Source organism: Psittacula echo (assembly GCF_963264785.1).
Source record: "Psittacula echo genome assembly, chromosome: 2".
NCBI lineage: Eukaryota > Metazoa > Chordata > Aves > Psittaciformes > Psittacidae > Psittacula > Psittacula echo.
Window position 1 is genome coordinate 20,524,160 of NC_137737.1, and position 71,779 is coordinate 20,595,938.

The 71,779-nt window shown below is 40.1% G+C and overlaps 2 protein-coding genes across 6 annotated transcripts; one reads left to right on the plus strand and one right to left on the minus strand.

The window, feature by feature from the left end:
- Positions 1-2,659: 2,659 nt before the first annotated feature.
- On the plus strand, positions 2,660-47,240 carry KAT2B (lysine acetyltransferase 2B). Of its 5 annotated transcripts, XM_080639595.1 has the most exons (18): positions 2,660-2,986; positions 11,377-11,503; positions 16,163-16,308; positions 16,826-16,915; positions 18,673-18,854; positions 21,198-21,389; positions 23,936-24,042; positions 25,763-25,888; positions 28,156-28,292; positions 29,681-29,889; positions 33,631-33,757; positions 36,897-37,007; positions 38,604-38,747; positions 40,843-40,957; positions 41,716-41,752; positions 42,000-42,063; positions 42,161-42,245; positions 45,266-47,240. In XM_080639595.1, the coding sequence occupies exons 1-18, from the start codon at positions 2,762-2,764 to the stop codon at positions 45,457-45,459; spliced, it is 2,418 nt and encodes an 805-aa protein (XP_080495721.1). In that variant the 5' UTR covers positions 2,660-2,761; the 3' UTR covers positions 45,460-47,240. The 5 variants fall into 5 exon arrangements, 3 of the variants coding, with proteins under 3 accessions (XP_080495721.1, XP_080495722.1, XP_080495723.1); XR_013958947.1 differs by lacking the exon at positions 41,716-41,752 and having other exon boundaries at positions 45,266-45,312; XM_080639596.1 differs by lacking the exon at positions 42,161-42,245 and having other exon boundaries at positions 45,266-45,412.
- A 723-nt stretch (positions 47,241-47,963) lies between these two features.
- On the minus strand, positions 47,964-52,951 carry SGO1 (shugoshin 1). The gene is made up of 8 exons (XM_080610336.1): positions 52,693-52,951; positions 52,412-52,608; positions 52,156-52,260; positions 51,607-51,671; positions 51,323-51,474; positions 49,892-50,746; positions 49,202-49,373; positions 47,964-49,010 (listed from the first exon to the last, which is right to left on the minus strand). The coding sequence occupies exons 1-8, from the start codon at positions 52,931-52,933 to the stop codon at positions 48,869-48,871; spliced, it is 1,929 nt and encodes a 642-aa protein (XP_080466462.1). The 5' UTR covers positions 52,934-52,951; the 3' UTR covers positions 47,964-48,868.
- Positions 52,952-71,779: the final 18,828 nt, after the last annotated feature.

A 71,779-nucleotide genomic window follows, 5' to 3' on the forward strand; every position in this document is an offset into this window, starting at 1 on the left:
CAAATTCTTCATTTTTTTCCTAACTTAGTGTAACCTGTTACAGCCAAATTACAGTTACTGAAGCTACCACCAGTCAACACAGTCCAGGTTATAGTCCCATCCAGCTGGCAACTGTCTTTTCCTTCCTTATTCATTTATCTTATTACTGAATGTAATATCTTAGCTGCCACTGGAACAGTTTAAGACAAAGTCAAGCTTTTTTTTTTTTCTTTATTATTTTTTTAACAATGCATTTGCACAGAGTTAGAATGAGAGTGATGATTTAAATCAGACTTAAAAAAAGCAAAAGACTTACCTATTTGCAGCTTAAGAGTGATTTCTTTCTAAGCCACTCCCAGTAAGCAGCAGTTCTGCATGTGTAGTGAATTCCGTGTTTATAAATGTTACTATAGTAACTGTATCCCTAGCCACAGGCTGGTACTTACTGTTCTGGTTATCTAGTGAACAGCAAGGTAAAAAGGGGACGGAAAAGAGATACAGTATTGCATGACAGCTTTGCTCTTGACGATTCAAGAAGGGACTGCAGTAAAAGTATTTTTAATATGTATACTAGCTGGTGCCTTACAGTATGGAATAGGGCAGTGTTTTTCCCACTAGACCCTCACAAACACACCATGAAATGTAAAGAAATATTCGGGCATTTAACCAAAGTATCTACTTTATGACAACTTCTCTCTGGTTTTACTTAGATGGAAGCAAAAGCTTCTCAGACTTTTAAGGACCCTGAAAAATAAGGTGAAAGAATAAGGTTGTTTGCCTAGGCTGTAATGCTATGAACACCCCATGTGCTGCTTCAGGCATAAATGCACACTGAGTGGTCTTAGCAAAACATCAGAGGAGTTACACACCTGTGTGAAAACAGCAATTGTATTTTCACAGTTGAAGCTGGTAATTCATTTATGGGCAACCATAATGGTGGGTTAATTATCATTAGTTTGCTGTTTAAAGGAGAAGCTGGTGTTGTCTTTCAATAAAAAGAAAATAAAAAATAAATCCCATATTTGGGGATGTAAAGGCTACAGCTCCCAGAAAAACTGCATGTCTGTGTTTGGGCACGGGTATTGAGTGGTCCATAGGAGGCAATACGTTGTTCCAGATGCACTCTTTACTTGTAACATTTGCTACCGAGGAAGCTCAGTGGGAAAGCTGAAAGTGAAGCTAAGCAAGAGCAGTTTCATTTTCAAGGCGGAGAAGAAAGCCTAACCCTAACCGGCAAGAAAAAAGCAAGCGAAGAGGTTCTTAAGTGGCTGTTACATACATCGCTAATCTGTTAATTGAAAACATGATTCAGGCACTCTAAAAAAATAGTTTAAACCCCCTATAATTCTCACTCAAATTTACGACAAACTGGAGGGTTTGTTTCCCTTTATTTTTCGCGACGCTCGGGGCCGCCGCCGAGGGCAGCCTTCCCTCCACCTTAACAGTCCGTCTTAAAGCCCCGGGGATGGCAGCAGCCATCTTATGGGTCGCTGTCACGGCTGCTGGCGAAGCCCGAACCCAGCCCCTACCTCCGCCGCGGGGCAGGTCCCAACCTCCCCCGTCTCCCCCCCCCCCCCCCATCAACCCCCTGTTGATTTTGAAACCTCAGCCAAAAAAGCCCAAACTACCAAGCCCAGATCCCCTTTTCATTAAAATACTACAGCGTTTATTCCACACACACACACCCCACACACCAGTTATGCCAGCTCGATGAATAATCTGATGCTTGAAAACATCCCCAGGAGCTGAGAAGGTGATGGAAAAGGGAGAGCATAGGGAAAATGTTTTGTCCCTCTCTCCCCCACTCCAAATACTACTTCTAACTTCACACAAGCCTGGAGTCTTCTTTGCACGCCCCATGCAAGGTGTCAAGGCCCTGGGTGGCCACGCACAGTGATTCCTTCCGCAATAATATTGCTACTCCAGGTTTATACATCAAAGAGCCACAGATCCCAGACAAACGAAACGCTCAGCCTCAATCCCGACCTCCTAAACCGTGATACCGCACTATACAATTGTCATTTGCGGTTTCTCGCAGCTCGACCACAGGTTTTACATATGTGCAATGGAGCGTAACCGCCTCAAAACCAAAGCACTTTGCTTCTGTGCATAGAGTGCAGTTTCTGTGGCGGGATCACTTAATTTTATCTTTCAGTTAAAAGGTAATCCCTTTGTGACAAGTTGACTGCTGTTAACACCTGTCCTTGGACAAATAAAACCCTCAAAGCAAAACAAACAAACAAGAAACAAACAAGCCCCAAAACCATGATGAGAGGAGCTGAGCGAAAGGATTTGAAACAAACTGATGTTTATATATTGAATTAGAAGCCAGCCATCAAAGCGCGTAGTGCGGAGATGCAATGGTTAACTCAAAGTAGTGTCACTACAACGGGGGACCGAGGCTGGGCAGCCCCGCGGGCTCACCGGGCCTCAGGCGCGCAGCCGGTGCCACCTCTTTCTAGGGCGACTTTCCCCGCAGCCCCCCGGGGCGGCTCCGTACCGGCCGCCGCTCGCGAGTGCCGCCGATATCCGCTCCTCCGCGGGGAGCAGGGCACCGCCCGCCACCGCGCAGCTCCCGCGTAGGGACGCGCGCAGCGCCGGGTGCCGCCCCCCCCGCCCGGCGGGGCAGGAGCCGCCCGCGGAGCGGCGTGTCCCTCCTACCGCCCCCCTCCCTCCCCCCCGGGGAGCAGCCGGCGGCGGCGCGGCGAAGGGGAGGGTCTAGGGCCGGGCGCACCGCACCGCGCCGGCCGGCCGGACCGGCGGCTGCCGGCGCGCCGCGGGCATGGCGGAGCCTGGCGGCGCCGGGACCGGGGTAGCGGGCTCCGGCGGCGGGCCGCAGCAGGGCTCCCCGGCCGCCGGAGGGGTGGCCGCCGGGGGGCCTGCCCGCAGCGCCGCAGAGAGCCCCGGGGGGCCCGGCTCGGCGCGCACCTCCGGGAAGAAGGCGCAGCTGCGCGCCGCGCCGCGGGCTAAGAAGCTGGAGAAGCTGGGCGTCTACTCCGCTTGCAAGGTACCCGGCCGCGGGCGCCCACCCGCCCAATGGAGGGTGGGGATTGACGGGAGGGAGGGGAAGGAGGGAGGCAAGCGGTGAGGGAAGGGCTGTGCCGGGCGGGGGAGGTGGCCCCGCTGCAGTCCGCCGCTCCCCGCGGAAGTGGCGATGCCGGTGGATCCGACGGCCGCAAAAATAAACCCCGAGCGCAGGGCTCGCGGGCAGCTTCGCCCTCCCCCTGCCGGAACCGGGCGGAGCGGAGGTGCCCGTCCCCGGCGTCCGTCTGTCCGCCCGTCCTTCCGCGGAGGCAGCGGCGGGCGGGGCGGCGCGCGGTGCCGGCAGTGAGCGCTGGGTTAGCAGCGCTGCAGCCGCAGATGCCCGCCGCGTAAACATCCCGGCGGGGAGCGGGGACACCCGCTGGGGTTTGTCCCGGCCTCGGAGGAGGGAGGCGCCGCCGGTTGGCCGGGGCGCGGCGGCGGCCTCGCTGTTGACGCCGCCAGAGCCTTCGCTCCGGGCTGGCACCGTCGCCAGCTGCTTTGGCAGAGGAGCGAAGGGGCGCGGCCTCCGGTTTTGGGAAAGTTGTGTCCCCGCCGGTCACGTAGCGCTGTCCCGGTGACCGGGGCCCTTACAGCCAGCGGGCACCGCCGTCCACCTGCGCCCTGCCCTGGCGGGATCGCTCCTCCAGTGCCTGCCCTCGTACTCGGAAGCTGCCTTGGGCTTCCCTCCACGAGCACTTTCCCCGCGGTTCTATTCTCGGTGGGAGAAGTGGGACTTGCCTGTTTGTTGGAGATAAGGGGGGGCTCGGTCAGAGCTGCTGCCCTCGGAGGTCTGTGACAACATGGCTGTGCGTGCACATGCGGTGTGCAGAGCAGGCCCAGTGTGCTCTCTCTGAGCTTTGGCCGTGCTGCTGCTGTCAGGGCAATTCCTGGATGCACAGTGGGTCTGACATGTTCAAGTTGGCAGTGCTGATGTCAGATCCCTTACTAATGCTTGCAGCGTTGAAAATAGCTGATTGTGAGAAATGTGCATTTCATTTTCTCTGTTCTCTTACTGATGGCAAATCATAGAATCACAGGATGGTTTGGATTGGAAGGAACCTTAAAGATCATTTATTTCCAACCCCCTGTCATGGGCAGACACCTTGCACTAGACCAAGTTGCTCCAAGCTCTGTCCAGCCTGGCCTTGAACACTTCCAGGGATGGGACAGCCACAGCTTCTCTGGGCAACCTGTGCCAGTGTCTGAGTACCTTCACAATAAATAACTTCTTCCTAGGATCTAATATAAATCTACCCTCTTGCAGCTTAAATCCGTTCTCCCTTGTCTTATCACTACATGACCTCGTAAAAAGTCCCTCTTCAGATTCCTTGTAGGTCCCCTTTAGGTGCTAGAAGTCTGCTGTAAGGTCTCGCTGGAGCCTTCTATTCTGTAGGGTGAACAACAAATTTGTTGTTAAGCAACAAATGTTAAGTGAAAGGCCAAACTAACTGCTAATGTACATGAGGAAGCATCACAGTACAGCTCTATAGTCCTGCCTGGTGGTGAGAGGAGCTTTAGCTGTGTGCTGAAGGCATCGCGCAATATTGTCATGTGAGGACAAATTGAGGAAGCCACATACATTTCAATTTCTTGGCTGTTGCCAAATGTGGTGGCAACTCTGCTTCAGCTTTGGTGCATACATGGACATTGCAATATTACACTAGTGTCAGCAAGTTAAAAGAGCAGCTGGTGTACTTGAAATGGTGGCTGTGTGGCGTAGGTGGAAGCTTTTCCAGTGCCTAGTCCCCTTTGCACCCTCATTTTTTATTGTTGCCAAGGCTTGCTGTTAAATGAAGCTGTCTGTCAGGAGTATGTGTGTGTGAACTGCTTTTTTTCTTCCCTGGTCAGTTTTCTTCCTGATGTATCTCCAGATGATCTTTGTGAGGGTAAAAGGCTGAGGAGTGTTGCCCCAAAGGGTGTTGTCTGCTTGGTGATAGCTTGCGCTGCTGGTGCTCTGCTGGGGTACCCTTGCTGGCCCTCTTCTGTAGGAAGTCCAGGGTGCATGCCCCATTGGTGCTCTAGTGATGGCGCTCTAGAACAGGACCTGTGGCTGGGGATATCCCAGAGCCTTTTCCTCCAGCCAGGATCTAGGCACAGCCACAGCTCTGAACGCTGCTCTGTGCGCAGATTAAAGTGGAAAACCAATCTTTGCTATTTCAGTTCTCTTTGGTAATTATCTGGCACGCAACTTGCGTTCAGATCTCAAACCAGGAGCAAGTAGACAGAGGCAAAGCTCCTTGTAAACTAATCAAGTGGCTTCTCCTGTGGGATAAAGGAGGAAGGATGGCTCGGGATGGGAGCATGTGTTGCTTTTCTTCCTGAACACCTGGCAGGTGCTCCGAAAAGACACTGTTTGGCTGGTAGCATCAGTGGTTTGCAAGAAACTGTAGCGGTGCAGAGTGTGACTTCGAACTTTTTGTTACTATGGGTTGCAACTTTTCTTCCATTTATTTTGGGTTTCTGTGTGTGAGTTCAAAAGAGTGTGAGAAGGCAAACACCATCTCTGAAGGGGATGTTTGTGTCCATTCAGGTAGTGGCTGTATGTGAATCTTGTGTAAATATACACAGAGCTGTACAAGTTGGAGTGCACAAAATATGTAATGGCACAAAGCATCTCATAGTGTTGATCATCTTCTTCCACATGAATTTGTCACGGAATTCAGCACACAGAGTTTACTAGGAACTTAACCTCAGAGATGCTGGCAGTAGCAGAGGCAGGGAGCCTGTGTTTGCTAGGGATGAAGAGCAGCAACACTAGAAGATGGAGAGGCTGGTGGTGGTGTAGAAGTGAGTCTCACAGGTGACAGCAGAAATGCTGAGCAGAAGGGGGTGGAAGGCGCTGCTCTGGGGTAGGGTACTCAGTCCCCAAGAGGGACCTCCTGGACCTTCCTCAGTGATCCCTTTTCTTCATGGGAAATTCAGTCAAAGACTGCTGGCAAAGACATATTCGGTGTGTGCATATTCTGAGTAGAACGAAAGTGAAGTTAAGGGAGCTGCTCTCCAGGCTAGAGAAATGTGGGGTGTGTTTCTTTTTCCTGCTAAAGAATGGGAGGCTTGTAGCTGTTGAGCTGCTCCACTTGTGTAAGAAAAGGTTGGGGTGAAAAGAAGGTAACAGGCTCTTCTGTGTAAGACAAATCTTCCTAAGTGTCCAAGTTTGGGGAGAGTAAGATATATATTAGGAGTTGGCACAGTTCTCACAACGTCACAGTAGTGCTGTATGTTGTGCAGGGTTTTGTATTTGGCATTTGCTCTGTCTGTGCATGTGAATGGCTATATACATCATTTTGGTTTTATCCAGTGTGAAACTGAGCATTAGGCATGCAAGCTTGCAGCACTTTTATATAAAAGCAACACTGTGTGACTTGCACACATAAATATTTTTAATGAAGATGTAGGAGGAAGTCTCCTCAGATTTTCTTTCCCCTATTGGTTTACAGTATGAACTCCCTCCAGTCTCACTGGGAGTTTTTCTTATAAACAAGTTGATATATGTACTATTAGTATACTAAGTTTTCTGTAAAATTGGTTATTTCTCAGTATATATCTTACAGTAATGCCTGAATGCTTATAAGTACAGTTAGAGCCCAGTAGCCGAAGGCATTTGCACAAGTAGCAGGGAATAATACCTCCTTGAAGAAAGACTTTGTGCTTTAGATAAACAAAATTGACAGAGAGTGGGAAGGGTTATGGTGAGATGACTTGGCCAAGGCCCTATGGCAGGTTAGTGAGTGGCAGAGGCTGCAGTAAAATCTAGAGTCACTTCTCCCCACTTCTTATCCTAGAGTGACCTCTGTGGAGTTTTCTGATTCTACACAAATACGATTCTACACAAATACGAGTTCACAGGGTAAATATGTACCACCGTTTCTGTAATGAAATATTTGTATTTACCCTGACTTTCATAAGACAGATTAAGAGGAGGCAGACTTGGCTGTGTTACTGCTGGGCACTGTATAGTGTGACTACAGATCCTTGAAGCACAACTTGAAACGTATTAAAGTTGTTTTCTGCAGAAGTGCAGAAGGAGACATACACGACATCTAAAGCATCATCATTTTCATATTGGGATGAATCTCTTTTATAATGTCACAGGCTTAATTAAAGCATCTTCCTTTAAATTAAATAGGAAATCTTCCATTACCTTTACAAGGTGGGAATTGGGCTGCTATTATTAATAAAAGCTTTATATGGTAGCCTAAGTCTCTTCTGTAAGTGAAACTGGAAAATACAGGGAATAAAATATTTGGTTTGATCAATAAAGAACATGTCCTTAAAGCTGAACATTGAACTGATTATGGGTCACCTGATACATACGAGTGGCTCGCCAAGCAGTGTCTAACTGTCTGGTTGCTGGGTACTGGACATTTGAGTAGGAAAAAAATATGCATTTTAAATTCATCTGTGTATTTGTGATAGTTTGTGTGATGTGCTTTGTTAAAAGCAACAATTTGAGATTCTTGCTTGCAGGAAAAAACTCACAGGGTATTTTACATGGCTATTGTGTTGGGAAGAAAAATATTTTTTCTAGAATAATTATACTTGCTGGAAATAGAAAGGTTTCTAATGTTGTGTATATATAATCTGTTGGGTCTGCTTTGCATTTCAGGTATGAAACAGGGCAACCTGTATGATTTTGAGTTGGAAAGAGAGCCCAGCATAACAGCCGTTTTGAAATTCAGTTTTAAAACTGCTGGTGTCTTCGACTTTGTAATTAAGTTAGCTTGAAGTTTGCATATTCACTACCTGAAAAGGGAGGAATGTTTTAGTCCAGAAGTTACTGTAACATTTCTCATTTATTTATTATCATTGAGACACCTGAAACCCACTTAAAACCAGTGCAATGTTGTAACTTTCAGGTGCTTCCTTTTTAAATAAAAATGCTAACAATGTATGCTAAATATGCTGGCTTGTTTGTTTATTTTTTTTTTTCCCCACTGTTCATTTTTGACCTGCTATCAGTATATTCAGTATTTGAAAGGAAACAGTAACTTTAGTTTGTCCAGAGTTTCAGTTTTCACTGCCCAGAGGTATCAGATAGTTTGATTTCCCACATCGTAACCTAACATGGAAGGGGTCAAAAAAATGATTGAAACTTTATTGTACAATGCAAAATGTATGTAATTTTGGCACTTTTTTTTTTTTTTTTTTTTTTTTTTTGGGGGGGAGGGGTTAGGGCAACAATGTTTAATTGTGTTTTATAACATTGCACTCATCCAATTTTATTAAAAACTGCCAATGAAGATGCTGTGTTGGTGATCCCTGGGCCTGCAAAGATGACAGTCATTACTTTGCAGGCTTCAATAAGGCAGAAGTCCCCAGCTTTCTCCAGTGGCTTTATCAAAACTGTGCAGATGTCCCAGAAAACAAGGCTCCAAGGACTGGATGTGATAGTTCAAATGCTTCTTTTCCTTCCTCCCCTCAAAACTGTTTTGATCTTAAATTAAGTTTTTGAGGAGGTGAAGTCATACTTTATTTTGTAATGAAGAGCAGATGAGTGGTACTTAAAAAAAGGAAGAAAGGGAAAAGCTGAAGATAGTCAATGAAAGGATTGAATGAACAAAACATCGTGGAAGCCTTAAAACAACTCAGCAATTTAAGCCACTGAGGAATGCACATTGCATATTCACTGCAAAATACTTGCACTGTCAACATCTACAATGAAAGCTCAGTTCTAAAGAGGACCTTTTCGGGTTAACATTTATGCTGCTTCTGGTGTTTTATGGAGACATTAATGAAAAAAAGTCACCCTAGTAGTTGTTTGAGAAAGGTCTCTGGAATAATTTGAACAATACGAATTAACAGCTGCTTCAGAAAGATCTGGCGAGGAAGTACTACTGACAGCAGAAAAAATCTGCTGTTGAACACGCTGTTTTTATTCTTCTGTGGGTGGGTTGATATTTATTTTTGGCAGTTTTACTGAGCTGTTATCATGATTCATACATCTGTTTGTTTGCATCTTTGCTGTTAATTATTGTGTGACACTAAAGTTTGTGTAGTTACTCACTGTTTATGGCTTTTAGGCTTGATAGTAAACACCGTGTGGTGAGCTTCTGTGAAATACTGCTTCCACTTGGAGAAATACTTCTCAAAAAGCATAAGCCTAGTCTGAGGGGTTTGGATGTTTTTGGACATGTTTCATTTGGTATGATTTAAGGCAATTAATAAAAAGCATAGTATTTATCAGTAATTTACAGCATTGAACATTTATCTGGACAGTTACGTGGGAAGGATCAAATCTTACTTCCCTAACATAATATTCAATCAATTTTTATTTGAGAACTTCTTTACAATTGTCTTTGGAATTTTCATTGGTAATAATCTCATATTCTGTCATTTTCTAGTGTGGCAGTTACTTTGTCCTTGTTTTAACTGCAAAAACTTTCATGGCGAGGAAACAGTTGCCTGTCCCACAAAGCAGATGTGGATAGCTTGTTTGGCATAGGTTTTGTCTAGCTCGAGTTGCTCATTGAAAGTGAGGTTTCACATCATCTCACAGATGCCCAAAGTCCGTGTATCAGGGCAGTCCTTGGTTCACAGGTATCACTCAATCACTGGTCTCCCTGTCTAGTCATTAAACTTTAAAAGGTGATGTAGGTCTGGATAACAAACAAAAGTAAAACTAACACTCCATGCCTGTGAACTTGTAATAGGTGGTTTCTACTGTAAAATAACATTGGGCCTTTTTCTCTTCCCTGCCAATCATATTACTCATAGAAAACATTATTACATTTTATGAGACTTAAAAAAATCCCAAGCCTGTTTTATTCTTGCCCCTATTTAATACTGAAGCCTCCCTCATGCCACATTATAAATACATGTGGTGGCAGACAGTCTGCACCCATGCAGTGAGTTTGGAGAGCTGGGGGGGCAATGTAGGTTGTCCCATTTCCAAGGCAAGTATGTGGAACTGCTTTTGCTGGGCACTTGGAGGTGGATTTCTGAGTCATTTCTGGCTGCTGAAAATGCCACTCACATCCCCTAGTACCTGCTAGACTGCCCCGGGTGTGGGCAGAGGCTGTATCACCTGGGGCCAGGAGCCCAGCTGGATAAATACTTAAACATTAGAGATGGTAAAAACCTCATGTGGTGCTTAGCAAAGTGCAGACAGCAGTTTTCTTGGTGCTCAGGTTGCTGAATATTAAAATTAGTTTGGAAGAACAATTTGCCATTAATCAACAAAGCTGTCAGTCTTAGTAGCTGTCAAGCAGTGTTCCTTTCTGTTTCTTCTGGGTGCTTCTTCCTTAGGTAAGGTGGGATTTGGAAACGTAAAAGGAAAATGAGATAGGTTCCTGAAATAGATTGCGTTAAGTATATTCAAAATTGGTTTTGAAAAATTACACATTAGTGCTGGATATATTAACATCACATTTTTTCCTGCTAAGGTTGTTTCAGTCACAAATATTATGCAGCAGTTGGCATACTTTCCTCACTGAGGTCTTGGCAGTACAAATTCATGAGTATCTTGTGACAGCCCAGTGCACAGATACCCGAACAGTAGAAAAGCATGCTTTCCTTCCAATTAGATGTTCAAATAGGAGCATGAATGATGTTAGAAGTACTTTACCAACAAAACAACTAAGGTTTTATGGATATACAGAAAATCCCCTCCTATAAAGCTCCTCTTTGGGTAACTAGAATTGGTACTTCCAACTTCTGAATAATTTCAGACACGATCACAACCTCTCCCTTCATGACCACCCCTTTTAACTGCAGTCTTTATGTGGTGTTTCATACTTTGTGAGTGTAAATAAACTTCTCAGTAAGCATCAGGTTGCATTGGTAGCGTCAGTCTTTTGGGCATCTGTTGCTTTTGTATCCAAGCCTTGCCTCAGAGAGCATCCTCTGATAGTGCAGTTATTATTTGCTTTTTTTCTGTATTTAGTTAGCCCTGCTTGGCTTGTCATAGGCTTGGTTTCAGTTGAGTGATTCCTTGTTGCCAGTATAGTTGATGAGGTAGTGATAAACGTGTTGCCTGTTTGTGTTTAAATCATTAGAACTGTCTTGGTGGCAGGAGCTGTACATGTTGGTATACCAGTAAATGTTTGGATACTTCTTTCACTAGTGAGGGCTTCTGTAAAGGAATTAGCCAGAGTTTGTGTATGTATTTTTCTGAGTTTACTAAAATGGTGTTAATCTCTCTGTTTGGAGTACTATTTCTAATTATTTCTAGAAGATAAAGCCTAGCTGTGTGGTAGGTAAAAAAGCAAGAACAAACCCACGACAATAATAAAACACCCCAATCCCCCTACCAAAACCAAGCAAAAACTCCCAACTTGTAGTTAATGTTAGTTTTTATTGCCCTTGGAATAATGCTGTTTCAGGAAGTGTCTGTGTTTTGCAGTGTTGATCGATACCCCTTTGCTTTGATTTCAGGCTGAGGAATCCTGTAAATGCAATGGGTGGAAGAACCCCAACCCACCTCCCACACCGCCCCGGGCAGAGCTGCAGCAGGCAGTGGTGAGCCTCGCGGAGCCCTGCCGCAGCTGCAGCCATGCGCTCGGTAAGCTTTGGCCTTGCTCCTGCAGTCCATGTGCCTGTACCCAGGAATCTCTGCTCTGCTCTTGTGAGACAAAATCAAGTTGTCATGGCAACACCTAGAGATGAGGGTCATGGTTGGGTGTAAATGTCCATAACTTAGATTAAAATACCCTAAAAGGAGTTTTGAAGAAAATGAGCTAAGGTACAACTTCTAACAACATATACGTTCTGAAATGCAAAAGCACTGTTAAGCTACCCATAACAATTTTAATACTTCTTGTAACATATGTGTTAATCTCACATGGTTTTATCTGTCAGCAGCCTTAGTCACAACATGAATGACTCTCTCCTGTAGGCTGTATTATGTTTTGCTAGTACAGAATAAACTGTAAAATACTCTTGAACACTGCTAAAGCAGGTACTCTCACCTACAAAATTAACTGTGTCTAGTCTGTGCCACGGAAAAGAATACTGGGGTTGTACATCTTAGCATTGTCTGAGTGGCTGTGCAGACAGCTTGCATATCTTGGAAGCAACTGCTCAAAATCCACTGTCAAATCCACTACAATCAAACCCACTGTTGTGGGTTTGTTTGGTTCTTTTCAGAATAATAATAAATAATGATTTACCCACAAAGCCTGAAAAAGAGTGGTGAATTACTGTATTGTTTTTTTAAGAATTTGTGCATCCAAAATAAAAGCTGATCACCTTTTCTGTATATATTAGCAAATATTGAATAAAATCTGAGCTAAAATAATATTCAGAGTTAATTGAAAAGCAGCAGTTGCTATTTAATTTTTGTTGATGTCCAAAACTTAGGACAGTAAAATAAGAAAAAAGAAATCTAAACCCTTCATAATGGATCATTTATTTGTCTGTCTTTGCAAATACATGGTCTAGGGTGAGCTGTCCCTGCCCATGGCAGGGGGTTGGAACTAGATGATCTTAAGGTCCTTTCCAACCCTAACTATTCAATGATTCTATTTTGTGTAGGTTTTTTTTAAATTGGGATTTATTTCTATTTCCCCCCCTCTTTTCTTTTTATGCTCTAACTACATCTGATCTATTTCTGGGCTTTTCAGCAGATTCGTTTTGTTTCTTGATATCGCCAGTCCTCTGGGTTTACTTGCAGGAGAAGATTAACAAGCGCATAGTGTGAGAGAAAGTTTGGTGGCTTTAGCCGATTTAGTTTTAAACTTTCATCATATAGGTTCTCTGTCCTGCATTTGATTATGTAGTTAGGGTAGCTTGTGTTACCCATCCCTTTCATTTGTGGCCTTTGAAGAATGCAGTCTTTCTTTTTTTCACCCAAATCTTATGAGATGTTGTGTCTGTTAGTTCCCAGTTCTTCAGCAGAATTTGCGGATGCTATGTATTTTGTAGAAAAACTCAGTGCTTCCAAAGTCTTAGGCTGTTTTTGGTCTATTAAGAAATCTTAAGTCACTCTTTAGCTAGGCAAACAGGGAAAATCAGTACTATAAAACCAGTACCATCAAATGTACCTTATGGAACAAACTGTATTTTTATTTCTTGCTGGTTTTAGAAAAGGTAGTATTTTTTATTCTTCTGACTACAGCTAATAAGGATGATGCTTCCTTTGAAATAACTGAAATGAATTGCTGTGTGCTTCTTCACGTTACTGGCAGAAATATGTCTTTCAGTAGTGTTTTCCGAGATAATTTCAAAAATAATTTCCAAGATAATTCATCTCCTCTAAATTAGCATGTTCCTGCTGAATGCCTTTAAAACCAGACTGACCACAAGGTGTGTAGGCTTCAGATTATCATCTTAGCTGCATTTTCTTTTTCTTGGAGAGCCATTAAAATAGTGATGTAGAAATTCCTGTCTGGTTAAAGCCATACCTGATGTAAAATATAGGATGTTTGGGAATTTTGCTTTTTTTTTTTTTTTTCTTTTCTTAATTTAATATTTTCTTCCGAAGGCAATCCTTGACATCAGTCTTGTTTAAGACATCTCTTTTTAGGGGTATGGTTCAATCTTCAAGCAGTGCAGTTTTTGGTGCATAAAGTTGTTTGGTGGCATGTATTAGCTTATAGAGCTTATTTCTGTCTACATGCCTATGATTTGTATTCATTTTTTATTCTTTTCTTGTATTTTGCCTACTTACTTATGACTTGTATTCTTCTATTTGTGGCTCAGCCCCAAGGCTTGGCTCTGTACTGGGTTTTTAATGAATATTTCTTTTATTTGGGCAGTGTATTGCATCACTACCATAAAGTGGTGACTGACATGGGTTTCAGGAGAATTCAGTCTACACTCGCGTCAAGAACATGTTACATAGTCAGAGGCTCTTTTGTCTTTCATATTTGATTGGTTTGGTGCAGTTTCCTGCTGGTAAACATTTTCAGTCTTGATTCACTTTTAAAACTAGTTAATTAATGTGTTAGTACATTATATACACAGTCTCCCTTTTTTTTTCCCCAGCACTGTCTTCCGTTCTTGCTATGCACCTTTATGTAGCATATTTAAGTATTTCTTGGTTCGCCTGTCCTATATAGATCACTAGTGTTTTTATGTACACACTGATTTTGAGGCAGACTGTGGACACTTTTCTCATTAATCCATTTTCTCACTGCTCCTCAATTGTACACTAAAGTACTCGCTTATTGAAGTTGCACAGCTAAAATAATTAACTTGCTATTTTTCAGGTCTTCTTATCATTGCATTGGTCATGCTCTTTCTGCTTGCTTTCTTCTTCTGCATGCTGTATCAACCTATACTTGTGATTTTTATGTTTTGGTTTTTTTTGCAAGCACAGTAGCAGCTGAAGAAGGTTGTTCTGGTTGGGCAATGCAGATGGATGGGACTGTGTAATGCTAGTCAAAAGTAATGCAGTGTTTAATGTAACAAAAGCTTTGATTTAATAAAAGGTTTGCTAATGACCACAAGAATTTGGGAATGGTCGTGAACATCTGAAGAAAGATAGTTTGTTGGGCTGATGTAGCAACATTGGTGACTCTACAGTAAATGGTAACAGGTAGTAAATGCATGCTGGTAATAGCTTTTAGATTCACCTTGTGGGTAATAATTCTCTAATAAAATGTTTAAATACAGCCAGTAAGTAGTCAAGGTAACTTTCAGTATTGTTATGGAAACTGCATGGAAATGGCTTCTTATGCCGATGTTTTATTCATTTGTCAGTTGAGTGCAAGGTTTCTTTGGTATGTTATCAATTTCTAACGCAGTGCTCATCTAGAAGGGAATTTATTATTTTTGTAAGATCAGAACAGACAGCAGGAAATATTCAACCTTCATATCTGGCTCAAGGACAGAAACAAAATGGTTTTATTCTGCCCAGAATGCTGAATATTTGTCCTTAAAGAAAGATCATGATGCCCCCCCCCCCCTTTCAGTTCTGAGCATATGCTCAGAATTTAAGACACTATAAATGTTCATTTAAGTGGAAACAGTTGCTGGCATCTTTTTAATGTTCTGAGCTACGATGTCGTTTTTACTTGAAGCTGAACAAATTTATTGAATTTTAAATGTTTTGGCAGGTGTCATGCCAACCTTCCCCAAACAAACCATATTTGTCAGGTGGCCAATAAATAGGATTGTTTTCAAGTCATGTTATTTCTCCCTGCTTCCTACCTCACTAAGGAATCAGATTTGCTTTGAAAATTGCTTACCAGTCCTAATCACACTGGCATATTTAAGTTAATATACTAGTTATCTAAGAAGCAAATGTTGATTAAATTTATGAAAAACTTATATGGCCAACCTTTTAAATAATTTTCCTTTTCTTTTAAAGGATATTTTCTTGTCCTTTCAGATGAAAGGATGTGCATAACCACGTACATTGGCCTGGGGTCAGAGAAGGTCACTGCTTTTTGTTATGCAAATATCCTCTTTCTGGGAATTGACTTCTTGGGGCTTTTTGCCTTCTCTTTTCCTGGGGCCAGTTGTTCAAACCGGCTTGAAATGAATGTCCTGCTTCACTTGTAGAAATCTCAAGCTTTTGAAAATGACAGATGTGGATCTGTATTTACCTTTGGAGATGATAAAAGGGAGTTTGTCACTTGGAAATTATGATACATTAAAATATGCCTTTTTTTTTAAACTTCTGAACAAATGAGCATGTGCAATCTGCAAAAGCTTTGTTACTATAGTGTGCACAAAGCATAGTTTGACCTTACATGATATGAAAGTAAGAGACTTACCCAATAATGTCCAGTTTAAAACAAAATTGTAATTATGGAGCTGATTTTTGTTTGGTCTAGCTTTTTACTCTTCACAGGATAAGGTGCTACTCAACACCCAGGTTACCTAGTTTATGGGAATTATGGATTTGTTATCCTTAGTCAAGAAACTTTGTCTCAAAAGCATAGTACCTCTACAAAAATGTGTGTAGTTATTTATGTATTGCAACATAGTTATATCAGCAGGGTTTTTGTGGTCAGTTTTAAGTGTTAACAGACACTGTGATTCCTACCAGCCATCCTTCTGCTGCTGTGGGAATTGCCACCACTGGACTACCTTTACAAATTGCTCCAATGTGATACATATTTCAGTTACCTCTAAGAAGATGTTCAGCTTAAGTAGGTTATTACAGGATCAGTGCCTTTAGCATTATAGCTTAATTTGAAATATCCTAGGGAATACTTGTGCTATTGGTTCTGTCAGCAGGCTTTTTACAGGTTTGGACTTCTATTTCGTTTAGCTGCTCATGTTTCACACCTGGAGAATGTGTCTGAAGAAGAAATGAATAGGCTCCTGGGGATTGTATTGGATGTAGAGTATCTGTTCACCTGTGTCCACAAAGAAGAAGATGCAGACACCAAGCAAGTTTATTTCTACCTGTTCAAGGTAAGCTGAACTTGTGTAGTATGATCTCAGGTTTTTCACTCTCTCATACATAAGCCATTGTCGCTGCCCCTCATGCATATATTGTGACTTTATCTGGTGAGGCTTTTTCTCCAGTGTGATACCGTAGTGGCTAACTGTGAGTGGGACGTTCTGGTACTTGCTATGTACCATATACCGCTGCAAAAGTCATCCGTATGGTTGAGGATCTGACGCTGAGTCCCATCTATAAACTGCGCAACCTGCAAGCGTTACCCTCTTGACTTGCACATTGGGAAAAGTCAGTTGTCATAAATGCTTACCTAGCTGCCTGCATTCACTTGGAGAAGCCCCTTACACACATTTCTAAGAAGCTGACTTCACAATGAAGTTTATTAGCTATAAATTTAGATGAGTAGACAAGCTGATATATAGCCAGAAGGTCTTCAGCACTGCGTGCAGTGTATTGTGCACCTCTGGCTTCCATTGACCCCATATATGCAAATATCCTAATTTTTAAAAATTTGTTTATTTTCAACAGCTTTTGAGGAAGTGCATTTTACAGATGGGAAAACCTGTAGTAGAAGGATCTTTGGAGAGTCCCCCATTTGAGAAACCCAGCATTGAACAGGTAAACAGTCAAAACATGGGTTTGGTTGTGTGTTGCTTTATTTTATTCTTATTATTTAATGTTTTTTAGGGGGCGTTGTTTTGGTTTTGTTTTTTTAAACATAGACACTGGTTTTGAAAATATGGTATTGTAGGTAGTGTGCACATGCTTCTGTATATTACTTTGTATATGACAAAGAGGGGGACTGTAGGAGAGTGCTGCTGCTGCTTCTCCTTTAGTGTTGGTACAATAGTTACATTATTTGACTTTTCTCATCATTCATCTTATACTTTAATAAACTGAATTTTTTGTGGTTTTAGAGAATGAATTTAAAATACTGCTTTCATGTGTGCTAGTTCTAATCTTTCTTTGTTTCAAGTGATGAAATACGCTGTTGAAGTTTTGAAATCCAATATTAAAATGACACTTGTTTTCTGTAAATCAATGAAAATGTTACAATCCAATTCAGTGAGATCATAGCCTTCTCTTTCAAAGAGTAGACAATAAAAAACAAAGCAGAAAACAAAGAATAACTGAGGCCTTTGTAACTCTCAGTGGATGAAGAACATATGACAAATTCAGATTTGGTTAAACAAGCTCCTGAGAATGCACTTTTAGCACAGAAGTGGGCCATTAGTTCCAGACAGACTATGCAGAGGCTCACATACCTCACTGAAACAGGAGCTCAATGTTTTCCCATAAGCGGATGAATGGATGCTCTATTGTTAAACAGGGTATTTTAAATGTGAAGTCTGTTATGTGCAGTAATTATTTCCTTGCAACTCTCACTTCTTATAATTTAGGAAAATCAAAACACTTCATTGCTGAATTTCTGGGGCATCTTCACCTTAAGTTCTTCTTTAGTTTGAGTATGAACAAAGAATAAGTGTGTGTAATCATACACTCCTAGGCATTAAAATATACTATTAAAAAAGTTGCACTACATGATTTTTCATCACATTCTACATAGTTCAATTTGCATAAGAAAGTAAAGCATAGAGATAAAATGGTAGTTCTTTTTACATGTATTTTGCAATAACTTTCCCTTGAAATAGACTGATATTTTCAATTCTGTTTCTAGCAGTTCAGCAACTCAGTCACACAGAGTCTTCTGCTAAGCAGCAGTATTGTAATTCATTTATAACATAATGTGTGTGTATATATATATTGTAGCACTTCACATATTTTTACTATCTTCCATAGTCTTTTTTTTTTTTTTTTTTTTTTTTTTTAAAAGTAGACAGCATACAAAGTGTGATGAGGGGACAAACTTGTGAAATACTGGCACTTTTTGCAGAAATAATATGATGCGTAGTCACAAGTTTAACTAGAAATCCACAAACCCTTGTTGGCTACTGAAAAGTAGCTGGGGAAGTTAGTAGTTTGTACTTGATTTACAGAGGAAATAAATCATGCAGCGTGGTTATCAGCAAAAATGGCAGGTAGAAGAAAGCCTGCTAGATCTTTCTCTGTTCACTGACAAAGTTTTTTCGTTTGGGAAGCAAGGAAGAATAAAGAATTTTTCTTCTCGCCCTTTAAGTCAGCTGCTGGAAGCGGATATAATAAAACATCTGGATGTACCTTCTGTTGTTTTACAGGGAAACCTGCTTGTGACGGTTACAAAAATAGCTGTGCAAGAGGTTCATAGTCTCTTTTATTTGTTTTCTTTCCCATGTAATACAAGTTCAGGGTTAATAAACAGAAAGTAAGGAACGTTTGAGGACACTTCTGCAAAAATTACGGCTAAGTAATGAAACATAATTTTCTTCTGTTTTAAGGGTGTGAATAATTTTGTGCAGTACAAATTTAGCCACTTACCCTCAAAGGAAAGGCAAACAATAGTGGAACTGGCTAAAATGTTTCTGAACCGCATTAACTACTGGCACCTGGAGACACCTTCTCAGCGAAGACTAAGATCACCCAATGATGATATTGCGGGGTATAAAGTGAATTATACCAGGTAATGGTGCTATTGCTTGTTACAAGTTTTGCTTGCAAATATGTCACATATACATTTCAGGAATACACCTGTACCCATATGCCATAGGTGCACCTTCTGAATGTTTGCAGTTATGGGGTTTGTATGAAAACCTGAGGATTTTAGTGAAGATATATCAGAGTTTCACATGCATCATTGTGTTCCAAGAGGTATGCTTTATCAGCCAAAAACAGGGAGTGGAGGTCATAAACATCTCTATCTGGCAGTACTTTTGCATGCCCTGTGTTTGCAGGGTTGCTCTCAGACTTCTTAAGATATGAGCCTCGTGTAAGATAAAATTCAGGCAATTTGTTATTCAACTTAATTAAAAAAAAAAAAGGTAACATTAAGCATTGTAAAGCATCACGCTTTGAAGCCAAATCATGGAAGATTTAAAAAATTAAAATGATTTTGTAAGTGCTCGAATGCTAAATGAGGAGTAAGTTCCTTAAAATTACAGGTTTTGTTATGACCTTATAATATGTTGTCGGAATTCAAGGGAATAACTTAGTCCTTGGGGGAAGAAGAGCTAGGATAAAAAGCTGAGTCTCAATTTTGCTTTTCTCATAACAGTAGTGCAATGCCTTTTTCAGTTAGCACAGCAACAATAAAGTTAAGGTTGCCAATACAGGCAACAGTTAACACGCTGCCCGTGAGCACGGGTAGCAGTTAGCAAAGGTCTCTGTCAGCATGCCTGTTCCCAGGAATGGCCAGGGAGACCTTTCCTAGCTGAGGATGAGCACTGCCTTCTTCCTGCTTCCCTGGTTGCCATTCCTCTGACAAACCTCAGCTCCTTGAAGGAGAATTGCAGATCCTGTTATGAGTTGAGACTGTGGCTGGTGGTACAGCAGACTGCATTGTGTCTGTGTCCAACTGAAATGCTCTCAGAAGACCTGTCACCTCAAATAACTATCTGGTATAAAGTAGTGTTTTCTGATAATCATGGGGCTCCTAAGACCATTTTTGGTGGGTCTTTGACCTCCATTTGTTTATAGTTGGAGTCAACTTTTATTGGCAATCAATGGCTAGCATTGGTTCTGGCTGGTGACTTTTGATGTTAATCATTTTGTCAGTTGTGGTTTCTCAAACCTTCCTGCCTGCAGTCTCTAAGGTTCCCCACGTCCCAAAGTGCCACCTCTTTCCAGCTGATCTAACCTGCCATTGTGAGCTTTTCCCATCTGCGGTGCTCAAGACACTGCTCAGGGTGCTGGGTGCACCTTGTGACTTCTTGTTTCATTTGAATGATCGTCTTAATTTGAAAACCAAACGATTTGCATGAATCTATATCAGAGTTTCACACTCATCCTTGTGTTTTGAGAGGTGTGCTTTTATCAGTAAAAAACAGGGAGTAAAGGTCTGCAAACAACAGTATCTCACAACTCTTTTGCAACTTTTGTGTTTGCAAAGATTAAGACACAAGAGTTTGGAAGAGCATTTTGAGACAGGCTGTACTTCGGGTCCAGATGAGAAAACTCATGCGGGATCCAGCAGAGTCTGTTTGCATCCATTTCATAGCATTTTCTTTTCATTGTTGGAGCTTTCATAATGGTTGCGGTCTGATTCTGCTACCATTGACTGTTCTCTTACATGCAGGTATCAAAATCTGTGTAAAATTAACAGATATCATGACCCACATAGTCAGTACTATGATCCCTTTTCCAGGAAGAGTAACATGACGTGCTCTATTTCATATATTGTCCCTGCCCATGGCAGGAGGGTTGGAACTAGATGATCTTAAGGTCCTTTCCAACCGTAACTATTCTATGATTCTAAATATACTTAATGTAAAACTCATTAGGGAGGGAGTTACTGTAACTTAAAGAGTATCAAGTCAGGGTGTAATGGGAAGAAGCCAGCTGGTGCAAGACCTCGGTGAGAGTCCAGTCAGGCTGGGATGGAGCTAGTTAAAAGTGTCGCCCTTTTGCATCTATGTGGGGAAATGTAGAAGTTTAAAGAGGAGAAAACAGGCCAGCGTAAGGGTCTTTGGAGTTGCAGGTAGGAGACATGGCAGGCTGAATGTGGAGAGAATACCTGCCATCAACATGAATTTTATGTGATCTATGATTAATGTCTGGAGCAAGAGTGCTTTGTGGAAACTAGACTGCAGAGAAAAAGAATATGTGGAGAGTTAAAAGTACTTGGCTGTCATTTCTTTAAAAAACTGGGCAATATAAGTGCTGCTTAACTCTGTCCAGACTTGATGTGGAACAGATTTATATGGTCATATAGCTCTCGGCTGCATTATAAATGATGTGGGTAGTGGTTTTATTGCATTAATTCGTATGTTAGATGGTGATTATTACCTGGCTTTTTTCCTCTTTACAGGTGGCTTTGTTATTGCAATGTCCCTCAGTTCTGTGACAGTCTACCTCGGTATGAAACCACCCAGGTTTTTGGTAGGACATTGCTTCGCTCTGTTTTTACTGTAATGAGACGGCAGCTGCTGGAGCAGGCCAGGCAGGAAAAGGACAAGCTTCCTCAAGAGAAACGAACACTAATCCTCACCCATTTTCCAAAGTAAGAGGTCGCAATGTGCCTGCACTCAAGGTTAACTAATAGTATGCAACTTTGGCATGGAAATGGAAAAACTACTTGCAGCTTAAAATAGTTTCTCCTTTTATTCAGTAACAAGTAGATACTGCAGCTTTCTTTTCTGTCATAACTTGAACTAGTGTATTTTATGTACACAGCTGCTTATTTTGCTTTGTCTTAGAGCTTTACTTTATAAGAAGGATTATTCATCTTGCTAGGGGATTGTGCTTATTGCCTATTAGCAGGTGCTGTTGGTCACTTACTTGTTTTTCCTGTAGTTCTTGGAAGCAACATAGGTCCGGATCTCCAGAATGCTTCTGCTTTTGTGATGGAGCAGTAAAAATGGAGTGTTGTACTGGAGTTTATATACAGCTAAGAATTTAAGTTTAATTCAACAATGTAACAGGGAACAAGTAGTAACCCCGCCCATAGAAGAGGTGTGCTCATTTGACAGAGTAGTCAGTATTACTACATTAGTGAATCCTACATTACTACATTAGTGAATCCTAAAGAATTTCATACTGACTACCTGTTCCAGTACTGAAAGATGGATAATGATCTCTCACAATTACATAGCAATTATTACATTTTGGGCTATATGGGAGAAGGAATTATCTCAAAACATGCTCAACATTGACAGTCCTTAATTTCAAACATTTTACAGCTGGTTAAGAGTGGTGGTGATGGTGACAGATGCATTCAATGTATGCTTCCTGGAAATAGTGCTTCACTTAAAAAATATCTCCATTTTGTGAGGGTGGCTTGGCTCTCTATCCCATATTTTAAAAGTCTGTGCCTCCTAATGACAAAGGAACTGAACTGGCAGGAGAGTTGGTCACAGTGATGCTATGCAAGCTACTGTCTGGGTCTAGAGTTGGGTTAGCGCTCAGGGAAATGAAAGCTGTGAGCTTTCCAAAGCTGAGTAGAGGCAGGATTTTTTTGCTCCTACTATTATTAATAGTGCCTTTTACCACTTTGAAGAATATAAACTGTCTCTGGGGTAGACTGCTATTGATACAGGAATGTTTGTGTATATCTGGGAATAGGATCATGATCTGGTCCTGAAACAGGTATAAAAAAGGATTTAACAATGCATTGATACAATAAGCAGATTTGTAGAGGAAGGAGGTGTGCATATGCCCCTATGTTTCCACTGCCATTTACACCCTAGATAAGTAATTTGAAAAGCAGTATTATTCACTGCTGTTCGTTTTAGTATTCTGCTGGGGGGAAAAAAGAAAGACAAGCACTGTTTGCTGATGATCTGTGGGAAATGGGAAAAATGTTTTAAATCTTTTATGGGCTGTACTTGTCTGAAGCATTTGTGTCTCTGCTGATGTTAGGCGGTGAACCCTGTGGAGTAGCTGCAGCTCAGAGCACAGAGCCGATGCCTGGTATCAGTGCTGGGCTCCTGGCTGTTCTGGCAGCTCCTTTCTGGGCAAAGGGAGCACCCACAGCTTATGTGTGTGTGTACGTAGGAAATAGTCACCAAGCAGTCTGAATACAGAGCCTCTGCGGTGCCTGTAAATGTAGCCTTGGCTGAAGTTTAATGAGTGCTTCTGCTCCGTCACAGCTGCTCAAGTTGCTGTTACAAACTTTTTAGCTGTTATCAGCTGTATAGATAGCAGCAAACACTGCACATTGCTGTGCTTAGATATAAATGTCCTATATATCAAATACAAGAGTAGGACTTGATCCTGAAAATCATTATCCTGTTCAGGAAGTCTTACTCAACAGTCTGTTGGTTTCACCTAGATAGTTTCTATACATATAGATGACTCTAGAGAGTAAAAATGTGCCGTATCAACTTCTGCTTTGGGCAACATAGTGATAAGCAGCTATCTTGCTTCTCAGAGGGAACTGATGTATTAGCCCTGGAAAGGCGAGCGTGCTGGATAGTCTTATCTGTGGAATTTGTCTCACATATTAATAATACTGGAAGAGGTTTAAATAACACTGTTTCTCCAAGTGTACCAAAGTAAGATTAAAAATACTGTTATGCAAGAGCAAACATGCAATTAAATGTTACAATAGGACATTTAAAGAAATGAAAATGTCTTCTTAAGAGCATTGTTAATAACTAACTCTGGGATTTTATGAATCTGTAAGAGGCAGAAAGCAAGTGCATCTGCAAAACACTGGTTTATCAAAATAGACATATTTTCTCACCATTGTATAACATGAGTACCTTGACATCTGTCAATTCGTAGCTTGCTTATTAGTATGCAGTTTTGTTCTGTAAAAGTAGTTTGTAACTGTTTCTTTCTGCATTTGTGAATTAAATAAGTATAGCTTATAATCAAAGATAAATTTTCATAGGTGAAAGCACTCTGCTGAAGTAGGGTTCTTAAAGTCTAGTCTGCCTTGCGATTTTTTTGTGTGTTTGTTGTTTTAAAAAAATTTATTGGCCAACAGCATTTTCTTACTGAATCTGTAAATACTTTTAAATGTAAAAAAGTTGTAAATGCTTATTCTGAAAATGAACCTGGTTTGAATCCTCCTGTTATTGTTTCACCTGGTTTTGTGCCTAGGTTTCTGTCAATGCTGGAAGAAGAAGTGTACAGCCAGAATTCTCCCATTTGGGATCAGGATTTCATGGTGTCTAGTTCCCAAACTGGCCAGCTGGGAATCCAAACAGGTAATTTGCATTTAGTGCTGTGTTAGGGAGAATCTGAATGTAAAGGTAAACCTGTACAAGTGATGCATTCTAAGGAATGAGACTTAGATACACAGATTTATAAATAGCAGCCTGTACTGAAGTTAGTCTGTCTCAAGTAAGAACAGGTGCCTGATTCTCTGGTACTTTCTTATATAAAGATTCCATTTTGATGATGAAATCCAGCTAACTAAAGGTGCCAGTGGAGCAGGCTGAGTGCAGAGGTAAATCATTTGAGTATTCAAGTGGCACAAGTGCACTCAGTGAGGGAGAGTGAGAATGGCCAGTGCCAGTGGGTAAATGGCTGCAGTGGAGTGTGTCACATGCTGGACAGTGGTCCCTTCACATGAGGACCATGCCAGTCCACTGACTCTGTAGCAGAAGAGATATAGGGACCTAGCAGTAGGGAAGTAGGGACCTTCCACATCAGGTGTCCCATTGCCTGTGCAGACACACCTTTGATTTTCTTCAGGGTTTTTTAATAGCTTTTCCTTGCTTTATTTCTTAGCCATGTGTCTCATCGGCTATTCTGCAGCACTCTTCCTCAGTTGTGGTACTGAGGTGTAAGTCATCCCTAAAATTGCAGGGAGGCATTGATGATCATCTTATCTTTCCCCTTCTCTTCTTACTTCCTTCTCAGAAGTTATTAAAATCCATTTATACAGCTCAGGGATTGACTTTGTTTTCAAGTATTTAATTCAATATTTTATAACAATTTACTGTTTTGAAACAATTGTTGACTATCAGTTGACAAAATCATCATGTCAGCACTTCATCTGAATTCATCTGATAGTGAATTTGTTAAAGTAGTAGGGAAATTCCACTGTGACAGATACAGGCTTTTTTTGTGAGAAATTCCTGGTCTGCACCAGGGACTGGTGAATTATGCTTTAGGCACAAGTTCACTGCAACTGTAAAAATCATGTTGCCCTCAGAGTTCGTTCTATCATATACATTTCTGCAATGGTTCATTTTAATGTGCATCTTTCAAGCATTGGATTCATGGCATGAACATGGCACAAAAGAGCTGTTGCTGATGATGACACCAGGATAAAGGCAAGGAGAAAGACTGCAGGTGTCCTGCCTGTCTGCCAAAAATCCTAACACAAATTGAAACCAGGATGATTTGGGATGAGAATTGGGTTTTATTTTTTTAATATCTGAGAGACAGATGTTAGTCTGCGGCATTTTAAAACAATAGTTTCATGCTCTTAACTGGTGCAACGGCTTCTCTCTTTATTGAGTTTGATTTGTCCAGCCTCTCCTTGAACACTGTTAAAGTGGACAGCTGAAGCTGAGTGATGAGATTTTGCTTCTCAATAGGCCCTTACAAAAAGCCTTTTCATGAAGCTAAATGCCAGCAGGCTTGGCAGGTACCTGAAGGAAGTTTGTTTTCTTAGCTTGTGCTCAGCACTGCAGAATAATAAAGCCTGATATTTGAAATCTCTCTCTTCCAACAATAACACAATCTCATTATGTAGAAGTTTAGAAAAATATATTGAGATAAATCTTTAATGTCTCTGTTTGCAAACTGGTGGCATTGCTGTGCTGCACAGTGTTAGCTACTTCTGAGGTGGTGGGTGTGAAGTTGGGTCCATCATTATGAAAGTCCTTCAGAATCATAATGGGCTCCGTGGAGATGTCAGCACCTAATGGATTCCATGTCCTGATCTTTTTATGCTTGTCTTTTATGCTATTGCAGTTATCAGTCCTCCTCCTGTTGCAAGATCTGTTTCGTACAGTGCAAGTCCTTCATCTCTGGAGCAACCCAACAGTGGAAATATGAGTCCTGCATGCAAAGTTTCTTCTGCCCTTGACCCAAACCTAGGTAATGAAGAGGGAGACTTGCTTTTTGGCTTCTGTCGATAATATCAGTAGTTGCAGTACATTGGATCATTAACTTCACTCTGCAATAGAGATCATGAGGTGCTTTTGCTAGAAGATGTGTACACACAGACTTTTTCTCAACTATGGTAATGTTTAAGTAGCAGAAATGGCAACTGTATTTGCAAAATAATAATAAAAAAGTTTAAGATGAGGAAAGGTCTGCTGGTGTCAGAGGGTGTTGAAAAATACTTTGCTTGGAGTACACGTATTATGAGCCATGAAAAAAGATTTCATTTAAATAAAGGCAGAGTAGAAGGAGCCATTGCATTATTTCTATTTTAATCTTTCAAAGTACTGAAATTGCATACATTTGAACAATGAAGAAAAGCAAAAACACGCCAACCAGGTTAAATCTAAAACCTGAATGAGGTCAGGGTAAAAAAAAGAAAAAAAACCCAGAAGTTTTGGGGAAAACAAGTTGTTCAATGCATAAATTCTCCTAATAAGTCATTTTTCAAACACCTCAGGATTAATGAGCCTGACAAGAGAGTTTGTAGGTCAGAGAGATGATCATGAGCTTATGTAAAGTAAGTCCTCAAGGAAGTAGAAAAAGCTAAATGAATTCTTAGCCGTCTAGCTACAGAAGAACTTAAAGTGGCTCCTGAAAAGCAGTTTTCTTTGAAGGACAAATTGGGAAATGGTCCTTAAAGTGGGAATGAGTGCAAGATTTCTTTTTTAGTAACAGATCAGCAAAATGAATAGTAAGTAGTCACTAGAAATACTTACTTTTTTTTGAGAGTTTAAAAGAAATATGAAACTAGAAAGCTAATAATTAAGTTGTACAGCTGAGTTGTCACTGGAATTGCCCTTGGCACTAGAGAATTGAAACACCACAGATGCAAAAGTTTCAGAAGGGGTTCCAAGAGACTTCAGGAAACTGACAATGTTAAGTCTCCTATTTCAGAGAATTAGAAGAAACAACAATATACTGATTAAGAATAGAATGAATAAATGTGTGAGCAGTGTGATGCATGGAAATTCAGCGTGCCTTTTGTAGAACTTGTGAATTGTACTTATCTGTGAAGGAATTGGTGAGCATTTGGAAAGGGTTTTGTGTACCTGGATTTACAGAGAACTTTTGACAGATTGCTTCAAAAAATTCTGTTTTAAAACAAGAAATTGATCTCTTGGGAAATAAGAAGGAAGGTCTGTTCACATGTGAATAACTGTTTAAGAAGTAAGAAATAAAGAAAAGGAATCAAAGTTTCCACAGCAAATGGAGGTTAACAGTAAAATTCTACTGTTAAGAAAGCAGTTATACTGCTTGAAAGCCTGAAAAGGGGAATTAATGAACATTTGATCCCCATATATTTAGAGTACTATAACTGTGGTAAAAAAATCTATACCATATGTGTAAAATAATGGGCATAGTGGGCTCTAAACTACCTAGTTGTTTCAGAAAGAGAATCTTAAAAAACCAAAACAACACAGAAATAAACAAAACCAAACTAACTTATCTCAAGTGCTGGTCACAAACAGAAATTCTGCATTCTGGCTCTTTAGGGAAAAAACGCAGGAACAGGTTAACTATGGACTGATATTCCTCTTTGTATGCTTTCCTAGTATTTGGCAGTTTGCTGCTTGGGTAAATCCTGAGCTGGCAGCTGGCTCTGTCAGTACTCTTTGGAAGACTTCTCTTTCGTGCATTTAACTAGTTGCTTTTGCTGTATTACAGGTCAGTCAACAGTTAGTAGGGCAGTTAATAATTAACATGGTATGTTTTGATTTGGAAACTTTACATGGATTTTCTAAGTTAAATATGTATGATGTGTCAGACTGTACGTGCTGCTCAGTTTACAAAAAGGGTGAAAGAAATCTATAATGGACACTTAATTCCAGTAAATCCCAATCTAGAAGTATGCACTATAATTTGTGTATTGTGCACTGACCTTCCAAGACAGCAACACAGAGGTTCACTGCAGAGTATGTTGAAGTAAAATAGGAAAAATAATTTCACTGTGAACTACAGAGGCATAGGAGGAGAGGTGTATTAATCTTGCTTCATTCTAATATCCTAGTGCAAGGACAAAATTGCAGCAGTGATAGGCATTGTTCAGATTTCATTTATTTCTCTTTTTCCCTTTCTTTAGTGATTAAAAAACCCCAAACTTGGCATACAAACTAAAGAATATAATGAAAGTGCTAGACTTTATAGTACTAGTCTGTGACAGTTTGGTTGTTTCTAATTTGTCCTGGTTTGTTTTATAGGAGAAAAGAGAAAAAATAATGAACCCTATTCTCTGGAGGATTCCAAAAGACCAAGGGTTGTGGGAGATATTCCTATTGAGTTAATCAATGAAGTAATGTCAACAATTACAGATCCTGCAGCAATGCTCGGGCCAGAGGTGAGAGAAGCATGTAGACTTGGTGTTGCAAATGGTCTGTTTGTGAATGGTCAGGTTTTAATAAGTATTCCACATGGATAGAGTATGACAAACTAAGTCCACAAAACTGACCATGCTCCCAATAAGAAAAATAGAAACTTTGAAAGAGTGTGATTAGGCAAGCCAAAAATATTGATGAAATGCATCATTAACATGAGAATAGTTCTGCTTTGCTTTTTTTAATGCATTGTACACTATTTGCAAAGAGAGTTGGAAGCTAGTGATAGTAAAAAAGTAGAGCCCAGCTTATTTTGCAAGGTACTTTTGTTACAGAACTGTTCCAGAGAATGCTTTTTATTGTTAATTGTGGATGTAGCTCATAAGGCAAGGTGCACAGGCTTCAAATATTGCAGCAGAATGACAGATCCAAAGTCAAAACCTCTGTCTACTGCAGAGAGGCTGATTCTAAACAGTTATTTGCTCTGCCTTCCACAGTTGCTCTTTTTTTTTTCCTGCTGCAGGAGAAAAACAAACAGAATTGCAGAATTGTGCCATGCACAGAATTGCACTTTTTTTTTTTGGCTGGCTTTTCCTCTTTCTGTTCCCTTTGCCAGGCTATGTTTTGCCAGCAGCTCTTGTTTGCCAAGGATTAGCTAGTGACTGCTGAAGATTTGGAACCACCTACATTTCTTACTCAAACTATATACTGTGACTGATGGCTCTGCATATTACAAATACTGTGCCAGTCTGGCTGTTTGGGCTGGCAGTGACTAGAAATGCAGCAGCCAAACTTTGCTCTAAAAAGCAAACAGTATGTGCATGCAGAAGTGTTTTGGCATTGTAAAATGATCTTGGAAAAAAAAGTTAAATAAATTGTCTGTATTACTTTGATCTTCATTCAAATACATGGATGCAATTACTAGGTATGTAACAGCAAAATGAGTAGGAATTAAAATGTTCTTTTTAGGCTGTTATGATAGTGGCACAGATAGTGGAAAACACTACTAAAATGATTTTGCCTGTTAAAATCTGGGATTTGCAGCATTTGTAGGCAAATCCACTATTGTCCAAGCTGGCTAGACTAGAGTGGACTTAGTGGCATAGGCTTCAACTGGATGGACGCTGATCCTTGGGAGATTTTGGAACTTGAGTCATAATCATGGTTGTTGTTAATCTTTACCAAAAGAAGTTTGAATAGCCTTTATACGCTGTAGTGTAGATGTAGATCCAGCTTATTTGATCGTGTCACTTCCGCTAAAAAAAAAAAGGTAATCATTGGCAATTCTATTTTTATAAAAAGGTGGCTTGGAAAAAAAGAGGGGATTTCACTTGTTTGTTCATCAAGGCTGTTCTATCAGAGGATGTGAATTCTCCAAAATGTCATTTTATTTCTCTGTTGTGTGGTACAGACGAACTTCCTCTCAGCACACTCAGCCCGGGATGAGGCAGCGAGGCTGGAGGAGCGCAGGGGGGTGATTGAATTTCACGTGGTTGGCAACTCCTTGAACCAGAAGCCCAACAAGAAGATCATGATGTGGCTGGTTGGTTTGCAGAACGTATTCTCCCATCAGCTGCCTCGAATGCCGAAGGAGTACATCACACGCTTGGTCTTTGATCCGTGAGTACTGCTGGAGGGCGGTTTGGTGGGTGAAGCAGAAAGCCTGATGCTCGTTGGAGGTAGCAGTGTAAGAAAGGACCAGCCAAGGTGGCATGGAGGGCAGCTGTGCCTGTACTATCCTTTCCCAGTTTCAAGCCCCTATAAATCCTAGCAAATCTAACTGGATTGTGCCCAACTACTACCTTGGTGGTTGTATTAATGACAGGTGGTTTCTTGTTGTGGGACTGTGGTGGGTTAACCCTGGCTGGATGCCAGCCACCAAAGCTGCTCTATCACTCCCCACCTCAGTTGGAGAGGGGAGAGAAAATACAACAAACAGCTAATGGGTCAGCTGAAGGACAGGGAGATCAATTCCCAGTTACTGTCACGGACGAATCAGATTAGGGTAATGAGAAAATAAAACCAAAATCTTAAAACACCTTCCCCCACCACCACCCTGCCCTTTTTCTTGGGCTAACTTTACCTCTCTCCCATCAGTGCAGGGGTATGGGGGTTGTAGTGAGTTCATCACATGATGTCTCTGCTGCTTCTTGCTCCTCCTCAGAGGACTCCTCACACTCCTTCCCTGCTCCAGTGTGGGGTCCTTCCCACAGGAGATAGGAAGGACCGTGGGACCTTCCCACGGCTGCGGTCCCTCAGGAACAGACTGCTCCAGTGTGGGTTCCCTGCGGGATCACAAGTCCTGCCAGCAAACCTGCTCCAGAGCAGGCTTCTCTTTCCATGGGGCCCCAGGTCCTGCCAGGAGCCTGCTCCAGCGTGGGCTGCCCACAGGGTCACAGCCTCCCTCGGGAATCCCCTTCCTCCTGCATGGGGTTCTTCAGGGGCTGCGGGTGGAGATCTGCTCCTCATAGACCTCCAATGGCTGCAAGGGCACAGCTGCCTCACCATGGTCTGCACCACGGTCTGCTCCATGGGCTGAAGGGGAATCTCTGCTCCAGTGCTTGGAGCACCTCCTCTCCCTCCTTCCTCACTGACTTTGGTGTCTGCAGAGCTGTTCCTTTTACGTGTTCTCACTCCTCTCTCTGGCTTCAATTGTTCCTGTGCAGTAAAATTTCCCCCCTTCTTAACTATGTTATCCTAGAAGTGCTACCACTGCTGCTGATGGGCTCAGCCTTGGTGGGGCCATCTTGGAGCAGGCTGGCACTGGCTCTGTCAGACACAGGGGAAGCTTCTAGCAGCTTCTCACAGCAGCCACTCCTGTAGCCCCCCCACTACCAAAACCTTGCTATGCAAACCCAATACAGGGATGTGGGCCTGTGGGGAAGGCTCCTACTTGTCTTGTGCTTTCAAATGTTAGAACTGAAAGTCAGAAAGTAGTTACAGTGCTTATTGATGGTTTCCAGGCCCAAACTAACCTTCTGGCTGCTCCATCCTCTGTGGAGATTGTGAGCCAAATGGCAGCAGACTGAAGTTTTTCAGTGAGAACTTGTGGGATTTATGAAGAACAGCAGCATCTGAGTCAGCATGGCAGAAATCACTCCTCACCCAAGCATGTTGCTTTTCTCTTTATCAGTGCAAGTTTCCTGTTTTGCTTTGGGTGCAACTGATACACCACAGGCACTTGGAACGAAACACGTTGGATTTAGCAGCATCCAGAGGTTGCACATTGTCCTCAACCTACCCTAGTGTCCTGACTGAATTGTGCCTTGAAGTGTCAAGGGAGGCTCTCCTCAGAAGCATCCACTTTTCCACCATTGTGTTTCCTGCAGCGTCTTGCTTCCTTTTGACCAGTTTGTTCTCCCCAAATTTCTGCCTCTGAACAATCCATACCCAATAATAGCCTAGCGGTTTGATGTACTCACTGCAGCACTTCCCAGTGGAGGATGCCTGTTGGTTCATTGTGTGTCAGCAGAGACCTTGAGGAGCAATGAGTGAGCTGATTGCAGCCAAATATGCAGTCCGATTTGTGGAAGGGCCTTTCTCCACCACAGACTGTATCAACCTCTGTGTCATACTATCGCAACAGTGGTTATGAAAACATTTCTGGATCCATTTCCTCTGCTTTTAGGCTCACATTCCCTTGGCAGTACTCTCTTGGTGCCAGCAAACACTGCTGTTGCTGCTGGGTCTGTGCTGTCCCTGAAGTACAAACTGCCCAGTACTGGGGATTGTTGGACAGGACTTCAGTCTCCAGGTACAGGAGGCTGATCCTGGATCCTTCGCCTGGATTCTTCAGAGGGAAACAGCACCAGTCCATACCCTTTTACCTCTCCTATGTGGGGTTAAGCGCGGCTTGGTTGTGAGGGAGAGGCAGCATGAGAATCTTGTCTGACTTTAGGTGCCCTTGCAGCACTGTGATCTTAAGCAGAGGCTACTGATTGAAGCCACCATGTTCTCTCATAACTGAGCATCAAAGCAAATTTCTGAAATAGTGGTGTTAAGTCATGGCCTTCTCCCCTGTTTGTTATTGGGAAAGACTCTTCTAATAGGCTGAGAGGAACTGCTGGTAGTTCAAGTGCTGTATAAAAAACTGTCTGGAGAACAGTCTGTGCTTGAGGAAAAGGTATGGATATTGCTACAACTAGAAAATGTCCTCCTTTATGTGCCTGAGGCAAACAGTCAACCCAGAGGAAGCAAAGCACATTGACTGGACAGAGTATCCCAGCATTTGCCATGAATCTCCAAGGACACACACTGGAGACCTGGTCTGAGTCGTGGGTACACACAAACCTGTGTCCAGTGTGAGACACTGGAATACAACAATTCTTTTCCCAAATTCCTTTTAGCTATTACCTTTTATCACCTTTTGATATTCTTACTTCTGAAATGGCCATCCTTACTGAATCTTGCTGCTTAAATAACTCAAACATGAGTAAACAAAATGAAAAGTTCAGGTACTACATTACTCCTGTAATTCTACAAATATGAAGCACCAAAATAAGTGCAAAAACAAAAAAAAAAAGTATATAAAATGTATAAAATCTCCTTCAACACATAAAATATAGCTAGTGTTCAGACTATTTTTTTTGGCAGGGGCTGATTTTTGGCACCAACCTTTCCCCCCAGAAAGATACCTTCTGTAATTTACTGTATTGTTTATACAGTTTATATGATACCATGTATTGAATAACCTAGATAACAGGTGCAGGGTAAATCTTTCCAGACCTTGAGGATTACACTAAAATTCTTAATCCTTGACACAAGAGTTCAGATTGCACCATGTTATGTATTTTCTGGCAGCCAATGTAAGTGCAACAGAAATGGATATTTATTATGATCTTGATTCCACTGGGAGTAGGTGATTAGAAATAAGAAATATAATTTCTTGCTTCATCAGCTGCATTTGAAACTGATAGCATAGCTGTAAAGAGTGCACGCAAGGAAACAGGAATCCCTTAGAAAGGACTTGCTGTCCTGTAACTCCATTAATTTCTAATTTAGTCAGGGCAAAATCATCCCGAGCAATGTATAATGGTGAACTGTCAGCAATATATTCAACGAAAGCCATGCAACTCTTATTTATTGAGCATTATCCTAGCATCCAGGAGTACTTGACAAGGCCAGGACCTTGCTGCATGAATGATGAATTTTATGTTAAATTCACAGCATGATGTTAGAATAACAACTCTTCTGTAGATACAAGCAGCTGACTTAACAGAGGCATATACAGTTGCATTAGCATCATGGAAAGGAGTGAATCAAGTTTGTGAAAAAAACCCAAACAAAATTCAAAACCAAAAAGAGGGTAATGGCACTTTATGTAGTATGTACATGAATTAAAGTGACTGTTATTTTTGTCAGGAAGCACAAGACCCTTGCATTAATAAAAGATGGTCGTGTTATTGGTGGTATCTGCTTCCGGATGTTCCCTTCTCAAGGATTTACAGAGATTGTTTTCTGTGCTGTGACTTCCAATGAACAAGTCAAGGTAAAAATAATTCTCTACTAGAGTTTATGAAATGCATTTGAGTCACATACACTACTGCATATGCTTCTAATTTTGTTAGTTACGTTGAATATATTAATGTGTTGCCAAACAGAAATGGAGTTTGAAAGGTAGTAATTCTGAATATTATACACAAAACCTAAACAAATGTGCAGATTTAGAATCATTACATCATAATAGGATTACTTGTAATTAATTGGATGAAATCTCTGTCAACACCAGTTCCTGGCCAGTCGTCTCCCATTCTTGGACTATTCACTCCTCTGTCTCCTGCAATTGCCTTTGTAGTGTAACACCTCATTGTAGACTAAATTAAGTATTGCTTGTGTGTGACAATAAGTTGTGTTCAGTCACTTTGCAACATTATATGACTTCAACGAAAACAAGAAATATCAAAAACATTATAGTTTTTCATCTGAATATAAGCATATGGTCTATTGTATTCATTCTTTTTGAGTTAACTTCACAAAATGTTCTCTGAGTGTTGAGAATTGGCAGCTGTGCTGAAAGAATAGAGAGCACTCTGAATACAGGAGGTTCCCCTCGCTTTCCCAGGGGACTGCAGGAAGATCCAACTATGACCATTTGATTCAGGAGTTTGCCTTTAGATGGTGCTCTAGCTTCATGTTTTTCGGTTGAAACTGTTCTGAGATGTGGGTTAATCAGGGTTTGTAGCAGTTAACATGCAAAAATTTTGTGTCGTGTGAAGGGAAGAGCTCTGGGTGTGCAAGGGCTACAGTGGGATTGAAAGCCTGTGGCAATTCTTAGTATTTGGGTTATGTTTAATTTTAGTCAGCTCTGGTATTAAGAGAGGAATGGTCCCCTGCACTTAGCAGTGGCCTGTCATAAAAGTATCCAAAGTGTCTTAGCAAATGCAGACAATAATGGAATATGCTTATTAGATCTGTTCTAAGCTTGACTAATTCATAAAAGGTGTTTTTGCTCTACTAAAAACCAACTGCACTACTCAAGTTAGGCTGCCAAAGATATGTTGTAATCCTTTGGAAGAATATGATAGGGCAAATAAATCTGACCCATCAGAGTGCCTCCTAGCTTGCATATGCACACATAATGTTCGCTTTGTTCTGTTACCATCTGTGTGCCTTGCTGTATCACTGACTATTTCTGAAAATTTGCCTTCCCACATTCCTGAGTAGGGTGACCCCTACCAACAGGTAACTGAGAAAAACTAAATATTCACACATAGCTGAACTGCCTGCTCTTGGCAAAAATAAATTCCTGTTTTGATTCAAGTCGAGGTTTGAATAATGAATACAGGTAATTCTGTTTTCCTTTATATGTGTTACCTAAAAGTTGGACTGGTTTTAAGGTGGTTTGATCCCATGTTACAAAGTTATTTTAAATTTTCCTATACATGGCTTAGTTTCCTTTTAGGAATGTTAGACTTTGGCAAGTGTTAGAACCAATAAATCCTTTGAAAGTTATAAAAAATAATAGGTCAACAGCACTTTTGAAATAATTGTCATCATAATTTTTGGAATTTCTTTGAGGCACAAAGGTGACTTTTTCTCTTTTGTCAGAGATTAGATGGTTTAAAATTACTGGAATGAATTGCAGTGTTTCAGGTGTAAATAAAATGTCAGTCTCTCATACGCTGTTCCTTCCACCCTGCTGATGAGCAGGCAAGTGAGGAGCTTGGCTAACTCATGCACTGCTATCTTGCATTTAAAGAAGATATTTTTCATTAAAAACTTTGGTTCAGAGTTTTGGTCCTCTTCAAAGAGTTTGAGAATTAAAATTTGCAATCAGAAAGTGTCTTCATTATCTTGAGCACTTCTAAGTAATGCTGTACCACTTCACATGGTATCAATTACAAAGAAGCAGTTTGACAGCTAATGCCATGCATGATGTGTGCCACTAACAAGTGAACATACAGCTTTAAGAGCTTCCTCAAATTCAGAAGTACTTATTTTTACATGTACGAGGTCTCAATTTTAAATATGAGGCCTGAATACTAGATGCTGTGAACACTAGCTGGAAATGAAGGAAAAATGCACAGATTTTGTTCCTAGATTAGTAGAATTTTAAAGAAAATGTGTCACTACTAAATTGTTTATATTGAGCTTCAGCACTTACCTAACTTGCTTTAGCTGGCTATTTCCATGTTTGGAGCTATTAAATTATAAATTCAATCAGAAGTATATACTTTGTAATGTATTTTTCTGGCTTAAGTACATAAGTAAAAATGTCCCCAATTTTCAAGACCAGAGTACCATAACCAATTCCATGTATATTTCTGTAAGTGTCCAGTTAGTCTCCATGATGTTAAAACTGGAATATATGCAGGAACAACACATTATTATGGGCTTTCCTGTCTATTTTACATTTCTTCATCTCACAGCAGAAAGGAAAGACTGTAACTCACTTGGAAATGTGAATAAGTGGAACCTTTTGATTACTTTGGGGTTGAATGAAAATGGAAATTATTCCTGTGTGCAGTCAGAAGCCATAGCTATTATTTGACTATGGACGCAATAATTTTATGCTGCTTATTATGGTAATAACTGTTTTACTATTCCCTTTTATGTGCTATGAGAAGTTCAGATTATAAGTCCTTTGAGGCAGTTTCTGCTACAGGTGCACAGAACACAGCAAATCAGAGATCTTGTCTCAGAATGGGTGCCTCTGTAAGGAGTAATTCTGGTATTGCTGCTTTGCAGTTTTGAAACATTATGGCTAAGAAAGGATGCCCTATTACAGTATATGGAGTTTTGTTATTGATGAAATATGTGACTATTAATAGTTGATATTAGCTTAAAAGGAAAAAAATAATGTGTTTAACTTGAATTACAACTTGCAGATTATGTACCTCTTTAAATCCATAGTTTTTGGTCTCCTTCAGATTAAAAGTGAATCAGACATTGGAAGCTGTGATATTTTATGTTCCCTGTTGGGTCATAAAGATACTGTTACAAGGCTGAAAAGAGTTTGATTTTAAGTACACCTCACCCAGTTACTTATGAGAAAATCTTTAAAACAGGATCTAGAGTAAAAATGGCTTTTTGAAAAACAGTTTGTCATAACCCTTGGTCCACAGTTTCTAATATATGCAGTCCCAAGAGACTTTGTAATGGCTTTTTTCCTCGCACATTTCACACAGGGTTATGGGACTCACCTAATGAACCATCTGAAGGAGTACCACATCAAACACAACATTCTCAACTTTCTCACATATGCAGATGAATATGCTATCGGCTACTTCAAAAAACAAGTAAGTCAGTGTAAGAAATTGCTTGGTGCAAGAAGTTAACATCTAGCAATGATAAACTAGATGTGATGAACTAGTTGGATATAACGCATTGTGCAATTTTATGTGTATTTTTTTTTTTAATCTACAATATGTGCTCTGTGTTCATCTTGGGTAATGATATTGGCTTATAATGTATTTTATTTTGATGGACTCATTGGAGTATGGGTGTGCAGTGTAGCCTATGATTTGTTCAGTCTAAAATCCAATTGAATATGGGTTGGCTTCTTTATTCATTTAGTTCCTTCAGGCATTCTGTAAGAAGTGTAAAGAAGGACCGGACATACCTGCAGCAGACTAGAACTTACCTGACCTGTGCTCACTGCCACTCCTGATTTGAAGCACGAGGTCCAAGTTAAGGAAAGATTGTGATGTCTAATCTGTCAAGTAGATTTGACATATTAAGTAGGTGTCAACTATCTGATCAGACGGGAGAGTGAAGGTAGAGGTCAGACTTTTCTAGGAGATGTATACCAATAGGATAGAAGCAATGGACACAAGTTGGATCACAGGGAACTGCAACTAGATAGAAGGACTTTTTTTTTTTCCGCTCTCCATCCTGTCCTAAGGGTGGTCAAATACTGGAAAATGTTGCCCAGAAGGTTGTGGAATCTCTGTCCTTGGCAGTCTTAAAGACTGGATAAGCCTTTGGGCAACCGGATCTAATGAGACCTGCTCTGAGCAGGGATGGGGTTAGATGACCTCCTTAAGTCCCTTCCAGCTCCAGATGTTCTATACTTCTGTATATGAAACTGTTACAATTCACTCTTTACACATTGAAAAGAATAAAAGCTGGGCTTGTGACACAGCAACCAGATATGTGCACAGACCCTTTTCATGTATGAAATATCCCTTCCCAAATGTGGAGGTGCTGAGTCTTCATGTAAGTCTGAAGCCTTTGATGGTAAATTGTGAGGCAGAAGTTCTGATTGGGTTCCTTATTTTTACTGAGGTTGCATAGGTAGCACTGTAACAGAAGAATAAAACGCAGCCAAAGTGAGACTCCTACACTGCTCTTTATTGTCCTGGTTAATTCTTTTGTGGGTTTGTTTTTAAATGAACTTTTGAACTGTATAAAGACTTAGCATAACTTTGGAACTTTTAATGGGATTTGTTATCTTATTTTTTCACTTGAAATATAAAGATGAAAAAAATCACTTTTTTTTCAAGCTATAAAATTACTGTCATCTTATCGACTTCAACAGCAACTTTTCTTGACTAATGACTACAGGACTGGCAGTAGCAAATTTTTTGAAAACTCAGAAACTTTGTCCACAGTAAAGATCTTTTCCTCCCTTTCTTTATCTCTCCTATTCCCTTCTTTTTCTATACATATAAGCAATTAAGTATTCTTGGATTGAGTGACTCCTATGAGAAGGTGTTTGTAACACTATGAACAGTAGTCTGTAACTCTTTCCATTGTATTGTCTGTATTTTAACATTATGATGAATTTGGTTTGAAATCATCACAGCATTTCAAGTTAAAACAAATGTAAAAGGAAAATGGCATCATGACAGCTTGAGGGACATTTTTTTTTTTAATCTTTTTTTCTTCTTCAGGGTTTCTCCAAAGATATCAAAGTACCAAAAGCAAAATATGTTGGCTACATCAAAGATTATGAGGGTGCCACATTAATGGGATGTGAATTAAATCCAAGGATCCCCTACACGGAATTTTCTGTCATCATTAAAAAGCAAAAAGAGGTAAAGGGTTAAATGAAACACTGAACATTATAATCTATTCAGATGTTTAGAAGCAATTCAGTCAATGCCAGGTTAGCTTTTGTCTTTTCTTTGTGCTTAAAACATTGGAATGTTTACTTTTATTAGTTAGAATAAAACTTTCATCTAAGTCCCAGTGCAGTAATTTTGCAGAAGCAATAAATTCTACCTTACTAACTTTACGATAACAGAAATGTTGAAAAGTACTTGATATTTTGAGTATTTCATAGCTAAGTTCTGTCATAGGTAACTAAGCAAAATGTTGTGAGACTGAGTTGTTCTGCAGCTTTGACAATTGCTTTTCTTCCTCCCTCCTCTACTGACTGTAATGTTAATTAGAGTGGCTTTTGAACACTTGGAGTGTTTGTACTGCATGTCCTGTATTTTACTTGAAAGAAAGAGGATTTTCTTTTTCCTGTCACTGTTTTAACATACAAATCAAGGGTGACCTGTCTTAAATTGCAGGCTGGCCCTTTTTGGAATTTATGTGAGATATTCTTTATTTATTCCATAAGGCAGTTTATTATCAAAATAACTAAGATGTTACCAGTTTTGTTTAAATACCTTCTTTTTAAAGGGCTTTTAAAGAGGTACAAATGACAAAGATAATTTTTTCTTTCAAGGTTAGTCAAATCTCATTACTTTTTATTTTGTTAAAATGCGTCTTTATTGAACAGTCATTTTCCTTCCAATAGAGCTATTTTGCCCATGCTTGCAGAAAGAAAGACAATATCTGAGTGCTGTACATTTAGTTTACAACATTTCTTAACTTCACTCACTGGGAAAGTTTTTATATGTCTATACAACATAGATAGTAATTTTTTCCCTTTTATTTCTGCATGGTTGGGTTACTCTACTTGTTTGGCCGCTAAGACCATGTCACCCAGCACTGGGTACTGGTCACAGGACACCATTTGTGAGTTTGTACTGCTTGATTTGTAATTCATTTACAGTCACTATGAAAAAGATGAAAAATCCTTTAATGCAAAGCTTTGTGACCTGCTGACTTGTGAGTAGTCGGTGTTGAACAGCTTGTTTTAACTGGGAGGAGCCACTAGTTCCTAAATTATATGAAGAGTTGAAGGTGTGTTTAACAATCAGTTTGAAAGTGTTTTGATGTTACACTAGAATATGGCCATGGTGGTGGTGTATGCTGTATTTCTCTTAATATTTGTAACCTCTATTGAAAATCTGGGGTTTTTTTCCTCTTCGAGAGAAAATGCTATCTGTGTGTGGGTGAAGGTCCTCAAGAATAAAAATATGCCCAGTATGTCCATTATTTCCAAAGTCTCAAACTGTGATGGTCTGAACAGCTGCACATTTGTTTACTCCTGGTTATGAAGTAAGTAATTTTGAAAGAGATGTATTCATGACACGCAAAGCTTAGGTAATCGTCTAAGTGTGTATCAAGAGCACCACAGCAACTCACTTAGAATTGAGGTAATGAGATTGCAAAGCAGAACAGAGTGTACCCTAGAACTGGAAAAGCTTTTCCTGGCATTTACAAGCAGAGCAGAATTTCAGTTCCAAAGAGTGGCATCATTCTGACTTCCTCAAGGGAAAATCTTCAGTAAGAGTATCTCTGACTGGTACCTAAGAAATTCCAACAGTTACATAGTGACTTCAAAATGAACAGGTATCTCAAAAATTTTGGAATAGGAACATATTATGTGCATTGAAATACGTGCCTTGAAATTTCTGACCATCTCTGCAAAGCAGTTCAGAAGCACTAGGTGTTAGAATTAGAGCCAGTTCCCAAACCTGCTCCCAGGAAATCTCCTTCCCTATCTCTGCTGCCACCTTCCCAGGAGCTGTACAGCTTGTAATAGATACAGCAAGCAATGACTCATATTCTTCCGGATTTGTGCCTAAAAAGGCAGCTGAGAGACTTGGTAGCCTCATCTGCAGTGTCAATGTTGGGCCAGGTAGCTCACCCCTGTTACCAGCTTCAGTGGATCTATAAGGACCATAAGACTAGGAAGTGAGAGTGTTTCTGTCTGTCACAGCTTTTCATTAATCCTTTGAGTTACTTTGAGCAAAGCAATTATTTTTTGTTTTCTCTGCTGCTTTATTACAGATCATTAAAAAGCTCATAGAAAGGAAACAAGCTCAGATACGAAAAGTTTATCCTGGCCTTTCTTGCTTCAAAGATGGAGTACGGCAGATTCCCATAGAAAGCATTCCTGGAATTAGTATGTATCAGTCTCTTTTAACGTAGAACAGAAGCAGAACAGCCCAAGAAATGTCCAAGACTAGAAATACTAATGTAGTCACATATTTCTTTTTGATTAAAATGTAATTGTTTTGGTCTGCTGATTTGATTTCTCCAAAGATTGTTCTGTTTCCATTACAATTGCTGTCTTTGAGATTTCCTCTGGGCATCCCAGGTGGATCCACTTCTATGTAGATGTGTGTAATTTTATTTATATGTGATTCTTCTTCGATTTGTATCACAGAGTAGTCAGCAGTTTTCCTCTGGCACCACTGTTATGCACTACACTCCTGTACAAGAATGAGTTTTATGCTAAACGTGGACTTACACAACAAAACAGAATTAAAACAAGTATCATCTTTTGGAGGATTTTTCTCAACTGTGCTTTTCCACAATGTATTCTCTGTCCCTAGGGAGTCAAATTGGATAACTTTGATGTTGTTAATCTTTACTGAGTTTGTGGTGAAATATGTATTGAGTTATTGAAAAAGGATGTGTTTCATGTAGGAATATTTTAGAATCTTCCCAGCAGTCTGGAGGGAGAGGCATGTAGGAAATTGAATGGGGCTGCAGGCTAGATGGTTGTGTCATGTATTAGGAGTAGCTTTTATTAAAACAAACCCATTTTACTGCAGCACTGCTGAATGAAATGGCTTATCTTTTTAGAGTTGCAATAACTCAGTTAATGTTTTGACCTACTGTAGTTCCCATGTAATGTCTCGTGTTGTTGGTGTACAGGAGAGACTGGCTGGAAACCAAGTGGAAAAGAAAGAGGGTAAGTGCTGCACAAAGTAAAATGATGAAGCAGTTTGGAGATTCCTTTGAAAAATGTCCTTAAATATTGTCAATTGATATTTCCTTTGATCCACTGGGAACCAGATAAATAATCTGCACGGGATGAGTTCTTAAGTGCTTTTTTTGTGTTTTGTTTTGTTTGGAGTTGCTTTTAGGTAGGATGGACATCATAGGAGTGAAGAGAAGGGATCCAAACTAATCTTTCTGTATTCATATTTTCTTTCAAGTAAGGAGCCCAAGGATCCAGATCAACTCTACAGCACATTAAAAACCATCCTGCAGCAGGTGAAGGTGAGTGCTAGTTCTAGTTTACCTTTTGTAAAGATTTTAAAATTATTTGCAATATAGAGTTTCCATATTAGATACCTTACTTTTTTCTTTACCAAAGAGCCACCAAAGCGCTTGGCCCTTCATGGAACCTGTGAAGAGAACTGAAGCTCCTGGATATTATGAAGTTATAAGGTTTCCCATGGGTAATGACATTAACATTTTTTAAGTATAGCGTTTAAAAATCTTTATGGCTAGAGACATACCAGATAAAATGTAATCTGATTGTTTTATATTGAGATATATATTACTTGCAGCTGAATAGCTTTCAGCTCTGAAGTGCCAAGAGTACAGTGCTGTGGTTTGAAATTTATGACTGCTTTGTGACCTTTGTAGCTATATATATAGCGTATACATGTGAAATCTTAATATGCCCCAGAGAGCTTTTAAACAGTGCAGTCAGCTAGAAGCTTTTGGGGCTGAGCTAGCTTATGTGAGTTGTACAAATATGTTCTTGTGTGTGGTAACTGGTCATTGCAGATCCTGCTGGATAAAGGCAAACTTTCAGAAACACCTGAGCATTTGAATTGCTTTGAAACAGATTTAAGCCTTCTAAATCACGTAGAGAAAACCTGTTCAGAAGTACCAGGATTTTCTTGTTAAGTCTTAACAGTTTGCTTGAAGTTTAGGAAAATGCTTCATGCATCTGATTGTAAGATAACTTTTACATTCATATTTTAGATCTGTCAAAGTTGCACAAGGTGGTTTGTCTACATATTAATTGTTATATTTAAATCATGCAGCTGTTTATACAGGATTACTTGCAAAGGGAAGTACACAACTGCTAGTAACATTTTTCTTCTCTTTTGATTGCTGGGTCATACAATTTCAGTGATGATTCTGTGCTGTTCTAAACAGATGCTTGATTTGATTTGTTTTGCAGCAGCTTTAAAACTGAATCCTGCTACTCCTTCGTTGTTTATGCAGTACTCACCTCCATCTTGCTAATTACAGTTTCTGTACCTTTTAATGTTATTAGAGAATGAAATATAAGTTCATTGCAGGCTACTATCAATCAGTTTCTGCGTTTACCAATTTGGCTTAATGATTTTTTTATATTCAACTTATTCTTTCCAAATAGCAAATATATGTGTACTTTATAAAACAGCAGCTGGCTTCCTATATATCTGACACAAATGTATTTTCTAGCAATGAAAAGAAGAATATTGACACCCTCCTGTGGTAGAGTTTTCTCCTTTTCTGAGCAGAAGCTAGATCTAGAGATCTAGATGGCTGTTTAATCTGAACAGTGGTTACAAAGAACTTTCTGCCTGGACTGGCAAACCCTAAATAGTAATATTTCCTGTCCTTTCCTAGTTCAAATGTATTACACTGGAGACATGGGCAGCAGCTCTCATTTTAGGACTAAGTTGGAGCCATTGGTTTAGTTTTTGCCTTGTGTTTTTCAGCTAAGGAACCCAACATAACTAAACCACTTCTTGATTCATGGTCAACTGCTTTCTGTCTGCTCTCACTGCCAGCATGCTGATTCTGCACAAAAACTGCTCAGACATGATTTAAATTAAGAAAAACCATCATTGTCTTTTGTTATGCTATCACATACAAGATACATTTGTCTTTATGTTTGCATAAAGACTAAATTGTACAATATTTGAGAGGTATGGCTGTAGGGTTTTCTGGCTACCGTCTAATGTTAGTTCTCACGTATAAATACTTTTCCCCCCTGGTTTAAGTGCTCTTTCAGCTGCTTATTTTCAACAAACACTGTTTGGGTGTTTTGGGTTTTTTTGAGGTTTTTTACCACCTGCTGAATGGCTGAGTGACAGGTGCAGCCAAACTTTCACTGGAGTTAGAGAAGAGCTTAACTGACCAGCCAGGCAATGTTTGCTTTAGGGTGAGCTTGAATAGCTTTCTCACTTGAGTGCTATAATTAGACTATGGATATCTGGTTTAAATGTAGGCACCTGAATTTCAGACTCAATGGGAACTGAATGAGCCTTTGCTTTTGCAAGGTACTGTGCAACACCAGTGATTGGCAAGTTATGTATCATTGAAAGAGGTATCTGAGAGCATCTATCAAACTTTTCTTAAATAACCCACTCTTAGTTTGACAGGGCTTTTCTCTATTCTACCGAAGTTAAATCTCCCTTAAAAAAAACCCCAAACCAGGCAAAATAAATCCCTCAAAACCAAACCAAACCAAAAATACCTGCAACCACATTTTTAAATCTTCATTTTTAAGACTTAAGTCCTTGCATTGGAAGTCTTTGGTCTCTGCTGTCCTTGCAATACTTGTTGTCAGCAAGTTGGCTTCATTTCAGCTGTTTCTGTTACAGCTTCACAAAGGTGCTGCTGAAGCCTGGCTCAAGCATTGCAAAAAAAATAGTTAGAGCCTCTGAGGTGAGAAAAGCCAAGGCATCCAGCACACCTCCCACTACTTCTATTCCTGCACTCTCACCTAGAACGCTTGTGATGTTGCCAAACTTTTAAATGCCTGATGAGAGTTAACTAGGAAGGCAACCATGTGCAGAACACTGAGGTGCTTTATGTATTTTCTGGATGACTGATTTTAGTATAAAGGAAAACATTTCTTAAAGAATGTTCTGCAAGTAAGTTTTGTACGATGCTTTGTGTTGAAAGCAGGAGGGATCTCTCTCACATGACTCTTAACAAGGGATACATAACTATAAAGTTTGCAATGTAATTAAAATGTATGTAGAGCGTGGACCAGATTTAATCTTTTCTCATAGCTGCAAATACTGCTTGTAGTACAGACAGATGTCTTATCTCTGCTGTGTTCACACAAAAATGAGGGGTTTACATTAACATACATGTTTTGTGATGTTTGAATTCTTTACTTATAAACTCTTAAGGCCTCCTTCAGCAAAGCTGGAGCAGTTAGAGGAGAGTTAGGAACTCCTAACACCCACTGAAAACTTAAGACACAAAAAATGATGCTTTTATCTTTTAAAGAAATAAATAAACTCTACACAGAATCATTCTTACAGTGAAATGATGCTTAGTTCCAGGGGCTCAGCTGCTGTTGAAGCTTTAAAAAAAAGGGATCGTGCCTTAGATGAAGGCAATTAGGAATTCCACATCGTAGTTTTGCCAGTTCATGTTAAATAGCAAAGCAGTCTAAAGGGATATTGCATACCAAAAGTATTTGAGTCAAATGCTATTAATCTATTTTTCTTCTGTACAGATCTCAAAACAATGAGTGAGCGACTCAAGAATAGGTACTACGTGTCTAAGAAATTATTCATGGCTGACTTGCAGCGAGTCTTTACAAATTGCAGAGAGTACAACCCCCCTGAGAGCGAATACTACAAATGTGCCAATATACTGGAGAAATTCTTCTACACAAAAATTAAAGAAGCTGGATTAATTGACAAGTGACACTGTCTTTTCTACAACCACATAGTGTGCCTACTTTATGGGCAGGGGAAGCCATTCTATATCTGCATTGTGGGACTCAAAGGTTTCAAGAAACTTCTGTTTAATACTTAGCACTTTTAAAAACCCTCTTAGTTTTGCAAACATGTATTATACCGAAGTTACAAAAATTATTTTATTAAAATGCTTTATAATGTATTTAATTACAGAAAATTTCTTTTGTGTGCCGATTACCATATGTTCATAATAGGTTTATCAGTGACAGCCTCAGAAACCCCACGAAACATGTGGGAAATTGCACACGTTTGGGAATATGAAGAAAATTCCCAGACAACAGATGTTATAGCTTACCTAATGCAGTACCTATTTGATAAAGTTTTATTATTTTTTTTTTTCAGTAAAAAAAGAAAATAGTAAGGGAAAACAACAGTTTGGGGGGTTCTGAAACACTTGTTTCTTTATAGAATCTTTTTATAAGATATTATTTTTTAAAAGAAACACTCAGCTGGTTGAGAAGCTGTGAGAGAAGAACAGCCAGTTCTGGAAAAGGACTGCCTGTAAGCTTTGATAGATGCAAGTTTTTCTATTAATTTGGGGTTTTGATAAATATTTTACCTGTAAGTTGTAATCTCATAACCACTATTAAAAACAAAAAAAAATCTGGCTAGGTGTGTAATGTCATAGTGACTTGGCTTATGCAGGACATAAGTATCCAAAAGAACTTCAGAGAATCCGATTCGCATATGCTAGTCGATGTCAGTTGGCTTAGTGGAGTTAAGGTTTTGCTGCACTTCATGACCCACCCTGTTTACTACTCTTCACTGATAAATTCTTTGGGTTATTTAGCAGAGATAAGACTATTAAAAGAAGTCAACATATGACAGCTTCTAGCTCATATACTTGGCTCTGTGGTAAACTGGATTTTCTACCAAGCTTTATTGTAAATGCTTATTAAACATGATTATTTAGACCCAGGAACTTATTAACATTTTACAACTCATGTTAGTATATCTTCAAAAGAAGCACTTACATATATACTTTGCTGCTTACACTACATTTAAGAGGTACACCTAACTTCCTAATGGAGATCAGTACAGGCCAAAAAGCTGTCACTTGACATTTTCTAATTAGAGTTTGTAACTGTAAATTATAATTGCTTTTGTGAAAAACAGGTTCAACTTTTGTTCTTGCTGTTTTATATTTACAGATGTTACACTGGTAAAATTCAATAGTTGTAAGACTGAATAAAACCCAATTCTATGCTGTGTCAAAGAATATATTCCTGCAAAATGCCTGTGCAATGTTAAATCACAACTTGATTCTGCAAATAGATGTCAGGAACAACCTGGAAGTAGTAAATGTGGTACACAAGGTATTCAAAATGTTAACACTAGACTTACCATAGTGTTTTGTATAAAATTAGTCTGACCTGCATTTGGATCTATAACAAAGGTACAGTGAGCATTGTTTTTCTTTTAATAGCCAGTACTGGATGCTGTAATCCTGTTTGTAGATTGGGCCTACAAATGCACCTGTTAAGCTTGGTATCCTGTGAACTTTTGTTATTTTCAGAGTAGATTTTCTTATTGTCTTTCAATTGGATTGTCTCTTCTATATTGAAACATTTGTTTTCTAATTTAAGAATTAATATTTTCATAGATACTGTGCAATAAAGTTACATTAGGATATGTGGTTTTGCAAATGCTTTAACAGCTGATGAACTTTACATTTGTAAAATTAATATATTGTACTGGTACAGAATAGTTTTAAATTATATATGTACAAAACCCTACTTATTTTGGCCTTTTTTTCATTACTTAGTTCTGGCACTACAACTATACACACTGTTAAGCACAGCTGAGACTTCAGCATGGAGAGCTGTGGCTATTCCAGCTAGCATTCCCATCTCTGTGCTAACTGAGCTAGGTGCTGTTACTCCCATCTCTTCAATATCTCAAACAATTCTTTGAGCTTTTCAGGACTTGATTTTTAACCTCAAAGTGTGCTCATGCTGTTTTCTCATGTTTGTCTACTAGAGTCCTTCCTTTATTCACAAACCAGTTTATAGGGGAGCACACTGCAGGCTATGAGTACTTACCTATTTTCACTATGTTACTCAGATGGTACACTTCTTTTACATAACCTAAACAAACCTGCACGTGTCTAATACCTACCAGACAATTAGACAGCATGAAGATTTATTTCCTCCCCCATCCACTAAGACTTTGTCCTGTGCCACATCATGTAAAAGTGTACACTGTTCAGAGGGTAGCAAACAGTGGTCTAAAGAGGCTTAGACATTTTTCTGGAGACTTCTAAGAAGCAGTTCAGACTATTCAAGACTTTGTCCTGCAGCCGCAATGGAACTGCAATTCTTCAAGATTAATCCAAAAACAAACCCCCAAGCCAGATGCACCTCATCGTTGCGTGAGGCTGCTCTGCTGTCACCTTGTTTGTTTTTCTGTCCCTGATAAGTAGCTGCTATAAATTCATTTGCTGAAAGTAAAGAGCACCTAAAGTTAAATGATTGCCCAAGTTCCTGTAATATTAAGAAGTATGCTAACACCCAGAGCTAGAATTTTAGGATACAAATGGATTAAGTTTCAGTTCCAACATCTAAAGGCTGGTACTGTGAACAAATATTTTTCAAACACTCAGTAGCTGAAGCTTTTATTATGAAGTCCCATAAAACCAATTTACACTCAACCAAAGTAGAGCACTGTTCACAGACCTTCACAGATGACCAGATAGGAACAAAGTTAGTAACTCTTCTAAACAGCAGTACCAAGCAACCCTAAATTGTTATTTGAGAGAGCTCCAGCTACATAATCAGATTTCAACTGACAAAGCTTATGGCACAGAAGATGGGGAAGGAGCACACTAGGTTGCAGCACGCCTATGGATGACATTGCTATATTTGAAGCAAGTAAGGAAATTGCTAAAAGAACATTAGCCATCGCAGATGTGTTTACAATGACCAAAACATTTATTAGAAACTTCAATATGAAACTACAACCATTACAACCAATTACCAGAAGAGCTGTACAAATATTGTTATAGAAAAAAAAAAAAAAATCCAAAACCTGAAAACACCAAACCATTTGATCTTAAATGTCTGAACAAGCAGGGTATAAGTTACTAAATTATAACATAAGTCATAAATTTACATTACAAAATGCCTTCAGGCAAAAGGGTTCGAATGAAATCACCTTAGTTAAAAAAAGTAGCCTTGTGTCTTCTAGATCATGAAAAAGTCACTGGATTGAAACCAGCCCCCCTTAACTGTATATCCTTAGCATTAAGACACATAGAAATAATGGCATATTTGTGCAAAATATCCAGGAAATTATTGTTGCACAATATTTCCTTTCTTCACAGAACCAGCATGGTTTTGCTATTGTGACTGGAAATATCAACGACAGCCCACAAATTTCTCATTGTATTTTGACAGAGGTTTTTTCTTAAGAGAAAGGCGCTTGGCATTATTTTTCTGCTTGAAAATTGGAGAATTCAGGAAATTTGTGTCTGTGAATGGATCCCCTCTTCTGAGTTTCCTAAAAAAAGAAAAAAAATGAGTTTTGTTCCAAACAGCACTTAACACACATGAACTATTTCATCTTACTAACATCAGACCTCTCTTTGAATGTTTTCTTAGTATTTTCTTAATATTTAAACTACCCCCTCAAATCCTCCATTTGATGGAATATTATGAGCTTTAGATCAAACTGGAAAGTAAGACACCTACCCTGCAATACTTGGTTCTTTATAGCACACAGTAATAGTACAGCTTCGCTTGCGTTTTGGAGATCGTGGTTCTTCACATTCTGGGACAACAGCTGCATTCCCAGTGCTGGGGAGCAATGAAGTGGTATTGGTAACATCACGAAGATGACCATGAGATGGCTCTGAAGGCTGCCCTGGGATGAAATTAGGCACACTTACAACAATTCAGGCAAGCTAGCTTAAAAGAGAACATCAGTGAACACACTAGATGTGAAGTAACTTTCAGCTGTAACTATTATCTTCACGTTGTACTTGAAAATACGTAAGAGGATCAACAAATTCAGGATTGTAGTTTGGAAAAATAAGTTAACACTAACCAGTGCCCAGCAAAGTGTGATTTGTTGTTCCACGTATCTCAATTTATACTTTGTTCTCCTCTTTTGTCCTCAGCTTTAGTACATCATTAAGCACATCTAAAATACAGTATTGATTTATTGTTGACCAATTTCTTATACATGTCTTTAATTCCAATCTGCTGAGGGGAAAAAAAAAAAAAGCTAAATAATTAATCTAATGATTTCTGTAACACTGGTTGGTATTTATTAAAAAAAAAAACCAAAACCAACCCTAAAATAAAAAAAGTCTAAATCTCTAAAAGAAAGTTATCTCTTAAAAAAACAAAACCAATTACAGTAACACTTTCTATACTTACTAATAGACTTGTCACTTGATTTATTGCTTTCAGTCTCTTTTTCATTATGGAGTTTCTGCTCATGCTGTGCCAAACATCTTTTAGACCTTGGCCTTGCATGGACTGGTGATGTATCTATCTTGTCCACTGAACTTCTCCTTCTTTTTGATTTACCCTTGTAAGGCTCATAGAGGCTGTCATCTGAATCTTCTTCAGTATCACTTGACTCGATGGTATTGGTTTCAGATAAGTCATTTTTGTCATCCACACCAGTATCTGTGTCATTCACCTTATTTTGTCGAAAAGGTGTAAGATGGACACTCTCTTCCAAATGAAAGTCATAAGCATCACTGAAGCCACCCAAGAAATCCAAATTTTTCTTGGAAGCCCCTTTACCCTGTCTTTGTTTTGGTGTTTGTCTGGAAGATTTTTTAGGTTTTTCCAGTTTTGCCTTCTGATGCTTCTCTTTCCTGACTTGAGAGTCTTCTCTGTTTTCACACTCATGTCGTTTAAGATCAGAATTATTGTTTAAGGGGGACTGTGCAGTTTCAGAATCTGTTCTCCTCAACACCAGCTCTGAACCTACCTCATTTTCATTCAACTGAGAAATATCTAAATTTCTGCCTTCTACAGTACACATCTCTAGACTTTCCTCAAGTCTAACTTCATCCAGTTCAGAAAGCTTTTTTGTTGAAGCAGGTGCTTCTGAATGGTTCCATACACCAGTATAATGTTTGTTGTAGTTTCTCAACTTCATGTCGCAATTCCTAATAGACGCATTTTTTGGTAAGAGGTTACCAAGTCCATCCTTTCTGCTTGAAGAGATATTTTCCAGCTCTGCCACTATGATGTCCAGATGAAAATCAGACATTCGTCCTTGCAATTGAAGAGAAAGAGTCATATTAATGCTAAATAGTAGCAACCTGTTAAGGTTTTGTGCAAGTTCTGAACCTGTCAAAAATTAAGACTATTCTTAGAATTTTCCCCATAGATATGTATAAACCAGTATTTGGCAATCAAGGTAAGTTCTGTTTAATACAGTTTCCAGACAGGAAGCAGTTAAGTATACTACATTAGGATTTTCCTCTAAACTATTCCATTTGGAAAGGTTATCTATGGGTCATTTATTTTCTGAATGTTTTGCTTTGTTAACAGTTGTTGATTTCATAAATGATACTAAATGACTAAAGATGACTTTACTCTGTTGAACTGTTTGGTAGACAATGAAACTATATTTCAGGTATATAAAAGACAAAACATTTTCAATTCTCCCCACCCCCATTTTACTAGGCATCTTCATTCAAAAAGTTGCCAACATTAATACCTAACCTTTATGATAATAAGTGGAAAACTACTTGACAATTACTTCAAAAGCATTAATTACTTTTTAAACTTACACATTTTTTCCCCTGATTCAGAATACAGCAGTGTCTGGTACTTTGATATAGTTACCTTTGTCTGGAACTATTTTGTTTGAGGAAACAGCATTGTCAGATTCCTCACAGGTCTCTGACACAGAGTGAGTAAGCTCATTTTTATTGCTATCAGCCTCCATCCCACTTGGAAGTACTTGATCATCCCCATCAGCACACTGTAGATGTTTTCTAGAGAAAATACCAAAAGGTAGTATTTACCAAATAGCAATGTATTTTATCACAACACAGCTACTTCATTGCATTGGATTTCTTCCCTTTTTTCCATTCAAAAAATTAAGCTTACTGATACAAGATACTTACACTGAATGTATCGGCCCTACGACACTGGAACTGTTTTCAAGAACTGAAGAAAGCACTCTCCCATTCTGTCAACAAAATAAATCTTAATGTGACTAAGGAGATGAAAAAAGCTTACATGATATACAAGTTTTAGACAACAGCCAGGCTACCCACAGAAGGGCCAAAGAGGCTCTTGACTGCTTCTCTTTCTGGCCGTGTAAACACAAAGTACTGTGGGATCTCACATACTCAGCTCCTGCAAGTCAACACATTCATCACCAGCCTAATCATACAGACAGTGAACAGAGAAAAGAACTGTAAGGATAGTACAAGGAACATGACATAAACCCATAGAAAATCAGGGTGCCCCTACTACTGTGTAGCAGAGCCTCAGTCCCACTAACTACTACATATACCCACATTGTGGACCACATGTCATACTGGGAACTGTGGGAGCAATTGTTTCTCCAAACTAGGCTTAAGTCTCAAAAATTATGAGCATCTATGTTGGAAGTAATAAGGGGGAAGAATTAACAGAAATCATGCCCCTCTAGAGCAGAAGGTACTTACTACACCTACGGAACACAGATTCTTTGCTGGGCCAAGGAGATCAATTGAGTCCAGTAAATTCTGAGAAACTCTTGAAATTATCTTATTCAAGGCTTGCAGTTGATTCTAACAAACAAAAGAAGGAAAATAATGCTGTTATTGTCATACTCTAGTATCAACTACCAATGAGAGAACTTAGCAGCATTATGAGTTGACTAAATTAGTGCAGATTTTGATGTTCAGCTTCACTAAATCATGAAGTTACTATTAAAAATACCTCAGCAAGTCCTTGTGCTTGCTTGAGCCTAAGATGTCTTTGCAATTCGAACATCTGAACCTTCAGATTTTGATAATCTTTCTTTAAATGAAGGATGATATCCTGGGCATCCCTCAGTTTCAGCTTTTCTTCTTGCAAAGCCTGAGCTAGGGCTTTGTTGTTTGCTTGAAGGCTCTTCATTTTCTTGGAGCTGTTGGCTACAACACAAGAGTGAATATTTCAACTTAGCTTAAAAAAAAAAAATAAATTGTGAAAACTATTAAGACATCAAGCACCCTTACTTGCTATTTTGCCCTTTAAGGTGCAGATCTGGCTAATTTTATCCAACCTCATCCATTTCTGATTTTTCCTCTCTTTCATTCGTTCTTTTATATCATCCAGAGTGTCTTTGACAGGTTTTTTCAAGTATTCAGCCATCTTCTCCTTTAAAAATACAAAGAGTGAAGAACTCATGAAGCTGGTGATGCTCAACACTCCCCAATGCCAAAAGAAAAGGAACAGAGAAACAAGAGTAAAGCTCATAGAATGGTTTGGGTTGGAAAGGACTTCAAAATCATCCAGTTCCAACCGCCTGCCACTGGCAGGGACACCTCCCACTAGATAAGGTTGCTCCAAGCCCCGTCCAACCTTGCCTTGAACACTGCCAGGGATGGGGCAGCCACAACTGCCTTGGGCAGCCTGTTCTAGGGTCTCACCAACCTCACAGCAAAGAATTTCTTAGTGGTGTTTTTAAGTTGCACATATACACACATTAGACACCCACAAGCGTTAACAGCCTCACAGACAAGACCACTTTCAAAACACTTCCTTGCAGCACGGCTACTGCCACTACGCCATTATCCGATGTGCAAACCGCTCGGTGCCCGCGGCGCAGTCCAGGCCGTGGGCTCTAAACACTCTCACTGGGGCGGCACGACGGGTACTGAAGGGTGAAGAGTGTCCCCAGGGGGCCGGCAGTGGACCCTGGTTCCTCTAATACTGAGGGCAGGCCCTCACCGATGACATACCGTACCTCCTCAGAAAAGCGTACCCACGTCAGGCAAGTCCCTCGCCCGGCCGCGGCTGCCCGAGCCCCGCGCGGAGGCGATACCGCCGCAGCGGCAGCCGGCTCTGCCCCGGTGCCCACCGCAGAGCCCCGGCTCTCCTCAGCAAAAACCACAGACCGACGCGCTCGGCCTCAGAGTACGGGGAGCAGCAGAACACCCCTGACTTCAGCCAGACGGTTGGCTCTCCGCCACCAACGTTCAAAACCGACCGCCGCGCCCTCCCATTGGTCCTACGTGACTCTCTACGCACAGCACGGCCCCCGCGTTCATCCGCGCCTTACTCGTAGCCCCGCCCCTCTGAGAGGCGGTGGAGGCTTGCGCTGAGTCCGGGCAGGAAGCGGCAGCGGTCGTGGAGGTGGTTGTGGTTATTAGCGCTGCTACCAGCCGCCCTGGGACCCTCAGCTCCCGGTTCAGGCCGCCCCACTGAGGTACGGCTCAGGGCTGATGCGCCTGATGGACCCCACCGTGGCTTCCCCGGCCGGACCCGCGTCCCGGGTCCTGCATTCACCTGGGCTACTTCAGCTGCCTAGTGAGAGGACACCGAAGCAGAACAATGACAGCAAAACTAGGAGATGAGTCATTAACCTTCTGTGTTTTACAGCAGTAGTTTGTAGCAGCCATAGTGAGTGAGCCTTTCCTACTCCTTCTGGACCATGCTGCTTGTGAGCTGCTCCTTACTCTTGCTGTTGCAGCTTGAAGCGAAAATAATACAAGAGCTGTAGAGATACTTTAAGACACTTGTTTTATGAAGGAAACCGTTCCCAGATGTCACTGATAAGAAGATGGTGACTGTTGCTCTGCCAGGTTTATGGGTGGCCAGGCCATGAAGTGGAGGACGGGCCTGGCCATGAGGAAAATCAAGTCTTGAGGCTGGTATTTGCCTCTGCCTGGATTATGTATCATTTGTAACAACTGTAACTGATTACATATGCTAATATCTATGTGTATTGACTATGGAGTGCTGAGCTTTGGTTAAACGCTGCTTTATGATGGGAGAAACAAGAATCAGCTAAGCAGTATCTTACTAAATATGAGAATAAATGGTGTGCTTGTATCTGAGAAATTAGCGTTTTGTGGCTACTATGTTTTTTCTTTTCTAACATCTACTCCTGCCTGCTTGGTTTTATTCATTACAGCTTGGATGTGATTTGGCAAGCTATTCTCACTCAAAGAATTCTCATAGATCATCAGAGAAACTGTAATCCACAATAAGTATGCAGTTAGTTATCCTTTCCCAGTCCTTGGAAGGTTATTTTTTGCTTCTCCAGCTCAGAATAGCTGGCCTCATTTGTGTAGTCATGTAGCTTTTACAGTAGTGTAAATAAATGTAATTTAAGTTATTTTCTTACTTCATTGATAGATACTGATAAAGTTGGGGTTGCATTTCCACTGTCAGTGAATAAGTTGCCCTGCAAACACAGTTCCTTATGCAGCGTGACAACTCCTTTCTGAGATAAGATATCATGTTAGAAAGCATCACAAACACATTTGCCTCTTACTCAGTAGTGCCACACAAAACCAGAGTAACACAATTTTAGTTTAGATCTTAAAACCCTACAGGCCTGGGAGCTGGGTGTGGGGGGGGAAAGAGTCATAGAATCATAGAATAGTTAGGGTTGGAAAGGACCTTAAGATCATCTAGTTCCAACCCCCCTGCCATGGGCAGGGACACCCCACACTAAACCATGACACCCAAGGCCTCATCCAACCTGGCCTTGAACACCGCCAAGGATGGAGCATTCACAACCTCCCTGGGCAACCCATTCCAGTGCCTCACCACCCTCTCAGTAAAGAATTTCTTCCTTAGATCCAATCTAAACTTCCCCTGTTTAAGTTTGAACCCGTTACCCCTTGTCCTGTCACTACAGTCCCTGATGAATAGTCCCTCCCCAGCATCCTTGTAGGCCCCCTTCAGATCCTGGAAGGCTGCTATGAGGTCTCCGCACAGCCTTCTCTTCTCCAGGCTGAACAGCCCCAACTTTCTCAGCCTATCTTCATACGGGAGGTGCTCCAGTCCCCTGATCATCCTCATGGCCCTCCTCTGGACTTGTTCCAACAGTTCCATGTCCTTTTGATGTTAAGGACACCAGAACTGCACACAATACTCCAAGTGAGGTCTCACGAGAGCAGAGTAGAGTGGCAGGATCACCTCCTTCGACCTGTTGGTCACGCTCCTTTTGATGCAGCCCAGGATACAGTTGGCTTTCTGGGCTGCGAGCACACACTGCCGGCTCATGTTAAGTTTCTCATTGACCAACACCCCCAAGTCCTTCACTGCAGGGCTGCTCTGAATCTCTTCTCTGCCCAACCTGTAGCTGTGCCTGGGATTGCTCCGACCCAGGTGTAGGACCTTGCACTTGGCATGGTTAAACTTCATTAGGCTGGCATCAGCCCACCTCACAAGTGTGTCGAGGTCCCTCTGAATGGCATCCCTTCCCTCTGGCGTATCAACCGAACCACACACAAAAAGAAAGAAGAAAAAGAAGAAAGTATTGGATATTAAAAATCACATACCCAGTAAAAATGATTGTACAGTAAACCTTGTGGCCAGTTCCTTCAGGCCTCTCACTGTTATACAGACAATAATGGAGCACTGTCCTCCACTCAGCAGCTAACAGCCTCATCTGGGCCTTTGCGAACAGCTCTGTCTAAACATTAATTGAAATTATCTCATTGAACTCAACTTCTGGGGGCTTATTTTTGTAGGGGGTTGGTTTTGGTTTTGTTTTTTGGATGTTTCGTTGGTTGGTCTGTGTTTTTTTATTTATCTGTTTATTTATTGTCACAGCTGTTCTAACCAAAGGTAATACCTTTGCCCACGAACTTTGCCTCACTTAAAGCTACAGGTGTTTTGCATTCAGCTAAGTAGCAATTGGTAGTTTCCAGCAATGCTGGTAAGGTCTTTTAGCCATTACTCATTCATTTCCTTGAAACAAGCACACTGATTGTGATCAAATGAGCCATGCTTTGATTGAGAAAAAATACTTTCCTCATTGCTAGCTAAGTGTTGCTCTTAATTACTTTTTTTTTCCTTCCTGAGTATAGCTGTATAAAGATTTAAAAAACCCTCTTCACTTTTTTTTCTTTCTATTATATTTAATGTTACCCATGAATTTTGTTACACCTTTTTCGGAAACTTTGGGATCTTTCTGCAGAAAATATTTTGTCTTTTAATGTTGAATTTTGTTATCCCGATAATAACATTTTTACTGTTACCAAGCTGTGCTCATTTCTGCATTATTCTCACCTCAAGACAGTTGTGTTTTTATTAAATTATTTTCAGGTTACACCCTCTGTATTATTTATCTATACTGTGGGATTCCTAGCAGAGAATTTTGCTAGCTCCGCTGGCTCCTTGCTGTAAGCAATTTCACATTTTCCTCTATGTAGATTGATGTAGTGATTGATGCCAGAGATGCTCTAGATGATTAGTTTATTTCTAGTGAGTGTACTCATGTGGCAAACCAGGAGCATTAAAAGATTTGCTCTCATCTTAGGTTTGCTGGCTTACATTACAAGGAAAGGGTTGCTTCATCTAATTACAGCAAATTACAGGAATTGGAGCTGTGATTGTGGGAGCATTTGAGATACTTCTTGTCAAAGTTCAAGTCTGAGTGTGATGTTACATGCTGATGTCCAATGCATTCTTTAGCGGTTGATGTAAAGAGCTCAAATTTAGGAAGTTGTTGTTTTTCCCAACTAAATAAGATATCAGATATGCAGTCTCTTATGGAATGTTAATTAGTTGCTTTTACTGCTACCAATATAAAAGTCTTAAATGGAATTTTAACTTCTTTAGGGAATGCTTATGAGAGATACTGATAATACAGTCCATGCTGGAAAATATTTTTAAAGCTCCTGTTGGTTTCAGTGACAGGTAAAATTTGCATGGCTCTATAAGGACAGATGATTAGACTCAATAATCATCTACTCTGAGTATCTACTTTGTCACTCACTTTTGGTGACAGAAGAGCAGCCATGATACAGTGAGCGATGGCAAGTTTTTGTTGATGCAGGCAGCTGGATGACCTCCAGATACCCAACTTAAATGTCCTACCTACCTTTTCTGCTGCCCCATGTCTAGCCTTACATCAGGCAAACACGGTTATGATGTTTACACCTCTGGTTTTAACCATCAGAGTAGCTCAGTTAGGTTAGGGTAGTAGATAAGACTCATCTTTCACTACTTCTGTCAAAACAAGATACAGAGGTGGAAACTACAATGTATGCATTCTTTGAGGACAAAAGAGGGAGAGTATACAATATATTGTTGCATGTGATACCATTTTAATTAATACTGTAAAGTGTTTTTTCTTAGAGGACATCCTTAGAAGTGGCTCTTACACGCTACCAGAATTTCCTTCCTTTAGCTGGTTAGCAGTGCACAGGACTGTCATGCTTTCTGTTACCTTTGGAGTTGGGAAAGATCATTTATGCTCCTGTGGCTTGCTAAGTCAACCTTCTTCTAATTTCTTGTGACTTGCACACTTAAGCTACCTTGCAGTACTTTTCTCCTTGATCGTCAGATGGCTCATTTGTGAACTGCCTTCAAATTGTTCAGTTCTAATCTCTTTTGAGCAGGACATGGGTATCTTAGAAGGGTCATATGAGGTGTCTTAAGAATATTTGGTATGTGGGAGCTGTGGGGACTATAAGATGCTGATGCACCCACTGCTTCCCTGAAAGCAGTAAAGTAGCACATTTTTTGAAGAAGCTGGCACAGACTTCCCTCAGCAAAATGATCTTGTACTAACTTGACCAAGTTTGACTGAAGATACTGCAGAAATAATGAGCTGAAAAGATTTTGACAGGTAGACAATTGGTATTTGCCCTTCAGTAAGGTTAAAAAGAATTGTGAGCATCATGTGGCAGTCATTATTTTTATGTATGTCCATATGTGCTGATTCTTTCACATTTCAGAAAGATTCGTCAAATTAGACCCGTAAACTGCTAAAGTTCAGACCACTTCTATTTTAGAATATGTTAGTAGTAGTGTATTCTCTATTCCAAGTTATCCATAACCACTTCCTAATTTCAATTTTTATATTTTTCTTTCTCAGAAATACTTTGTTCTATTCAAAACTAAAACCACATAGGTAAGAGGAAAACAGGCATGAGTTAATTGAAGCATGAGACAACATGTGTTTCATTAAGGTAAAGTTAATAAGCTGTAAATCAGCATACCTACATTAATTGTATCGGTGTCGTATATTCTAAAATGTTTTCAATTATTAATCAGTTTTATATAAGTAAGGAGGTGAAAGATTAATAAGTATCTTGATTGTTCATGAGAGAGATCCCAGAGAGGAAAATATATGCAGTGATTATTATGTGGGTCAGATACAGCTGTCCGTTTCACTACAGACATAATTTATTATAAGTACTATGATAAATATCATCCCAAGTTGTCACAAAATCTTTGGTTTCAGTGCCAGGGAAATTCTCAAATCTCAGAAGGATGTCTTAATCCCATGACAATATTGCAACAATATAAGTACCAATCTGAAATCTTGAAACTACAAGGGTACAATGGGCAAAGAAGGAATCACGAGTCAAGAAAGAGTATATCAATGTTTAACGTTTTCTCAATGTATCCACTGAGTGTGTATCTTCATTTCATTATACTTTCTGTGTCAGTTGACTAGAACCTAGACTTTCTACAATATGCAGCAGTTCTAAAGCATGCAGTCAGAAGCAACCTCCATCCTGCTGAATTTCCTACCCCCAAAACTCATGGGGGGGTCTCCCTGAAGTGAGACTGATCATTGGTTCTGGTTTCCAAGTAGCTTTAAAGTTTGTTTAACTGTTGAAAGGAATATTTACTGACAAAACTGGGGTTTTTTTTGCTTATAGTGTTTGTGTAAATATGTGGCTTTCCACCTATTATTACCCATCTTTTCTTGATGAATAAATAGCTCAGAAATATGTATTCTACATACCAGTAGAATAGTGGCTTTAGAGACAAAGGCAAAGATGTGTTCTCTCTGCACAGTGGATCTTGATGATACTAGGATGATGATGATACTGTTTGACATAATGAAAAGAAATTCATGGATACAAGAGGATATCTTAGTGTAGCTTTTATTAATGCTAAACCACCTCTCATAATCTGAAAGGTGAATATTAACCATATAATGATATGTGCAGGAACCCTGGGTCCTGACGGAGCAGAGTGCCACCAGCTTCCTGCTCTTATATACCTTCTCCCTATAGGTACTCTGATGTTAGTGGAAAGGGGCTTGGTTTACATGGGCAAACATGGGATCAGAACTGATCTCTTTTCTTTTACCTTTCTCTTTAAACTCAGCTATTCTATATGTGCACATTAAACACAAGTATTTATTTGCGGCCTTATAGCAGTTGATAATGTACAAGCATTCCTGGCTCTTAAAGCTGTTGGTAAACCATGATGAAAGATAGAAGACAGAAAAAGATGAAAGCATTCTGCATGCACATTGGCTAGACCACACTGGCATTGGGCAGAAAAAATGTCTAGACAACCAGCTCTGTCTTTAGATCAGAATGTTCAGTTAAGGAGGATTTTTATGAAGTGTGGAAAAGCAATTTTCCTTCCTGCTGGGACTATATCTCTGCGGTCAGCTCTCAGAGGTTTGAGTCATGGGTGAATGACTTTCAAAGAGCTAATCATTGTTCATAGGTGGAAGACATAGATACAGATTGACACTTTGTTCTCTCACAACAGGCCCTGTGCAAGCATTTTTTAATGACTTCAGTCCACCACAGAGAAAAATGGAGAAAAGATAGGGTATAATTTATAACCAGGGATATATGAAGAAGCAAACATCGTTACCCAGTAGTAGTCCATTTGGTTCTGCTGCAGGTATGCTGCCCGTATTAAAATAAGTAGGCTCATTTTATTATTCAAACACTTTGTGGGAAATCCTGTGGGTAAAACCAAACAGAAAACAGAGGCAAAAGAAGAGTGGTCAGTGCTGTGACAAAGAAATGCACTTCAGCCATCCTTCGATGCTTCTGTTGATAACCTATCTCAAGTCGCTAAGGCTGTTGTTTCTTTGTAAGAAGTGAGGGACTTGACTATCTCATGAGGATAAACAAAAGTAATAACTATATGGCCAAAATGACATTATAACGTTTGACATTAAAATGGCTTTTAAGTGTTGGGGTTGTTTTGTTTCTATAGCTTAGCCTGCCACTAACATTTTGATGTTTATTTGAACAGTTGAAGCAAATCTGTCACCAGCAATAGCTGAAAGTGGCATGTCAGTGGTAAAGTATCACAGTATCACAGTATGTTAGAGATTGGAAGGGACCTCAAAAGATCATCTAGTCCAATCCCCCTGCCAGAGCAGGAACACCTAGATAAGGTTACATAGGAATGTGTCCAAGCGGGTTTTGAATGTCTCCAGAGAAGGAGACTCCACAACCTCCCTGGGCAGCCTGTTCCAGTGTTCCGTCACCCTCACTGAGAAGAAGTTTCTTCTCAAGTTTAAGTGGAACCTCTTGTGTTCCAGTTTGTACCCATTACCCCTTGTCCTATCATTGTTTGCCACTGAGAAGAGCCTGGCTCCATCCTTGTGACACTCCCCCTTTATATATTTATATACACTAATAAGGTCACCCCTCAGTCTCCTCTTCTCCAAACTATAGAGACCCAGCTCCCTCAGCCTTTCCTCATAAGGGAGATGCTCCACTCCCTTAATCATCTTAGTCGCCCTGCGCTGGACTCTCTCCAGCAGGTCCCTGTCCTTCTTGAACTGAGGGGCCCAGAACTGGACACAATATTCCAGATGCGGTCTCACCAGGGCAGAGTAGAGGGGAAGGAGGACCTCTCTCGACCTACTGACCACCCCCCTTCTAATACACCCCAGGATGCCATTGGCCTTCTTGGCCACAAGGGCACAGTGTTGGCTCATGGTCATCCTGGCGTCCACTAGGACCCCCAGGTCCCTCTCCCCTACACTACTCTCTAACAGGTCGTTCCCCAACCTATATTGGAACCTGGGGTTGTTCCTGCCCAGATGCAGGACTCTACGCTTTCCCTTGTTATATTTCAAGTTACTCCCTGCCCAACTCTCCAGCCTGTCCAGGTCCCGCTGGATGGCAGCACAGCCTTCTGGTGTGTCAGCCACTCCTCCCAGCTTGGTGTCATCAGCAAACTTGCTGACAGTACACTCAATTCCCTCATCTAAATCATTGATGAATATATTAAATAATACTGGTCCCAATACTGACCCTTGAGGCACTCCACTAGATACAGGCCTCCAACTAGACTCCGCCCCATAGACTACAACTCTCTGGCTTCTCTCCTTCAGCCAGTTCGCGGTCCACCTCACCACCTGATCATTCAGACCACACTTCCTCAGTTTAGCTATGAGGATGCTGTGGGAGACTGTGTCAAATGCTTTGCTGAAGTCAAGGTAGACCACATCCACCGCTCTGCCATCATCCATCCACCGTGTTATTTCCTCATAAAAGGCTATGAAGTTGGTCAAGCATGACTTCCCCTTGGTAAAGCCATGTTGACTGCCCCTCATAACTCTCTTATCCTTGACATGCCTTAAGATGGCATCAAGGATAAGGTGTTCCATCACTTTCCCAGGGATGGAGGTGAGGCTGACCGGTCTATAGTTACCCGGGTCCTCCTTCTTGCCCTTTTTGAAGACTGGAGTGACATTTGCTTTCCTCCAGTCCTCAGGCACCTCTCCCGTTTCCCAAGACTTGGTAAAGATGATGGAGAGTGGTCTAGCAATGACTTCCACCAGTTCCCTCAGCACCCGCGGGTGCATCCCATCTGGACCCATGGATTTATGGATGTCCAGATTGCTCAGCTGGTCTCTAACCCATTCCTCGTCGACTAAGGCCAACTGCTCCAGTGACCTGACTTCATCTGAGGTCTCAGGAGTACAGGGCTCTTCAGGACTGCCTCCGGCAGAGTAGACTGAGACAAAGAAGGCATTCAATAACTCTGCCATCTCTGTATCTTCTGTCACCAGGGCACCCATCCCGTTCACCAGTGGGCCAACCTTGCCTCTGGTGTTAGTTTTATCAGCTATGTATTTGAAAAAGCTCTTTCTGCTGTCCTTGACCCCTCTCGCCAGATTTAATTCTAAGGAGGCCTTAGCCATCCTAGCTGCCTTCCTACATCCTCTAGCAGCAGCCTTTTATTCCTCCCGAGTGGCCAGCCCCTCCTTCCATGACCTGTGAACTCTGCTCTTCCACTTGAGCATACCCAGCAGTTCCTTATTTAGCCACGCAGGTCTCCTGGCCCTCTTCCTTGACTTCCTATGTGTCGGGATGCTCTGCTCTTGAGCTCAGAATAAGCAATTCTTGAATGCCAACCAACTATCTTGGGCCCCTTTACCTTCAAGCAGCCTTGCCCATGGGATTTCCTCTAGCAATTGCTTGAAAAGGCCAAAGTTTGCCCTGCTGAAGTCCAGGGTTGCAATTCTACTTGCTATTGTACTGGCCCTACCACACAAGATCCTGAATTCCACCATCTCGTGGTCGCTGCAACCAAGGCAGCCCTCAACCTTTACTGCTTCTACCAGCCCCTCCTTGTTAGTGAGGATGAGATCCAGCAGCGCTCCTCTCCTGGTTGGCTCATCCACCATTTGGATGAGGAAGTTATCCTCCATACACTGGAGGAACCTCCTGGACTGTGGCTGGGTTGCTGAGTAGTCCTTCCAGCAAACATCAGGGAAGTTAAAATCCCCCACGACGACCACGTCCTGTGACTGTGAGGCTGCTCTCAGCTGCCTGTAGAAGGTAAAAAGACTACTGAACTGCTGCTGATGTGAACTTCAAGCATAACAAGATTTTTAACTGAGAGAAAAGCAGAACAGTGGCAGAATTCTCTAGGTTCTGTTATCTTTACACTTTTCTCTACTTGTGCTTCTCTGTATCACTATCTTTTATCATTCCCTTACTTTGCAACTGTATTATAGTGTCCAGTGTTACAGCTATTTATTCCCACAATTTCATCTAGTTTTATGTCCTGTCAGAATACTTTTCCTCAGTTTTATTGGAGAAATCAGAATAAAAAGATACTTATATTGGTGTTTTATATTTATGTGCAGAGACAATAGGTATGGTAAGAACTAGAGATTGTATGAAGAAGGAGGAAGGACAGAAACAGTATGTTGAAAAAGACTGTTTTAATGGATGTTCTGTGGTTCTTTTAGTTTACTTTGTTTCATTCAAGTATTTTAAAGTTTAAGAACATTTTTTTTTTTTAAACTTTGTTTCATTCAAGTATTGTTTAAGAACATTTGAAAAATGAGATACTGTGACAAAATTTCCTTCAGTCTTAACAATATTTAAGTCAAGAGAAATAAACCATTTCTCTGGATTCCAAGGATGGCTTTTCCCACTAATTGATACTTAAATCCATAAATCATACAAAGCCTGTAACTCCAACAAAATAATGTCCCAGAATGCTAAGGACAGAATCTAAGCTAAAGTCTGGCCCTAAGAAGCACCTCAATATATTCTTTAAAAGGAATCTGTTCAGATTGAAAGGTGATTTTCCTTGTTATTTTATTCACACCCCTCTGTCCTTCCTCAGAATAACACCAGGATCTATCTAGGACACAGCAGCTTCTATTGGTCTGTAAGGCTGTCTGTTCCCTCCTGTGACAAGATGCAGAGTGGAGTATAGCTTTGATGTGGAAATGCCTCAAACTTTCATCATATAACGAGCTCCCCCAAAAGACCAATAAAATCTAAACTAAAAAGAAGCCATACTTAATTTAAATAGAAAGTTGCATTTCTACTTGGTTATATAAAGAAGGCTTAAGGCAATTTAAGGTGACAGAAATGAGGTTTATGCACTGTTCTCTTCTTGGCCACCATCAGTTTGCAAGCAGAACCTGGATTTCAGCTGCTGAGTGCTCACAATTTCTGTATTGTCCTGTTTGGGAAGTTCTTTTCAGTCTTTCTAGAGCTATGCTTTCTTTGTTGTGAATCTCCTCCCTATTCCTTCTTGTGGGCCCTCTGACTTTCTCTCCCTTGAGCATGTTGAGTTATTGCCCGTTGTCATGAGCAGTCTTCCTCCTCATCCAGTCATTTTGAAGGAACAGAGCATGTAACTGAGAACACATGATAAAACAAATACTGTCTGTGTTATTGTAAAGCCCCTATAGCTAGGGACAGTGGCAGGGAGAACTATAATGTCAGAGATATTAACTCAGTTTCTAATAGTCTATATGCCCCGTGTGTGTGTACATGTGCATATCTATATGCATGGGTTTATGATACTTTCCAATAGCTGCTGACCCATTTTATTGATTTCTTTGCTAACAATTAATTGAAGTAGAAGTATGAGCTAGCAAAAGGCAGTTTGCTTAGCCTTTCTGTAACCTTCTTCACCAAAAATAACTAAACTGCAAGTAATAATGATGATAAAGGAAGTCCTATTGCTTATGCTGTAATTTACAGCTGACTAACAGTGATACTTGAAACACACCAGTTGCCTCATGGTAGTTTCATGTTTCAGCAGATCTGCTTTTTCGTGCCCCTATGAGCTTGAAAAAGCTCAGCCGAGGATCTTTAAGTGAGTTCACAAGGCTGGTGCAGGCAGCATCCAAAGCAATACCAGTTTCACTGTCTGGCTTTGCATGGTATCTTCCTGGCCTTTGGCCTCCTCACCCTAGACTGTTTTAAAAAACTTTCAGAATATGCTATTCAAAAGAGTGTTGCAGAAAACGTACTACAATGACCTTCCTTATGCCTGTGATTTCCATCCACTTTGTTTTGAACCTTCCAAAGCATTTTCTTTCAGACCTTCTGTTAAAGACTGCATAGTAAGTTCATTCACACGTTCCTTATATTCCAGCAGATTTTCTCTTGTTATCTACCTACACAGCATCTAGAAACAGTGGAATACATTTGAGGGAAATAGTTTACTCTCCTGCTTCCCTTCTACCATACTGCAATTATTCTCATAGGTATTACTGTTGATATTACTAATAATATGGTTACTTTTGTAAGACAAAATTTCAGCATTATCCAGAAGAAGTGGGGCAAATAAATTCTTTAGAGAGCTTCAGTATTTTTGCTCACCACCTACAGGACAACAAACGAATCTATTTAAAATGCATAAATTAATAAAGTCCAAAACTCTACAGTAAAATCCCAATGTTACCAAATTAATTTAATATTTAGTACCCTTTTGTGTTATCTTAAACCCCGGTGTAGACTAGCAATCACAGCAGTTGTCACTTGGTGGAGCCAGATTACTCTGTAAATTCAATGTGCTTTGCAAATAGTTTGCATAAAAGGTCTCAAAGGCAGGATTTATAAATAGTACATTGGAGAAAGATAATAATAATAATAATAAAAAAGTGGGATTTCAATAAATCCGTGGAGGAATTCAAAGTTTTATAGCTTTGCTTTTAATTACTGTAGCACAAGAGAAGTAAAGGACTTGCTCCTTGCTGGCAGAAGCAAAGGCTATCTCCTTTTGCTGGAAAAAAACAGGTAAGTATATTTGGTAATGTACATACAACCTGCAAGGATGAAATGAAGCCATAGCTGTGACTCTTGGTACAATTTAAAGAAATCCAGGTTGTTAATGCTAAAGCTTAGTAACACCTTACACACTGTATTTTTTTAAAATTTTTTTTACTGCTAATATTTTAAATTTATGCCATTTTTGTAGCTCTCTTTTAAAGATTCTTCATAAAATTGGGAAAGGCATCAAATTTATTTCTGGTGTAGAGAATAGAGAATTCTTAGAGGAAAAAAAGGAGAGGATGCCAAATGTACACACCTTCTCTATACTCTTGAATGCAGAGAATTCTTACCAACTTTTTCTTGCAGTTTGTTTCTTTTCTATCCATATGCATAGGACACTATTTAAAGAAATGTCAACAGTAGAAGCACCTACTCATTCTTATTCTACATTGTGTTTATTGTGCACACTAACAAAGAACTCAGGGAATTTAGGTCTCTGCCATTTTTATAACTAGTGATCAGAAGTTAGTCATGGGAGCATGTATATTTTTTGGCTTTTTTTTTTCTTTTCATTTTTCTTTGTCCTCATTATTTAATATTTATTTGGATGTAACTCCTCAGAGACAGATGGATAAGGATAGATACTTTTGAGGAGTTGTTCTGACTAGCATATGAATAAAGTCTTAAACTCTCAATATATTCTTCAGACTTGTCAGATCTCATTTACTGGGAATAGACTCTGTCATTTTTACTCCAGCCACATATTTTATTTCATAATATACTGAGAACATGACTCTTTCCTATTTGGTGACCCTGTGTGCCAGAAGAAGCCAGTTGTCCCAGTCTGCCAGCTGTTGACAGATAAATCTGGCAACTGGGGTTATAGGATAGAGAAGCCACAACATGGGGGTAGAGGAGTTTAAGATTAGCCAGGTAGAGCGGTTTGTGCTTTAGAAAACAAATTAGAGGACAAAATCCCCAGCAACTTAATGGCATCACAGTCCCACACGTTGTGTGTCTTCACTTACAGCTTTCTCATGTACATTTAAAAATGCATCTCCTTCTGTGACCCACTGAGTCAAATAACAGTTGAGATTTTCAAACCCTTGAGATACTGGCAAACCTGGCACAGAGTCTTCTTTCAACTCTTCACATCCTAGTATGAAAAAATGGAAAAGAACAGGAAATTCTGGTGTTATAGCTTCCTGGATTTTATATACAAGATCGTATTAGGGCCATTATTCAAAACTACTAAGATTTTCTAAAAAATTATATTTCCTCAAAAATTTCTGTGTAGAACCTATTCTTTCCCAGTGAATGAAAACATACATCATGAAAACAACCACATTTCTGGAACATCTTAATTTATAACTATGGGCAGCAACAAGGCCTACATCTTACGTAGTGTTAACAACTACAGTATTATTCCCCTGCAAGAGAGAAAAAAAAAAATAAATGAGTGTATTAACCTGCATGTAAAGAAGAGATCACAATCTATGGAAACACAACAATGAAATTACTGGGGAAAAAGAACAAAATTCAAATAGAAGAAAATATGTGAAATACAGAAATTACTTTCTCACCTACAGAAGTGCAGGATGGGCTTTGTTAATGCTATGATGAAATAGGGGCAGCATGAACATGGAGCATTGATTTTATATACCCAGCATAGCTGGAAAGAGCCATTATGGTGGCTTCTTTCTGGATGATTGTCAGAACTTCTATTCGGATAAAATGATGCTAAGGGTTAAGTTTCTCAATGTTTTTCCAGATAATGAAGGCTGTGGAGGTTTGGGGGATATTTTTGGTTTTAACTGGCTAGCTTTATTGCTTTTTTATGCTTTTGCTGGCACCCTGCCAAATTGCATTTGGTTTCATCCCTTTTCCTCAGGATAAGTAGTACTCATGTCAGGTCCCACAGGATGTTTGACCTGCATGAGCAGAGAAGACAATTTTTTAGTGTCTTTCTTTTTGCGATTTTCTGCTTTCCCTCTGTGATGCCATTTGAACAGCTGCGTCCAACTCCGACAACAGGGGAGAGAAGTTCTCAGCTGAAGAGTTTTAAAAGTTCATTAGTTTAATTTATTCTGCCTCTCCAAAGGAGATTTGTATTGTCATTGGAATAGTAGCTCTTGTTCCCCTCCCCACCAGGTTGGAGATTTACAATTAAAATCCCTAATTTAACGCATCTTCTAAGTGGTATGCCTAGTTTCCTTCCTTTTGTATAAGCTACTTGATTTTATGTCCTCTTATTTCTATTCAGTTTATTACTTTTATCTTTTTTACTATTTTTTTTTTGTGGTTTTGTATTATCAGAAAATTTCACTTCTTTCTGAATGCATCTTCATCCAGGTTAAAAGGGAGAGACAGTCAATCAGTCAGTAAATCCCTGCTCTCTGAAAACAGTCAGCACCAGCTGTAGCTCAATTAAACTCAACACTTGAATAGTTCACAAGAGAACCCACACTTGTACAAACACACATTAATCAAATAAACTTGTTTTCATCTGTAGTTGTATTCCAAATTTTCAGTTAATAGCTTGGACAATAAGGAGTGGGCTGGAGATATGTGATGGAAGTAGCCGATAATTAAACCTTCCAGCATAATCTTCAAATTTATGGTGTCCTGACACGCACACTAAACAAGGAATATTGAAGGAACCTAAAATATGAGGGGTTTGCATGCTTAAATGTTGATGAGCACTTTTGCTGAGTAGTACAAGCAACTCGGCTGTTGAGACTTGCTTGACATGTTCCTAGTTTGAAAATTTAGCTTTTGCATTTTTTATCATGGTGAATGGAACAGCATGTAGAAAGAAGGCCATTTATGTGTATATTCTTAAGTCACTTTTATAAACATTGCAAATAAAGTTATATTTATGCTATTAGGACTAAAGGTCTTAATAAAACATCTGCTTGCATTTCTTAATTCTAGGCATATTATGAGTAATTCCCAACGTATGGTGGTTTCTTGTTCCATAATTAGGACAACTTGTATGTAACAATATGTGCTTAAGTCCCTTCATGTTGATGACACAATTAAGTGCTGCCCTGATCATGGGACTGTATTATATGGGCAACAGACCCCTACTAACGAGCCCTTTAGCGAAAACAGTCTGCGGAGAATACAGGCCATGTCAGGCTGTATTCTAGCTTTATGGTCATGTTAATTAATCTGTCCTGAGCAAATTTCAGACAAGGTCAGGCTGGCCATGCTGATTGCTATTTAGAACCTGTTCCAAAAGAAGCAGTATTGCCATTGGTGAGGAACATTTTCCTGAAATTACTTTTGTCATAAAGTGACTAGTTGTCAAACTGAAGTATATTTAGCCTAGTTTGGGACATCTATTTTGACCCCATGCCTAAGAAAGATAAAGATCAACAAACAAACGTAGTCCCAAACCACAACAATCAAGTTCATAAACTCTACTGTGATCAAGTTGTGGCTGCCGTAAAATGTTTGAGTGTTTATACATGGAATATATAAGTAACAGCTCCAACTGTAGAGAGTAAAATCCATCCCAACACATGCCATAATATGTTAGAAAAAGGCTCAGCTTTACATTCCTTGTTTAGACCAGGTTGTACAACATGTTGAACTTGATCAGGGAGTGCCAGGGAAAGCATGCTTTCTCTCTGTGAAAACCTTCAAGTAGTTTTGGTTTTATACCAACATGGAATGAAAAATATTTAAAATCTGGAATTACATTGGATGAAAAAGTACTTCTTGCATGGCTGTAGTCAAAATACCTTGTTCTCTGCAGTGGTGGGGAACATTTTTGATGATAGACTAGTATAGACAGCCAGGGGAATGTTTCGCTTGTCACAGGCCATCAGCAATGATCCTCCCTCGGACTGACAGCAATGATATGCACAGATCACTTCTCACACCCTCTGCAGTAACTGAGTTAGATTGCTTGAAATGAAATCATGTGCTCTTTCACTGTGTCTTTCACCTTGCACCCAAACATTGTCAGTTCCAAGTAGGGAAGGTCCTAACCTGGGAACCTGGAAAACTGAGACACCTTTTGGTAATTACAGCACCCTTCCTTCTTTTGCTTCATGGCCTGAGTGTACTGGCTCTAAGAGAGACACAGGAGTTTCCTCCAGAGCATACTTAAATCAGTGGCATCCTTTATGCTGGATTTTATGTCTATGGATCAAGTCCTAGCAGAACTTTGAAAAGAAAACCTTAGTGCTTTACAAATTATTATTCATTTAGTGATGAAAATACTTGCTATATAATTGGTAAATAACAGGAAATCTTCTAACACTATCTTAAAATCTTTACCTCACTGATACTTTGCTGTGTGCTCTTCCTAGCTCCAAAATATTTTCATAGAGCATTATAGTAGTGCTCTAAGTTTGGAAACCAGGAATGTATTCTTTCAGGCACTCCTAAGTATCTGCTTGCATTTGAAAGGCATAGAGAGTTCTGAACTCTGATTAAGGCATGATTTATGGTATGAAAAGCTTGAACATCCTTTGATACAAGGGAACACTATACAAAATCTGGGTTCAAAAGCTGTAGCTCCAGTTCTGAAACTTGCATAGATATATAACTCATTTTTGTTCAATTTAGGTCTAAACAGAAGCATTGAAAACAGTACAGGGTGGCACTGCTTGGGGGTGGCAGTGAAATAACTTGTGGATATTTAAAAGTGCTCAATAAAGCATAAATTACAACAAGGAGCGGAAGACAGGAAAAACTCAGATGCCTACAAATAACTGAATGTTTCCCTCGGGCATAAACATTAATGGATTTAATTAGATTATAATTGCTCATGGAAGCGTAGTCTTGCACAAGATAAAAATACCTGACATAGCATTTGCAACTAGGCAACTGCATCAGAAGCACTAGGAGGTCTGATGTTAAACACAAATTATTTACTAAATATAAGGAATCTGGGTGTGCAGTATATGCTCTGTTCTCAGGATGTACACATGTATTTGTAAGATGGAAACACTGCTTCATATATTTGGCCCTGAGCTGTAGCTGCTGGAGTAGAGGACTGAGTTAAAAAAGGATGGCAGATGGAAATGTATGTTTAACTGAGGATCTTCAGGGCTCTATGTTTGTCTTCTATTTTCATCTTTACACTTGTGAAAAGACACCTCAGTGAGGATATTTAGAATATCCGATCCTTGTGTTGAGTGGGGATCTATATAACCACCCAATATTTACAGCTGCACAAATTAAAATCCTGATTTAGATTCACTAATTGCATTTCAGCTAAAACAATCCTGTCACATTCCAGGAGGTTCAGTACAGGAGGTTGTCAGGCATGGGTGCTACATGGCCACATGATGAGTATGTCCTTACTTCAGTGTTGAGATCCGTATGTTGCTGGTTGATACACCAGTGCAGCAGAGCACAGCCAGCATTTGCCCGTACTGGAAGCCTCCTGGTTGACAGCTTGTAAAAGTCACAGCAGGGATGTAAAGGTGATTTTAAAAAAGTGAATTCATTCTCAGTATGGGAACTGGCAATCTGGCTAATTGACAGGGCAAACTAAGTGTGAAGCTTTAACCCTAAGCAGCAGTCTTGCTGAAACATTGTATCTCAAAGAATCTGTTCTCTTAGCTGCGCCATGGCACTACCACACCAAGAAGAGAGAAGAGCATCTCCTTTACCCTTAACTTTCAGCCAAGTGATGAAGTTTCCTTTGAAAGGTGAAGGTAAAAAAGGGGAGGTAAAGAAAAATTGGGCCTTGCACTCTCTTCACCCTGTTTGAACGTACTAACCACTAAGCAGTTACCTAGAGAACAGGGAAATAAGAGAAACATTGGAAAGAGGCAGCTGCTGCATGTTGGTGCAAAATCCTGTACAAATCAGAGAATCCCTGCTGAACCAAGTCACACAGGAAAGATATGTCAGGTGTCCTGTG

Excerpts from the sequence above, each read along its gene's own strand:
- KAT2B (XM_080639595.1), top strand. The coding sequence starts at position 2,762 with ATGGCGGAGCCTGGCGGCGCCGGGACCGGGGTAGCGGGCTCCGGCGGC. Across the intron at positions 18,855-21,197 it reads TATAAAGTGAATTATACCAG|GTGGCTTTGTTATTGCAATG; the intron begins GTAATGGTGCTA and ends TCCTCTTTACAG. Across the intron at positions 42,064-42,160 it reads CCATCCTGCAGCAGGTGAAG|AGCCACCAAAGCGCTTGGCC; the intron begins GTGAGTGCTAGT and ends TCTTTACCAAAG.
- SGO1 (XM_080610336.1), bottom strand. The coding sequence starts at position 52,933 with ATGAGCTTTACTCTTGTTTCTCTGTTCCTTTTCTTTTGGCATTGGGGA. Across the intron at positions 51,672-52,155 it reads ATCTGTGTTCCGTAGGTGTA|AATGGGAGAGTGCTTTCTTC; the intron begins GTAAGTACCTTC and ends TTTTGTTGACAG. Across the intron at positions 49,011-49,201 it reads AAAGAACCAAGTATTGCAGG|GAAACTCAGAAGAGGGGATC; the intron begins GTAGGTGTCTTA and ends TTCTTTTTTTAG.